This window comes from Corylus avellana, chromosome ca6 (genome assembly GCF_901000735.1).
Source record: "Corylus avellana chromosome ca6, CavTom2PMs-1.0".
In the NCBI taxonomy this organism is placed as follows: Eukaryota; Viridiplantae; Streptophyta; class Magnoliopsida; order Fagales; family Betulaceae; genus Corylus; species Corylus avellana.
In genome coordinates, this window is record NC_081546.1 from 25,419,110 (window position 1) to 25,484,170 (window position 65,061).

At 35.5% G+C, this 65,061-nt stretch overlaps 6 protein-coding genes across 9 annotated transcripts; 4 read left to right on the plus strand and 2 right to left on the minus strand.

The window, feature by feature from the left end:
• Positions 1 to 9,022: 9,022 nt before the first annotated feature.
• LOC132185656 (uncharacterized) lies at positions 9,023 to 11,875 on the plus strand. Its single transcript, XM_059599421.1, has 2 exons — positions 9,023 to 9,511; positions 11,582 to 11,875. The coding sequence occupies exons 1-2, from the start codon at positions 9,074 to 9,076 to the stop codon at positions 11,807 to 11,809; spliced, it is 666 nt and encodes a 221-aa protein (XP_059455404.1). The 5' UTR covers positions 9,023 to 9,073; the 3' UTR covers positions 11,810 to 11,875.
• A 5,560-nt stretch (positions 11,876 to 17,435) lies between these two features.
• LOC132184482 (uncharacterized) lies at positions 17,436 to 24,311 on the minus strand. Its single transcript, XM_059598129.1, has 8 exons — positions 23,020 to 24,311; positions 22,865 to 22,930; positions 20,908 to 21,052; positions 20,558 to 20,776; positions 19,449 to 19,656; positions 19,152 to 19,347; positions 18,449 to 18,567; positions 17,436 to 18,026 (listed from the first exon to the last, which is right to left on the minus strand). Exons 1-7 carry the CDS (start codon positions 24,174 to 24,176, stop codon positions 18,453 to 18,455), a joined length of 2,106 nt encoding a protein of 701 aa, XP_059454112.1. The 5' UTR covers positions 24,177 to 24,311; the 3' UTR covers positions 17,436 to 18,026; positions 18,449 to 18,452.
• A 1,773-nt stretch (positions 24,312 to 26,084) lies between these two features.
• Positions 26,085 to 43,256, plus strand: LOC132183838 (isoamylase 1, chloroplastic). The gene is made up of 18 exons (XM_059597292.1): positions 26,085 to 26,530; positions 27,760 to 27,942; positions 28,198 to 28,290; positions 29,950 to 30,102; positions 31,908 to 31,999; positions 32,849 to 32,990; positions 33,071 to 33,178; positions 34,374 to 34,459; positions 36,692 to 36,763; positions 36,882 to 37,008; positions 38,160 to 38,246; positions 38,954 to 39,046; positions 39,316 to 39,474; positions 40,643 to 40,726; positions 41,722 to 41,802; positions 41,886 to 41,968; positions 42,068 to 42,185; positions 42,615 to 43,256. Exons 1-18 carry the CDS (start codon positions 26,156 to 26,158, stop codon positions 42,876 to 42,878), a joined length of 2,400 nt encoding a protein of 799 aa, XP_059453275.1. The 5' UTR covers positions 26,085 to 26,155; the 3' UTR covers positions 42,879 to 43,256.
• A 989-nt stretch (positions 43,257 to 44,245) lies between these two features.
• Positions 44,246 to 45,787, plus strand: LOC132183799 (uncharacterized). The gene is made up of 3 exons (XM_059597228.1): positions 44,246 to 44,477; positions 44,581 to 44,785; positions 45,041 to 45,787. Exons 1-3 carry the CDS (start codon positions 44,373 to 44,375, stop codon positions 45,412 to 45,414), a joined length of 684 nt encoding a protein of 227 aa, XP_059453211.1. The 5' UTR covers positions 44,246 to 44,372; the 3' UTR covers positions 45,415 to 45,787.
• A 642-nt stretch (positions 45,788 to 46,429) lies between these two features.
• On the minus strand, positions 46,430 to 53,445 carry LOC132183798 (ethanolamine-phosphate cytidylyltransferase-like). Of its 4 annotated transcripts, none has more exons than XM_059597227.1 (10): positions 53,236 to 53,445; positions 52,177 to 52,617; positions 51,157 to 51,392; positions 50,648 to 50,805; positions 49,920 to 49,991; positions 49,300 to 49,367; positions 49,060 to 49,180; positions 47,492 to 47,557; positions 47,273 to 47,395; positions 46,430 to 46,893 (listed from the first exon to the last, which is right to left on the minus strand). In XM_059597227.1, exons 2-10 carry the CDS (start codon positions 52,527 to 52,529, stop codon positions 46,822 to 46,824), a joined length of 1,269 nt encoding a protein of 422 aa, XP_059453210.1. In that variant the 5' UTR covers positions 52,530 to 52,617; positions 53,236 to 53,445; the 3' UTR covers positions 46,430 to 46,821. The 4 variants fall into 4 exon arrangements, with proteins under 4 accessions (XP_059453210.1, XP_059453207.1, XP_059453206.1 ...); XM_059597224.1 differs by having other exon boundaries at positions 52,177 to 52,610; positions 53,231 to 53,445; XM_059597223.1 differs by having other exon boundaries at positions 53,231 to 53,445.
• Positions 53,446 to 63,772: 10,327 nt separating this feature from the next.
• Positions 63,773 to 65,061, plus strand: LOC132184687 (ABC transporter I family member 17-like; the record flags this gene model as incomplete). The annotated part of the gene is given in 4 exon segments (XM_059598407.1): positions 63,773 to 63,910; positions 63,996 to 64,328; positions 64,410 to 64,597; positions 64,791 to 65,061. Coding segments are annotated over 4 exon segments (849 nt in total). The 5' UTR covers positions 63,773 to 63,834.

Sequence of the window (65,061 nt, forward strand, 5' to 3'; positions counted from 1 at the left end):
AAATATTTTGTATTTTAGGTTGTTTATTCACAAAAGTTCAAGGCTTTTCGAACTTTTACACATTTTTATAAGACCTTCAAAAGTTTTAAAACTCTCAATTTCACCTATTGAACTTCTAATTTGATGCAATCTATTCTCTTGCGTTAAATCCTAAATGAGGCAACGAAAAATACCAAAATACCCTTAATTTTTTGTTTTTATTTTTATTTTTAATGTGAAATTAAGGATAAATTTAAAATTTTATAAAAATTTCAAGTATGAAAGGGCATTTTATCCATTTTAATGTATGTTTAACGTCAAACCCTAACAGATGTGGTAGATTGCATTAAATTACAAATTCGATGGGTGAAATTAAGAGTTTTTTTAACTTTATAAGGTATTCTCAAAACACTTGAAAGTTCATGAGATGTTTATGAAGTTTCTCATTTCTATTTTGAAAACATAAAACATAAGTAAACAAGGGAATGGTTTAACAAATAAAGTCATAAGGCTAGCAATTCTTGTAATGTCCAAAATACGTGTAATTTTAATTTACATTTTTAATTCTCACATATATTATGAACATACGTTAATTTTTTTTCTTCGTATTTCTTCTTTTTCCTTTTTTATGAATAATATTCTATTTTCTTGGTATGTTAAATGTTATCATCTATTCACATTCAAAGAAAAATTCCGTGTGTCTAGCCAATTTTGATAAACGTTTGGCATATTTTTACTTGGATGAAATTTTATAACAGCTTAAGAGATTATGTGGTTAACCATTATTGTACAAGTTATAAGTGTTGGGTTTTGAATTGCCAAATTCAGTGACAAAATACATTTATCTGCAATCCTGTCAGCAGTGCATACATACGAGGTGTTGTGTCAAGAGAAGACCTAGAACATGTGGTTAAGCTTAACCAATCATAATAGAAGACCTATATGATATAGTTAAGTTTAATCAAATCGGAATTCTTTAATCAGAGTTAAAATAGGATTTGATTAAATTTCGTATCATGTACATGTATCAGTATTTGGACCATAACTTTCGGCTCAAGAATTGGATTGAGGTGAAACTAGCGGCACTGGAAAGCTAATACAAAATTATACAAATATTTATGAAATAAGATTTTCAAAATTCGAAAGTTAGCTATGCCAAAATCGTCTCGCAAGATAAGGAAAAAAATTTGGATGAATTCTAATCCAACTAGAACTAGTTTTTCTTCCCATTTTAACTAGTACTAGGTTTTCTTGTAGTCTATATAGAGAGAGCTATTATGCACGAAATTGTAAGGAATTTCACATAAGAATTTCATGTGCTAAGAGTGCGTTTAAGATATTGAGCGTTAGGTTAGTCTCTCTTAGAGTTAAAGGTTATGTCTTCATCACAGATCATAAACAACTAAAATCTACCGGAGTTCCGGTAAAGAAGATCACGTAGAAGGATTGTGCCAGATATTCTGGAATGTGCCAGATATTTATGGAAAGGGCTACTGCGGTAGAAGTCAAGTGGATCGCTTGTTTTATACAATAAAGTGTCGACTTCAAAGGTTTTGTAAGTGTGAACTTCTTGTAATCCTTATTATTTTGCTAATTTAGTTGATTTTCTGGGTTTGGCTGCCTTGGAGACGTTTTACATTTTAGAGAGTTCTCCAAATGGTTTCCTCTTCGTCACCAAAATATATGTCGCTGTGATTTATTGTTTTACATATTTTGGTTGTATGATTGTTTAATTTTTAATTCCGTGTATTATTTGCATACACATATTCAACCCCCTTTTATGTGTCGTTTGGAGTCGTATATATATTTTTCAATTGGTATCAGAGCGGGTTCACTCTGTTTGGATTAAATTCCTGAGTGAGATCCTTGACTCCTTTGTTATGAATACTCCTCAGTCCCTTAGCATGGATTCTGATGAGGAGATTGACCTTCAAATGGCCTATAACAAGCTCTTTAAGACATTTGTTAAATTGACTCATCATCATCAAATTTCCCTTAAAAAGCTTAATGATATTGAGCATGAGAAAGAGTCTTTAGTTATTAAATTGTCTAAATCACATGCCTTAATTGACTCTTTGAAATTTGAAAATACTATGCTTATTGATAAATTTGGTGCCTCTACTTCACATGCTTCTAATTCTGAAAGAAAAACTTTGTTTGTTAAGCATGTGAAAGTTGCAGAAGTCAAAGCCAGTATAGTTTGCTTGGATAAGGGCAAAACTTCTTCTATGAATATTTGTGTGAAGCCTGAATTCAAGGCTCTTTCAAGGAAACAAACTCATGCAAAGTTTGTTCATACATGCCACCATTGTGGGATTATTGGTCATATTAGACCAAATTGTTCTAAGTTGAAATCCCAAAGACCTTGAAATAAAAAGGCTGCTCCTAAGAAACAAAAAGGTGGTGTAGAGTCATGTTTGTATAGATCTAAGTATATGTATATCCCTCCTCATATGAGACAAGCTTCTTCGAAATTTGTCTCTACTTGCTATCATTGTGGCAAAGTTGGTCATATTCTATCTAACTGTTTTAAATTGAAACCCTGTGAGCATAAGAGTGGGAATTCCAATTCTAGGAAAGGTTTTGAGGGACAATGCATAATGATGAGGGGAGTGTTATCTAGGTTAGATGAGTTTGACAAGAGTCACAAATCTGTACCTAGGGTTAAGAAGGTTTGGGTTAAGAAGATTGATACCATTCACCCTTTAAGGGGGAATGGTGGTGGACTCACCTAGAGTAAGTGGTCCATAACATATCTAGGATTGGTTGTCTTGCATATTTCTTCATGTCCTAGAGCATGTAGCATTCATTGCATTTTTTTTTTTCTAATTTCAGTTATGCATATGCATTGCATTAATTGTGTGCATTATATATATATATATATATTAGGTTGTCTCCTCCTTATTTTTGTCATATGCATCTTGATAGTCCATAAACTTCTCATATATACTTCATGGATCCAATTCCTTATATCTCAAAATGTACTTACTATACATGAGATGAATATGTATCAATGGACTGTTTTTTTTTTTTTTTTTTTTTTTTTGTGCCTAAGCTTAAGCTTCTATGATACATTTTACCTATGCTTGAACTATTGTGCACATTTAAGCTTATATTGAGTATGAATTTGACCGTGAGGGTGAGTTATGTTAGGCAACCATATGAGGAAGATTGACTAGTTGTGTCTATCAAATTGACCAAATGCTAGTTGAACCTAGGACCTAAAAATTCTAGCATTCCTCTAATTTGGTTTGAAGCACTAAATGATTAAAGACACATATATTCTCAAAGAGAAAAATAGTGAAACAAGAAAACAAATGAACATATTCCAAAAGGAATCTATTTTACTATGTCTTATTTGTGCTCAACTTGTCCCTATAGAAATAGTCATAACCATATTCATTGTGGAAAGAGATGGTCACTACCGGACAATGTTTGAGTATGTGCTATTACTACATGGGAAGTGTATTGGATGAGGGTGACACGGCCCTAGCAAGGTTTGACTTTTGTTTAGATATACATGTCAATCTTCCCATGAGGTAATTTAAGTTTTTGCTTGCTAGCCTATCCCCACACCGTATAAGTTCTTAAACTTACTTGATGGTTAGCTTTCACACACAACATATAAGCATGGGTTAAGTGGAACATGTTGCTTTGCTTGTGTTGAAGAAACTTTTGTTTCATATCTTTTTATTCTCATGCATATTTTGGACATTATGAGATATTACCGGATAATCATTGCTTAATACATGAGTCTTTTTTGTTTTATCATGTGTGTATTTGACATTTTTCTTATGTCATACATTGAATGAGAGAATTTTTTTTATCATGATCTTGCATTTCACTCATTATGCATTCATAGTTTTGATCATGTTTATGTTTCTCTGACTTTCTTTGGGCTTTATTGGTGTTTTACTGCTCTTTGTCCATTCATGACAAAAAGGGGGAGAGAAAGTTTTAGAGAGTGCAGACTGGGAATAGATAGAACACCATAGATGATTTTGATTTTGATATACTTGTTGCATCTATGGATGATACTTGTTTTGTGTTTTAACAGATTTGGTGAGCTATTCATGATTATATTCTATTCAAATCTGTTATATTATTAGTACATTGGGTATTTCTATTTCACATACGTTTAATATGTTTTGTGAGTGTTTCAAGAAACAAAAGTTATCTATTCAGATGTAACTTTTAAATTTTGTCACATAATTGTCAAAAAGGGAGTTTGTTGGGTTTTGAATTGCCAAATTCTGTGACAAAATACATTCATCTGCAATGCATACATACGATGTCTTGTGTCAAGAGAAGACCTAGAAGATATGATTAAGCTTAACCAATCATAATAGAAGGCCTATATGATATGGTTAAGTTTAATTAAATCGGAATTCTTTAATTAGAGTTAAAAAAGGATTTGATTAAATTTCGTATCCTGCACATGTATCAGTATTTGGATCATAACTTTCGGCTCAAGAATCGGATTGAGTGAAACTAGCAGCATTGGAAAGCTAACACAAAATTATACAAATATTTGTGAAATAAGATTTTCAAAATTCGAAAGTTAGCTATGCCAAAATCGTTTCGCAAGATAAGGAAGAAAATTTGAATGAATCCTATTCCAACTAGAACTAGTTTTTCTTTCCATTTCAACTAGTACTAGGTTTTCTTGTAGTCTATATATAGAGAGTTGTTATGCACGAAATTGTAAAGAATTCCACATAAGAATTTCATGTGCTAAGAGAGCGTTTAAGATATTGAGCGTTAGGTTAGTCTCTCTTAGAGTTAAATGTTATGTCTTCATCACAGATCATAAACAACTGAAGTCTACAGGAGTTCCGGTAAAGGAGATCACGTAGAAAGATTGTGTCAGATGTTCTGGAAAGGGATACTGCGATAGAAGTCAAGTGGATCGCTTGTCTTATACAATAAAGCGTCAACTTCAAAGGTTTTGTAAGTGTGAATTTCTTGTAATCCTATTATTTTACTGATTTAGTTGATTTCTTGGGTTTGGCTGCCCCGGAGAGGTTTTACATTTTAGAGAGTTCTCTAAATGGTTTTCTCTTCGTCACCAAAATATCTGTCGCTGTGATTTATTGTTTTACATATTTTGGTTGTATGATTGTTTAATTTTTAATTCCGCTTATTATTTGCATACACCTATTCAATCCCCTTCTAGGTGTCGTTTGAAGTCGTATATATATTTTTCAATAAGAAAGAAACAAATATTTTTCAAAATCTCTGTAAAAGACAGATTCTATTTTCTTTGTACATTAAATGCTATCATCTATTCACATTCCAAGTATAAAAATAAATTAATTAGGTCCAATTGAAGATGTCGATCTCGATTATTTATAGATTTAATTGAACGATTTTGATATATTAGTAATATTTTACCAATATGAAAATAAGGAAATATAAAGAATACCACCAAAATAATAATAATAATAATCAAAGATAATTTAGTTTGAAATTAAGATAATTTACTTTTTTGGAAAAATTATACTTTACCTTTCAAAGTTTGGGGCAATTTTTAATTCGACATACAATGCTTTAATTTTTGCAATGCACCCTCTAAACTTCTAAATTTTTGCAATTTGACAATTCTATCAATCAAAGTCTTTTTGACTAATGGAACTGTGATCATCAGTTGGTCTTTCTTTTCTTTTTTTTTTTTCTTTTTTTTTTCCAAAATTCCCCAATCCCGTCCAAACGCATGCACGCTTGTTTCACATTACCCATGCCCAACCCAACCCAACCCAACCCAAGATTTGAACCGGGAATTGAGAAGAATTCTATGCAGCTGAGGAAGGTGAAATCCGACTCCGTCAAGGGTGTTGAAGGAAGCGGCAATGGAGCTAATCAGACAAGCTCAGTTCAGCTGAGAAAGGCCAAGTAGGATTTGAGTATAACTGTAGATGAATCAGAGAAATTGGTGATGGGTCTGTTGGAGGAATTGAGAAAATCCCAGTTGATGGATCTGATGAAACTTGCAAAGAGTTTGGTGTTTGCCAAGAAAAGGTCATAACAGATTGAAGTATTGTGGTGAATTGTGCTCCAAAAGTGGATGTGAACAATGGCAAGGAGGTGACATCTTTTTTTTTTTTGGTCGTGTGTGTGTGCGTGTTTTTTTTTTTTATTTTTTTTTTTACGTTCGTTATATATTATCAATTTAGTTCACTGCGTGAGGTAAAGTTACTCCAACAGAAAAATGCCAATGCAAGGAAAGAAGCTCCTCTATATGCTCAATTTCATGGACACTTAATAAGAGCAAAGAAGGTGGATCAAGATTCCCTCTAATTTGGGGGATTCGGGGCGTTCATTCAAAATGAACGGTAAAAAATAAACCAAAAAATGTTGTAAACCGCACCCATAACCACAATGAAATAGTCAACCACTCAAATGTCGAATTAGGGTAGGGCAACCACCCACTCACCTTTAAAAGCGGTGGTCGTACTACTCCCTAAGAGTTCAAGGGTGGCCCCAAGCCACCGGGCAAAGCCCTTAGGTGGTAATGTGATTACTCCTAATGGTTCACAAGTGACCGTTGATCACTTTAAAGGGTGGTCCAGCCACTTTCAATTGCTTGACAAACGGTGTAATGGAGGTAGTATGCATCCACAAGGAAACAATAGACTATCCTAGACATAGCCATCTATACCACATGTGGCGTAACATTGTTCACAAATGGATTATAAATGCATAATGCATTCAATTTGCATAATGAGATGATAGAATTTTTATTGATTTGCTTAATTATATTGACTAAAAGAAAGAAATGCATAAGCGAGTAGGCATTTAGGATGTCGTGTTGGCACAATTGTGTTAAAAAGAGTGTTGTTTATGAATACTATAATTATTAAACAAAAAAATATTAGTACACAAATAAAGTTAAAAATTGGGAATGGGCATATGAGTAGCTTGACCCAACATCAAATGGACACCAAAAATAGCATTTTGTGAGACATAAGCAAAAGACACCCATTGTACTTGCAAGAAGATTAGGGAGTCATAGCAAAGAGGCTATATAGCATTGTAGATTATAAGACCAAAGCCTCCAAGAAAGAAGGAGCAACATCGCGATGTTCGTCAAATATGGATGTGTCTAGCGGTAGACGCATACTACGGCTTCGTTTGGCAACAGGGTTGTCCTAGACCCTGTTCACCTTTTGACTAGTTGACCATTCAATTTTGAACTTTTAACATCAATATTTCAGCTTCTTTGACCATATTGCCCTTATTTTTCTCTGGATACTTTTTGTGTTTTTTTCCTTGTTTGGTTGTCTAGAAAATCGGGGAAGGGAAATGTTTGGAAATTGGGATTTTGGATCCTTTATAGCTGATTTTACGGTTATTTCTGCTGTGTGTAGGATTTTAAAGTAGTTTCATTCATTTTTCACTGATTCTCTAGGCAAATAGTTAGGGTTTTATATTTTGGGTGTCCCCCCTGCGCTAGCTTCATGTCCATCAAAGTAATCAGGGAGTACAAAAAAGAAGAAAATGTTGGCCCAGGTAAAACTTATCGAGAAACAAAAATCAAGAAAAACCCAAAGATCCCAGGCACAAAAATGGAATTACCCATAATCGCAGAACAACAACACAAAAATATCATTCAAAGAATCACAACTCCTCTGCAAAACCTCAGAAAAAACTAACCCACGACCACAACAATCAACACACAGAAAAATTTCAATGAAAAGACAAAGAATGGAAAAGAAAAGGTGCCTCGTAGTCCTGGCCTTTGAAGACATGGCAGTGAAAGAATGTGAAATTCATAGCTGTGAGCTTGGAAACCTTCTTTCAAATACTCAAGAAACAGAGTAGGCGGTGAACAAAAAAATAGAACAGAGCAAGCAGAGAGAGTGTGGAGAGGGCGAGAGGCTGTGAGAGCAGAGAGTGAGAATGTGAAATTCACGGCTGTGAGAAGACAGGTAAAGGAAAGAAAGTGAGGGAGATGGAGGGTAATCGAGAGTGCTGGAAAACAAAACAAAAAAAAAGTGAAGGCTAATATGGTAATTTTACTAAGAGTTATTTTATTAGATACACATATATCGAAAATTTACAGTATCTAGGCTGCCCAACACCTTTGCCAAACACCCCCTAAATCTGAAAATCTCCATAAGTCAAAATGGGGCACTTGCTATAGAAATCGAGAGGAGCAAGTAAAGTACATATTTGCCGCAAAAGGAGCGATGACACGTGTAGCCCATGCGTGGAAAAGGGAAGTAACGAAAGGTGAAAATGGGGTCGACGATGCTGGTGGAGGATCGTGTGGTGAGAAAACTTAGACGTGCTTCCACATCGTGAGCTTAGCGGTAGATTTGATTTTCAAAACCTATACAAAATATCATAAAAAGAAAAAGACAAAACAAGTAAGAGAGATTCAATTAGGGGAAATTTTCTTCGGCTCAATTTATGAAGCTGACATTTATTCTTCAATTACATGCATTTAAAAAAATATTTAAAAGAGTAATGTTATACATCATATTTTTATCACATTTTGTTCTTACAATCCGCCTTCGTTATAAGAGAGGAAAAAAAAAATCAAAGGATGATAGACAATGTTACATCTATGGTATATAACTTCTTTTTTTGACACGTCCGCTCGCTCAAGAAGAGAGGGATGTAACGTTTTTCTTCTAACAATCCATGTGATAGGACATATGTGTCGGTGGAAAGAATTTTCCTCAACAAATTGTGGAGAAAAACTCTATCCTTATTTAAATTGTTGACGGATAAAATTTTAAAATTTCTAAATTAAAAAATGGAACCCGATTTTCTTTTAAGAATCAAAAATATATTATTTCAACCATATATTTAAGATAGTTTAACATACAAAATTCATTATCACGAGTTTAATTTGGGAAAAAAATGTTGAGCTTAATAATGACGAAATCTCACAACTATGGGCCTATGGCTATATTGGCTACATAGCCTACATGAGAAAATTAAAAATCCCATAGGGGTGTTTTAGTCTTTAGATCCAATTTTGATTCATAAGTACTCTTCCGTGCCACCAGCGTGCATGCCCACCTCCCCTCAAGCATTTTCAATTTCTCTCCAACTCCTCGAGAAGCAGACCTCTAACCTGACTCTCATGGCGACTGCGGCGAAAAGGGTAGATAAGATCCGCCAAATCGTACGGCTCAAGCAAGTCATGCAGCGGTGGAAGCACATGAGCCTCCGGTTCCGGACCGACCCGTCTTGGTCCTCCGATTCCGGTAAGACCCGGCGCATACCGCCGGGTTATCTGGCGTTGTATGTTGGCCAGGAACGCAAGCGGTTCGTGATCCCCACCCGGTTCCTGAACCTCCCGGTTTTCAAGGGTCTGCTGGCGAGAGCCGAGGAAGAGTTTGGGTTTCAGGGAAATGGCGGTCTGGTTCTGCCCTGCGAAGCTGGGTTTTTCTCAGAAGTTTTGAAGATTCTGAAGAGAGACGAGGGTAGATTTGGGAGATTTGGATTGGAGGAGTTCATGAAGATGGTTTCTGAAGTGGGTTTGTCGTCTTGCAGGGAAACGACGTCGTGTGTGTACATGGTCAGTACTCCTCTCTTGCAGAAAGCTAGGGTCGTCTGACACTGTTTGTTTCTTGGAAATGTATACGTTGGTACTTGGTAGACAGAAAATATGATGGTTTTTTTTTTTAGTTCTAACCATCCTTGAACTCATCATTTAGTTTTAATGGTCATGTGATGAGTTTCAATGAGATGTTGTTGAACTTTTCTTTTGATTTTTTTTTTTTTTTGTTTAATGATGATGCTTATTGTGATGATGATGATGATGATGAAATTTTAGAGATCAAAGAGAATTAGGAGATTATGCTCATGATCTTTACTAATAATAATAATAATTAATAACCTTATTATTTTTTCCTCTTTATCCAATTTTTTTTTTTTTTTAGAGTGTTTCTGGTTGGGTGATTTGTTGATTTCACTAAAGGAATAATTTTCAAGGAGTTTTAACAAAAAATCTGATAAACTTATGGAATAAATCTTCCTACTATTATGGCTTCCAAAACTACCGTATGTCTATAAATAATATCAATTTGATGCATCAGGATATGACTAAACCCAATAATCCAACATTAAACTTTGGGATTGGGATTAGGATCTGTTATGATTTTAAAGAAATAACAGATTCTCCAATTACTCAATTTTGGTTGTTTTTTTATGCATTAAAACGCTAGAAAAGTTGCTAACATATTAAAAAAAACGTGATATGTTAGCGGCTTAGCTAAACATAGCTAAAATATTAGCTATGTTTAGCTATTATTTTTCTTTTTTTAGTTCCAACCGAGTAATTTGTCATTAGCTAAAATAGTTATATTGCTTATAGTGAATAACAATTTGGAGCTATTCACTATAGCACACTATATGAATAAAATATTGTTTATTTTTTTTTTGTTTATTGTTTTTTTATTTCACCTCTTTTTACTCAACATCTTTTATTTTTTTTGAACACCTCTTCACATCTGCTACGTCTCTCTCAAACACAAATTTTTTTCAACAATTGAATGCAGAAAAAATTTATTTTATGGAAACACATGGATAGAAACAAATCAATTGCAATTGGATGAAAAAATTTATTGCATGGAAACACACGGATGGAAACAAATCAATTGTAGTTGGATAAAAAAATTTATTTAAATTATTAATTTTAAGAATTAATACGTGCATGTGAGATGAATGTTCCTCATATATGTGTTTATTTTTGTTTTTATAAATAATTTCTATATATGTGTTTGTTTTTCCCTTTAATTAAGTGTTGGGAATAATGTAATAAAAAAAGAACGAGAAATAATATTTTAAAGTAAATAGAGAATGAAATAGAAAATCTGGTGGAGTGTATAGTGAAAAAACAATAGCTAAAATAAAGAATTGTACATTCTCACTAGGTAAAATACCTAATGCTGCTGGAAAGAAGATTTGAGCTAAAAATTGTTTTTTGATTTTATGAAGATGAAACGTCTTTACAATAGCGAAAATGAAGCTTTTTTAGAAAAAAATTCTTTTATGTTAGCTTGATAACATGTTACATTTTTAATAGGTAATATTTTTAAAATGTTTTGATGATTAAAAACAGTATAAATTATATAATTTGAGAATATACAATATTAAAGAAAGGGAAATTATATCTAAAATTCTTAGGTAAACGCGCTTTTTTAAAAAACTCACTGGGTATTTTTTTTTTTAAATTTAGTCCTTGGGTCACTCGAAACTACTAGAAAACTCCTTACCATCAATTTTTGTTAACTTCCGTTAGTATACTCAAAACTCACCGTTTTATCTGATTAAAATATTATTTTTTTTATTAATTTAATTTAAAAAATTCAATCTTAAAAAAAAAAAAAAAAAATTTGAAGGGTGGTCAGGGGTGGCACCCCCAACCCCTATGGGGTGGCCGTAAGCCACCCCAGGCCACCCCTTGCACGTTTTAGCTTGAATTTAATTTAGGATTCGCGTGATCATCATCATCATATATATATATATATAGTTGTCTTGGCAATCTAGTGACGGTCATTTCTTATGAAGGTTCTGTTTTCCTGTATTATATATAGCTTTGGCTACACCTGATCATTTCCCCACCCTTCCCTTCCGCCCTTAACAGGTCGAAGCAGAGAAGCCAAATCCAATATTTCTAAAAGCTTGCGATTTATTGGGAGTGAAGCCCGAGGATGCTGTACATGTAGGGGATGACCGCAGGAATGATATATGGGGTGCCAGAGATGCAGGTTGTGATGCTTGGCTTTGGGGAAGTGACGTTCACTCTTTTAAGGAGGTAAACTGTCATACACATCTCTTATTTTTCTGGGTGTTACTTGAAAGAGAGTTTTAGCCTCTCAATTTTGATGTTTGTAATAACAACTTTAGGAAGAGAACATCAAGGGCAGTCTTCAGTTCATTTTCTTCTATTCTTCTTGCGATTCTTTCAATTGTTTTTCGAAACCAGTTGTTCTGTGTGTGTGAGAGAGAGAGGATGTAAAAATCTTTGTTTCTTGAAATTGCCTCAAATACACTCTTGGAAATTCTATAAGTTCAACTCGTCTCTGTTTTAGCTTTCCTTGTTGTCCTTCAAAGCTTCTTCCCATTCTGGAGTTAAATAACAAAGAAGTAGGGTGAGAGGAAGAACGAACGAAAGTTCTGAGGGAAAAAGATTCATTTATGATTTCCAGGAAAAAAAAAAAAATTATAAGATAGAACATGCTATTCAGGAATTTTGAGGAAATGTCCTAACCCAAAAATGTATATAAAAAAAAGGGGTGGCGGTTGGGGGGGTACTGCCATCCCTGGCCACCCTTCAATTTTTTTTTTTTTTTTTTTTTTTTGAAAGATTGAATTTTTTAAATTAAATTAATAAAAAAATAATATTTTAATAAGATAAAACGGTGAGTTTTGAATAGACTAACGGAAGTTAACAAAAATTGACGGTAAGAAATTTTCTAGTAGTTTCGAGTGACCCAATGACTAAATTTTCAAAAAAAAATACCCAGAGAGTTTTTAATAAAAACGCGTTTACCTAAGAATTTTAGATATAATTTCCCTTAAAGAAATTATAGGGAATCTTGATCCTAAACGTTGCTAAGTAAGATGAAAAGTTATTGTATCTTTAAATAAAATTGGAAAAATTGTCTCAGTTGGAAATGTGTTTGAAACAGTTAATAAAGCGTAAAAAGAGTAAATAACAAAATACAAACAGGGTCGGCGTCCCAACAACATAACCCAAACGGCGCCCCAAACAACATAACTCAAACAAAAAATACAATGTTAAATAATAAAATAAACAAATAATTAGAAATTGATCATAAAATGGCCCGATCCAATATTCCTTGAATAAAAATCTAAGAAAATATCGCAATGAGATACTTGTTGATACAGATTCACAGACCATGAGAAAACCAGAACTTATAACAAAATGAATTATTTCCCCGGAAAAAAGAAAAATAGAGGCCCATATATTCAAAGGACCAATCATAAGCGTGCACAAAATGACCAAAATGACCTAAAAGTGACAAAAAGCATTTTTAATCCCTCCCCAATAATATATATATATATATATATATATAAAGTCCTATTAAGATAAGAAGATAAGAAAATTACAAATAAGTATTATCTCTATTTTTTTTTTTAACAACTATAATAGAATTGTTTCAAGTGACAAGTGACTTGGCATTTTTTTTTTTCAAAATAAAAACATTAACTTAAACAAAATTTTACGAGTGCGTGAAGAGCTTCGAGGCGATCATGTCGACGTGTTGCACGAAGTAATCTGAATTTGTTTGCCCCCAATCAAGACTACCGAACTTCCGAAAAAAAGTTATCATTTTTGTTGTCAACATCGGGAGCGCGAACTCAAAAATGACCCTTTTCGATTTGCACGAAATTTTACTAGCGAGTAAAGAACTTCGAAGCGATCGTGTTAACGTGTTGCACGAAGTGATTCGAGTTTGTTTGCAAGTGAGCAGATTTGTCGTTCAGTTATAAACATCGGGGGCGAATTTAATTCAAAACATTCAAAACTATTTTTACCTTTATGTCATATTAAAACATTATTATTATTATTTTTAAAAAAAAATCTAAAAAATCATTAATAAACTGAGCAAATTTAGATGTAAAACAATTTAAGTGCATTCCTAAAATGCATATGAGAATCATATTCGCTGCTAATTCTCACATAATTTTAAGATAGATATTAGTTTAAAGAACTTAATCAAGAGATTTCTTACAAAATTTTCAAAATAGTCCTCAGTCGTGCTTGTTATTATATTTTGTTTTGGTTTATATTACGCTTTTCATGCTGACTTGTCACGTGCTCTGAAAACAATATTAATTTAATTAACATAGTAAAAATAAAATCCAAATTCTTCCAGCATCCAACCCAAGGTGAACATAACGTTTGTCCAAAGCAGTTTACCCCAAAAAAAAAAAAAAAAAAAAAAAAAAAAATCTCCAAAGGAGGCTTCATCGGTACTTGTTATTTTATTATTATTATTATTTCTTTTTTGATAAGTAACTTGTTATTTTATTGAGTAATGCTATTTTTACACTAATTTTCAGTCAGCTTCACCTTAGTAGGTTTTATGTTAGTCGTTTAAAAAAAAAAAAAAATTTAAAAATTAAGTTATTAATTACTTAAAATTTATCACATCGGTCATTATAAAACTAATTTAAAAATGAGTCATCTTATTTCTCTATTTTCTATTATTTATCTTTTTTTAAAAAAAATTAATTTTTAAAATTTGTAGAACTATTATTTTTTAAAATAAAAAATAAAAATTAACTATTAGATGGATAAGTCAAATGATTAATTTAAAAATAAAATAGATTGAAGATTAAAAGAAAAAAAAAAAACACATTTTCCAATAAAAATTTATTGCATAGGGGTGCATTATTTGTAATTTTTTAATTTTGGATTATGTTCCGCTTTTGATGTTGCATGTTGGCTTTAGGTTTGACCTTTGACCGTAGTTTGGTATGTGACTACGTGCTGATAGAAAGTTCAGCCACTCAGGAGTGAGCATCTCTTTCGCTTCGTACAAAGAGAACCAACTTTTCGAAGATTACAAAAAGCAATGGTTCGGCAAACTGCCAACTTAAAGCGGAGATTCCCTAAAAGTAGGTATAAAAGGCGGACAGTTGATAATCAAAACTATCGTATTACTATAGAAATAGAGTAGAGATTTACCGCTGCCTCATCGTCAGACATTTACAATTTTTTTTTAATTTTTTAATTAAAGAAAATAAACATTAAAAGAGAATTCAAATTTAAGATAATAGTACCAAATTTGAGACATTAGCACCAAATTTAAGATGATTGAATCCTTTTGGGTGATACCATTCCTAAAAAGTTAACTTTCCACCTTTAGGTTTTACTTTTGAATTCAAAAATAAGTTTTGGGGCATTAGAAACTAAATATTAATTCATAAAAATTTAACTAACAAAAAAAATGTGAAATGGGGGAAGAGAGAGAGATTTCTACGATTTTTTTTTTTAATAAAGTCACGTCAGACTTTGGCAGACACTTGTCTGACTCTTGGCAGCCAAATAACAGGACTCATAGAAATAACATAGTTTTGAATTTTTTTATTTTGAAAAGCGGTCGCCTAGGTAGTTACGGTCAACGGTTTGTAACCATCATTTCACCCATACCTAAAAGCATATTGGTCACCAAATTGTATTTGAAATATTTCTAATTTATCATGTTTGTGATTTTAAGAAGTGTGATTTAAAATAATATTTTTAAATTGCACATAATTTTGTTAACCGAATCGACAGCCTACTGACCGACTTCGCCGATAATTTTCAAATTTTTTCACATACCGACTTTACCAACCGCCTATCGGTGTCGGGACAAAAATTCGGCAAATAAGTCAGCGAAATTTTCAACTTTACCAACATTTTGGCGAAACAAATTTTTTTCTACCGACACCGACCGACGCTCAGCCCTATTGCCTACTATTTGAAATTCAGCTTATTTTAAATTCTAAAATCGCAATTTTTTAAAAACGCAATCTCAAACGATTCATTTTTTGTAATTTAGTTTAAAATCGCACTTAGTCGCAATACCAAGCGCACACAAAATTAATTTCTTCAGCGTGTGTGAAGCTGATTATTAGATTCCCACGTGTTTGTCCTGTTTTTTTGGTTGCATAGCAGCATAAATATCACTTGCAACTCTAGATTGAACCCCCAAAAAAAAAAAAAAAAAAAATTCCCTTCTCATTTAGTCATTTTGTTGGTTTTTTTCTTCTTATTTTTTTAGTGGAGTTTTTTGTTTAAGGGAAAAATTAAGGAAATAAATCCCTTTCATCAATTAATCATCTAATTAATTAAAAGTATATCACATCATATCAATTAATTAATTTCATACATGCCACATGAGGTAGCCACAGAGTACAATTATTTTAAGTTACAAATATACCTTATTATATATAGGAAAATTAAATACAATTTATTTTTTAAAAAAAATAAGGAAGGTAGCTAGCCACTCCTTTGTCCATTTTTGTGTATCCTATTTTTGTTCAAATATTTGTATGAGGTCATTTCCTACGCACACGAGTTGCATGATACAAGCCGTGGATGAATTCTAAATGACTAAATGAGTTAATATAGTTGTTTATAAGCATTTAATACAATTTTCTATTTTAAATTTAGCTATTTTCAGTGGTCAATAATGAAGAATACGTCCTTTTTATATATTATTAACTTGGTTTCAGATTTTATTATTAATTGGGGAGGGGCTGCCTCATGTATGCATTAAACCCTAGGTCAAAGGGATTTTTTTTTTTTTAAAAAAAAAGAGACTAAATCATGACACGTAAGGGCACAATGGTATAGAGCCTTGGGAAAAGAGGAAAAGAAAAAATATAAGCAGAAAGAAATGATTAGGGCACCACGCGTTTTTGTGATTTGATTGTTTGTTGCCGACAATTTAGTTCCATGACATTTCTTTGAGTTTATTTTATTTTTATTTAGGGGTAATTTCACTTACCCCATGAAGTTACACGTTTTTTGCAAACACCCCTAATGTTCAAAGTCTTTCACTTTGGTGTATCGAACTTTGATTTCCTTCAATTTTTCTCTTTCCGTTACATATTGCAGCTAAATTAAACAGAGAAATAAGTAATTTTAGTAAGAGTATTTTAGTAATTTTACACATTTACGTTAGGATCGATTTAACAGAAAATTCTAATGGAAGAGGGAATGTGGAAGGAAATCAAAGTTCGATACACCGAAGTGAGAGACTTTGAACGTTGAGGGGTGTTTGCAAAAGGCACATAACTTCATGGGGTAAGTGAAATTACCCATTTTATTTATTTTTATTTATTTTATTTTTTTTGAAATGGGAGTCTAAGATTTCTATTACTTCAACAAAGTTGCTCAGAAGCTACAATATCCCTTAAATAAGAGGGGAACGAATCCTTCCAGAGGTGATCCTCCCCTATGTTTAATCCATATATTTTTAGTTTATTTTGTCTCTTAATTTTATGCCTCCAAATCATAATAAAATATTCAATTCAATTTCAATATACAATTCAATAATTGTATATTGGATCATGTTTAATGCATGCTTTTTTAGGTACTGCAATGCAATGTGACCCAATATCTATAGCATCCATTAAATCATTCTTCTATAAAAGTTGCTTGTGGTTATCAAAAACAATAACAACTTAATTTTTTCAAAACAAATTTTAGGGAAAAGTCCATATACCTCCCTACCACTCAATTTGTAATGTTGACAAGTCACTTGTTGCTTCAAAGAATATAATGTTAACAAGTTATCCAACTCGCTCAGCAAATTTACTCTTCATTTTAGCTAAAGAATAAAATCATATTTCTCAATTTTAACTATTCAATTTTCCAAAACACTAAAATCCAGGTCTTTATTTTAGTTATCAACTTTCACTATTTCATTTAAATGTTCTTTTTATGAATTTCTTTAATCTTTCTATGAGTTGAGAGAAAATGTAAGAGATTTTTAATTTTTAATTCTTTTCTCACAATTGGTGAGTGAATGGTGCCCCAAATGTTTCAACATTTTACAGAGAATGAGAGTACTATTGGTCCATGGAAAAGAAAACTTACTAATTGTGGCCATTTCGTGAGAGACTATTTGCTGAGAGGTCCACTAGGCCTCTAATTGGGCCAAAAACAATGGAAGAAGCTCAACTCCCTCAGCCAGTTGAATATGCCCCCTTCAGCGGCCCAAGTTCACAATATGATCTAAAAACCTGCCATTCATCCAATTCATTGTTGGATATGTAGAACCCACATGTGAGTCCTACAGATCCAATAATAAATTTGATATGAAGATGGAAAATAACACTTCTATATGATCTATGGAACAGCCCATTCTTTCCACCATTTCCATACTGACTATAGTCTGCCTCGACCAAAGCAAACTCAAGCCCATGTCATATGGCCAGTGAATAATGCTAAAGAGCTTTGATCCTTTAAACTATTTATTGATTCCATGTTACCTTCGGCTAGTGGAAGGAACCAAAACCAAGGGCAGAAGGCCTGCAGTATAAATATCCATTCCATGCTGTGTGCCCTGAAAAATTCATCTACAGTTTACTCACAGCTCCCAATTGTTGCTAATAAATAGTAAATAAACCAATTTTTTACATGAGTTCAAAAAATTTATTCATCGTAAATACCAATCACATAACACACACTATATTCAAATATCAGTTCAAAATTGACCAACCATACAATTACTTTGGGCCCTGAATCAATTGTTATTTCCTCACCTATCATAATACTCTCTCATAATTGTTAGTGTTTACGAGTGTGTTTTGTTTTTGGTTTGAAAGAGTTTTTTGACGTGACATAAAGGAGAAAATTATTTTCTGTTTTAGAAAGTGTTTTGTGTTTAGATTGTTTGTTAATAATGTTCTTGTTTCGAGAAAAGAAACAAACGGTAAATTCCTAAGCACTTGCTACAAGACTTTAGTTCCCTCAAAAGCATGTTACCGTGCTAGTCTTCATCAGCAGAGATCTTTTGCTTCTTCCACTTGTAGGCTGCTTCCAATATCTTGAGATGCGTTGCCTGTGTTTCTTCTGGGAAGAGATAGTCAATATACTCCTCATATCTGCCATTTCAAATTCGTTAGCACAAGCACAATTCGTTGAACATAATAAAATGAAAACTGCAGCCGTGCATCAGTAAGGTTAACAATGATTCTAAAAATGCTAAACTTTGAAAAATATGAGAAGCTTCAGATGGATATTCTTGAGTGCAATTTTATGCTTGTTATGCTACCAAGCATTTTTTTTTTTTATTGCTAAGTTACACATGCATCCGGCGGGACTTCACGACCTCACCTTCACCTTGTTATAAAGGATGGAAGTACCATTTGAGCTAAAACTCATTGGCAGATCCTATTAAACATTTTGATTCATGTCAGCGCTTCCACAAATATCAAGGGAAGCTGGAGAGAAATCCTAAAATGGGGGATTGTGGACGGTAAACCCGCAAGTATGGGTTCCTGGCTCATGCATAATGCTTTAGCCTCATACGCCAAAATTTCAGTATTAAAATAATAACTTAAAAGTTCACCAAGCATGTGAAAATGACACGGTTTGTGTTCACCAGTTAGGGTGCTGCCCATTGGCATATTTGATGAGACTAACATCAGAATCTTATGAAGAAAGATTTAAGGTTGGAGATACATACCCAGCAGGACCACCCTCAGCTACTATCTGCCTTCTCTTTTTCAGCTTTTTTGGCAGCTTACTCTGGACTAAACTAACCTCTCCTAGCTTGCCAAAGCTACTCTCCATGTTCAACCATTCTTCCAAGAGCATTGCCCTTTCTTCTTTCAGTTCAGGTGCAGAAGTCCTAAAATAGTTGATAGCTTTCTCGAAAACCCCTGATTAAAACAAAAGAAAAATGTAAGTGGTGATGAAATTCAAAAACAATCATATAATAAATTATGAAAAGTAAGAAAAAGATTTTTCCAAAATTGCTTACTTCTTGCGCGCTGAATGCAGTGCTTCTTTTGTTCTCGGAGATTTTCTTCTGCCAAATCCAAACCTCCACCATCCTCCTTCATAGCAGATGCCTCAAACTTGGCATAGCTTATCCACACCTTCAGGTGCTTAGTTCTGTCCAGAAGTCTCTCATAGAGTTCTCTGGTCCTTTTAAACTCACCCTCCGATATTTCAAAGTCAATATATGTCTGTCATGAAAAGGTATTATTATCAGTTATCTCCGAATCAAAATAGTCAACAAGCATTAATGGTATCTCAAATCTTACCTGCAATCAAGTCAAATCTGCTATATTAGTAATCAAAAAAGTTCTCATCATATCCAGAGAATTTGAAATAACAAATGGCAAAACAAATCAGACTATGAGACCCATTAACCTATATATTAGAGGTGACAATTCATGTTCGAGTGTCAGGTTTGGGTTGTGTCAAGATATGGGTATAACACTATATAGGTTAACCCTAACCTGACTTATTTAATTAAACGTGTCAGACCCCTCAACCCTAATTCACTAATTTCTTGTTCAGCTCGTGTCAGGTTTACGGGTCATGCAAAAGTTGTCAATCCTTATGTTGCGTGTCGGGTTTGGATCGTGTCGAGACATGGATATAAGACTATATAAGTCAACCATAACTCAGCCCATTTAATTAAACGGGTCAGACTATTTAAATCAATCATAACCTACTTTCTTTAATTAAAGGGGGTCATACCTCTCAATCCTCACCCAATGATTTTATGATAAGTTTATGTCAAATTCGTGGGTCGTGTCAAAAATTCACAGCCCCACTATATATAAGCTTTAAAAACAAAATAACAAACTTTACATATTTTATCAGCAATCAAAAATAGATATCAATAATTATAGATGCCTTTGTATGGGCAGAATCAAGAAACCATAACTTTTTTCTTTTTGATAAGCAATATAACTTAAAGGAACAAATAGTGGAAAGAATCAGGAAAAACATAATTATGAGCATCATCCTCAGGATAACGAATGGTGCGACTAAAAAGGATGCACATAGTTAGCAATGACAGATGTAAGCAAAAATAAACATTTTAACAGTATTATGAGGAATGCCTTATGCATGTACCTTCCACAACAACTCTGGCATATTCAGAGCTGGTTGGGCAATTCCAAGGTTAAAAATAGCCCTAGCTCGTTTAGTCTCACACAAAGATCTCTCCAACTCTGCGTACTTGCACCATGCATAGCAATTCTCAGGTGACCACTCTAGATACCTCTCATATAGTTTCCTGCAGCGATCTAAATTTCCAAGCTGCAGCTCTATCTTGATATAGTTCTTGAAAATCTATTTTTTTTTAAAAAAAAGCACACTTGAGTTGTGAGAATATACCAATTTAATGATACAATATATATAAATACTTTTTTTTTTATAAGGATACAATATATAGAAATACAAGATATCAACCTTTAAATTACCTTATCTTTAGGAGCTTTGCCAATTGCATTTCCTAGAATATGTAGTGCAGCCTTGAGATTCAGCTGCCGAATCTCAAACTGGGCAGCTAAAATCCATATTTTAGCAAAAGAGAATTTATTGTGAGGAATCAGATTAAGACACCCACTGGAAAATTTAATAGTGAATGAGCAATCTCTTCAAAGTCAGTTGGATTCATATGTGAATCATATATGGGAAAACCAAGATAAAAGTGTGCTTGTGTTCGAGGGTTTATGTCACTTAATATGCATGAAGAGTTTTCAAATAAATTTACAATAAAAGTGTACAACATCACAGAGATTTCTAACTTGTCAATTGTTCATGACCACTAACAACCAAATGGTTGTAAAATACAAAAATCTCCTAAAATCCCAAAATCCATGACCATTAACCATCAATAATCACCTCTAACAATGAATATGAACAATGAGATAATGAACATGCAATGATATAAGCCAAAGTACTCAAATGTAAACTAAAAAAAGGCGTTTTTATGTGCTGGTTTTTAACACACATTTATATAACGCCATTCTTGTCCCTGGTTTCTTCTTTGGAGTAATGACCAATCCCCAATCATTACCTAATAAGCAATTTATCTGGATATCTATCTATACAGATTTACATGCACATAAGAAAGAGTATATAATCACTAAAGTTGACCAGCTACTGCACATCAAATGTTTATAAAATGTACATTTCCACTTAGTTAATTCTTCAACGACTTCCAGCAGTCCCTTCCAAAAATTTACAGCACCCCCTCACCCCTCCCCCCTCCTAAAAAAAAACTACCACCCCAATGCATTTGCGACTTTAAATTGCAGCTCACTGCAACTCAAACTTATTAACCAACAAAATGTCACAAGTTTTCCTCTATATTTATTTTGAATGGAAAAAGTCATACGTGCTAGTCTCTTTTCTTCTGTCACAAGTTTTCCTCTATATTTAAGGGACACAATTACAAAATTGCCCCTAATAGGAGATGAGCCAGTTGCCCTCGGCTCACCCCCTAACAGAAGAATCACCCTCCATCATGGGCAACTAGCTAACCCTTTTTAAGGGCAATTTTGAAATTTGGTTCCTCAAATTGGGGGTATTATTGACAGAAAAAAACGATTGACCCCTAACAAAGGAAAGTCACTCCTCCGGCGCCTTTCATGGATGTGGCCACATGGCCACCCCTTCTCTTGTGGCTCACTTCTACTGGGGGAAGTCATGCAACCACTGCCTATCTTCTCGTGACCAACCCTCTCTTGTCCTACAGCCACCCCCTCACTTCTTCTAGAGATGGCCATGCGACCACTCCTCACTCACTTCTACTAGCGGTAGCCACGCGACTACCCTCCTCTTTTACTGGGAGTAGCCACATAGCCACCTCTCACTTCTACTATGGCCGCACCCTCTCTCTTCTCTTGAGGCTGGTCACACACAAAGGGTGTTTTGTTCCTTGAGGAGATTGATTTTCCAACTCCAGCTCAGCTTCAATTATTTGTGATAATCAATTCACCCTTCATATAGCCTCTAACTTGTTTTTCTTGAAAGAACTAGGCATATTGAGGTTAATTGTCACTTCATTCAAGATAGAATACCAAGTGAAGATATTTCTACACCATTTGTGAAGTCTACGGGTCAACTTGCGGATATGTTTACATAATGAGAAATATAATATACTACACCTCCATGCTGATGTGGCAGTACCTAGCCCTTATATTATTATTTTTTTAACAATGGCTCATTCAAGAGTTGACACTGTCACATTAGCTCAATGAGATAAATGTGGGATGGGGTATAATATATAGCATTACTCTTACAAAATCTATGAGTTGTAATAGGTTGAAGTCCTAACTGAACAGAAAATTAATGCAATATATGACATGTACCAACTCAACAAAGACGAATTATGTGAGAACATTACATTTGAAGTTTTTTTGTCACACTTACCGATACACTTTTCTCGTTTGCTCCACGTCTCCGGCGCCAAGTTCTTCATATAGCGCATAATTAATCCTACGACAATCACACAGTAATTAAACAAGCAAGCCCCAACAACAGAAATCAAAGAAAAGCTAAATTTCAAACCGCAAAATTGAACCTACCACAAGTAAATATACCGCTGCCAATACTGCTTTTCGTCAGACGGAGGAGAATTAGCAATGGCTCTCTCATAAACCTTCCTAACCCTGTCCTTATTTCCAACACTCTCTTCCAACCGAATGTAATCAAACCACGAATCATAATTCAGTGGATTCTTACTCACCTCGTCCTCATATTGAAACCTCCTCTTCCCCACAATGGACAAATCCTCGGCTGTCCCTCTCGGTGTATGATCGAAGTCCTCATATTGCAATCTCCTCCTCCCCGCACTCCCTTTCGGTATATGCTTGAAGGCGAACTTGTAGATACACCTCGCGCGCTCAGTCTCTTTGCACCACTCCTCAAACTCGGCGAAGGTGACGAATAACTGCTCGGCCTCCTCATCGTCGGCGAGCTTCTCCACCGCTCTCTCGTACACATTCCTCGCCCTAGCAACCTCGTCCTCCTTCATCTCGAACTTGGCATACGAGAGCCACACGCCGACCTTCGGGTGGGACTGAACGAACCTCTCGAAAAGCTGCCTACCACGCTCGATCTCGTTGTAGCGGAGCTCGAAATTGATGTACGCTCGCCAGCACTGTTGGTCCGGCATCCATTGCATCCAGCGCTCGAACACCTTCCTGGCGCCAGCGACGTTGCCGAGCATCTCCTCCATGTGGATGTACTTGTACCAGAGTTGGTCCACTCTCGGCAGGTGATATAGCGCGCGGTCCCAGACGTTGCGCGCGTCGTCGATGAACTTGTTCTTCATCTCCATCTCGGCGTACTTGAGCCACAGCGTGTGGTTCCGATCGTCGACCTCGAGCGCTCGCTCCCACACGTCGCGCGCGAGGTTGAACTTTTTCTGCGACTCCTCCCACTGCGCGTACTTTATCCAGACGCTGGTGTTCCATCGGACCTGGCGGACGCGATCCTCGAATTCCTTGCGCTTAAGAAGGCAGTACTCGGCGAGCTCGTTGGCGTCGGTGATCTTCTGCTTTGGCGGACGGATCTTCTCCGCCTTCTGGAGCTCCCGGGCCTCGCGGAGGATCTGTTCGGCAGTGATCTGAATCGGCGCCGGATTTTTATTCTTGACCCGAGTCGGCCGCGACAGCTTCACCTCAGTGTCCTTTCGAGTCAGGTACCCTAGCTTTGGATCGATGTTTTTCGCTGAAACCATTGTTGGTCCAAGAATGAAAGATCTGCACTCCAATAACCTCTAGAATTTGGATCCCTGGAAATGCAATCCATTTCCTTTTAGGATAAGAGAGCCAAAATGGCGGCGCAATTGTTGCAATTGCGGAGATCGTTTCAATCCAATTCCTACCAATAGATACGAAATAGGAATCCTTCCTTTTATAGGTTTCCCCGAATCACTCATTATGGATTAGGAAGCCATTTAATTAGTTAAATAATAAATATAGCATGCCATTGACGAGGAAAGTGACGCGTCAGTGATTATGTTCTAATAAATTAAATTTTAAATTAATGGTGAATTTAAAACATATAAAAATAGGAAACAATCCTTTCCGTTTCGATTAGAGTAGAGATTTTCGATTGTCAGCCAAGCGTTTGTCAAATGAGATTTTTTATTTTTTTTAATTGAAGAGGAAAGACGTTACAAGGATATTATGGATGATCGAATTTGAGATATTAACACTAAATTTGAGAAATTAACATCAAATTTAAGATAATTGAATCACTTTAGGCTGATACCATCCCTAAAAGGTTAACCTTTCACTCATAAGTTTTAGTTTTGAATCCAAAAACGAGTTTTGTGGCATTAAAACCCAAATATTAGCCCATTAAAATTTAGCTAACAAAAAAAAAAAAACAATAAAATAAAATATTAGCTCATTAAAGTTTTATTTCCATTTTTTTTTTTAGGGGCAACCATGCGTTGGACGACGCTTGAGGCAACCACATAGATGGACTCTTTCAAATAAAATGGAAAGTATTCATTTAATGCATTTAGTAAATTTGTCCAAACAATTTGTCCCTCAAAAAATAAGGACAATATTGTCCTCCTAAATACACTAAATGGGAAGAGGATCATTTTCCATAAAAATAGATGTGAAAAAATAAAAGTTGTGTAGCATTATTAGGATAAGTTAGGTGCTGTATATGCATAGATTTTTTTTTTCATAGTTTGGATTTAATTTTAAGAAAAATGATAACGCAAATTTTCCATAAAAAAATATCATAGGCATCAGAATTCTTTGTTTTCTTATAACAAAGTCTCATCATATTTTACAAACACTTGTTTTAGAAGCAAGAAACCGGTGCGTGTCTTTTCAGAGATGTTTATGATGCCGTGCTCCTTAGTTGTTGCTTCTGTTGGGGTATTTTTGTTGTGTTTAGTGTGTTTTGTTTTTATTTTGTTCGTTTTGTCCTGACCTTTGAGTTGAGGACAAATGTTTTTATTTTGACCTTTGGGTCGAGGGTTAAATTGGTATGTGGAATATCTCTCACGGCCAGAAAATAAGATAAGGGAAAACATAGGCTACCTATGTCTTAGATCTAGTCTGCTTTTGGAGGCCTCTGTTTTATAATTAAAGTTGTGTATGTGTTAGTCATGACTTCTGTAATAGATAAACTTTGATTGTAAGCATTTTATGATTGTATCTATGACTTTATAATTATATAACATTTAATTATATTATATTAAAACTTTATGCTCTATGATGATAGAGCTGTTATACTCTAGATCTTATAATAATGAAATTTGAAAGATTCTCTTAAAAAAAAATTATATTTATTTAATAGGAAGTAAGATCAACACCAAATCAAAAAATAAACCGATATCACAAGTTGTGGGTCATCGTTTACTATAATGGCCTATTTGAGCTGAAGAGCCTGAGGGGTTTAGAAATAATGGCCCAGCCCGTCCATAATGGTCAGAATCCGAGGTCCAGACCCGAAACAATTTAGGGCAGGACTATGCTGGCCCAGCAGGTGTCCGGGCCCAAAGATAAAAGGCGAAATATCATCAAAAAGAGAACCGGGGGTCCCACTAGAGGACATAGCGCCAACGACAAAGATACGACAAAATACAATCACCGCTCTCTGAAAAACGAACTCCGTAGGCTTCAGATCAGACTCACTCACTTTATGGACAAGTTTTGAACTCTCAGAGTATCTCTCTCGCCTAGCAGGGAAATGGAGTTTGCTCAATGCACTTCACGCTTGCTATGCGCCGGTAAGCTCAGTCCTCGAGAAGCTCGACGGATAACCAACCCGACGAGAACGGTCCCGAAGCAACAGAAAACCGCTCTCAAATTGGAAACGCGCGTTGGTAACTCGAGAAGGTCTTTGGTGGGTGTGAATGCTAGAGCAAGCGGCGGTGCTGCCGAGGCCGAGACCAGCACTGCGGTGGTGACGGAGAAGCCTGAATCGGGGCGTTTCCGAGTGTCTCAAGGCTATCCGACTCCGTTTGGTGCCACGGCTCGCGACGGCGGGGTTAACTTCGCCATTTACTCCGGCAATGCGGTCTCCGCCGTTCTATGCCTGATCAGTCTCTCCGATTTACAGGACGTGAGTTTTATCCGATTTCTCCGTCTTTGACGCTTTGTCCTTGAATTTGAGTGATTTAATTTGTTAATGAAGCCGTAGTGCTAAGCTACTAATATCTATAGAGTAGGAAAAATTACTAATTATAATCCTTCCCGAGCGAAGCCATTATGGATATCTGTGCTGATTTATGATAATTACGATCAAACTGAATGTTGTTGTTCAACTATGCTGCCTCCAAAATGACGGAGATTATCACTGCGAGCGGAGTGAATCAACCGACTGAAACATTTTCATCTGCCCGACCCTGGCCTCTTTGGCATGGTTTGATCAGTAAGGATCAAAGCCTGATTTTGTAGAATGGTGATATACTTAATAGCGAAAATAAATCATGTTCTTTTAACAAGATTGTTGGATTTTTTTTTGGCTGGTGGATGCATGTGTGAAACGTATTGAATTGAACTTGACTATGCTTTTCCTAGTGAAAAAAGAATTTGCAGCAAGTAAGTTATTTTTAGGTGTTTTTGGAGAGGTGAGCTGCATCTTTTTGATTCTCTACTGAAAGGGAGTGTACCAACCTCCGTTATGTGGGGGTCACAAATGCATCAAGAAGACACTAATAGTAGTTAGATTAATAGACATTTCTCGCTCACGCCTTCCTGAAATATCTTTTCAAATTTAATCACTAGATTTTTTAGACCTTTCTTGAAACTCTGAGAATATGAAAAGCTATGGAGTGTTTTTGCTTCAAAAATGGGACTATAAATCATTATAGGTGGTTGAACTTATATGGAAAGAAAGTTTTGAATAGGACTGGTTAGTCCTTATACAATAGTTTAGGACTCATTAGTTCTTTTGAGGGAAAGTAGCCCTTATCTGTTCGCTTCCCAATCATGAATTACAATATTCTAAAGACAACATATTATCGTGAAGACCAAAAAGTAATTATGGATGTCTGTGCTACTTAATGGAATTTGTGAACTGTAGTATATCTTGGAAAGCCAACAAATTTTTATGGCCTTCTATTCTATTTTTTCGTTCTAAGGAGTTGTTCCATGTTGTAATCACTAATCAGCAGTGATATTTTTCAAGTTTTGAATTTTACTAGAGCAGTTTTTGAAACAGCTGGATGTACTTTATTTTGATTAACTTGCCTGATACTATTTTGGGAACCCTTACTTGATCTTATGGGTCTTTAAGTCTCATAGTTTATCGGGTATGTATAACAAGTTATTGTCATTTACCTGATGCAGAATAAAGTGACTGAGCAGATCTCTCTTGATCCGTTGACTAATAAGACTGGTGATGTCTGGCATGTATTTCTGAAAGGGGACTTCAAAGATATGCTTTATGGCTACAAATTTGATGGAATTTTTTCCCCAGAAGAAGGACATTACTATAATTCTTCTAGGATTCTATTGGATCCTTATGCAAAAGTAAGGGCTTGCATGAGTTATTTAAATTGTTGGGTTTTTTTGGGTGTGTTTTTCCCCTTATTTCCTTTAATATTTACATATTTATCTCTATTTTTTTTTTTTATTGATAGAAATTTAACTCTGTTGACTCCTTAATTGAGGCAGGTTATTTGCTTCCTATGTCTAGATAGTATGATTTACGCATGATTGTCTTGTTTCTTAATCCAGGTTTTGCCTTTAAAATGCAATAGACTGATTTCCATTTCATTTGTTTAGGCAGTTATAAGCAGAGGGGAGTTTGGTGCTTTGGGACCTGATGGTAATTGCTGGCCCCAAATGGCCTGCATGGTACCTTCTTTTGTTGATGAGGTACTGTAGCTACATTAACTTCAATAACTGTGGGGTTTTTTTTTAAAATTTTAATTTTAATTTTAATTTTTTATAACTGTTATTACTTTGTATATTTTTCTTAATGCTCTAAATTACTGTTGAGGATCTTAAGGCACATATGATAGATTGAACTACATAAACATGTGACACTTTTCCGTTTATAATACTCTGTGGTATAGGATCATGATAATTGGTTACTGCATTATAAGATTAATTTAAAGAAATAACTTCATGTACTCAAAATATATACTTTGAGAAAATTGGATACTGAAATATTAAAGTAAAGCTAAATGTAATTAACGTGTTTCAAACTGGAATATTGCAGTAACTATACATTGAGCAAAAGTTTAGTGCTGACATAAGATCCTGGATTTTTTTTAAGGGATTTCAAAATTTTACCTACCGCTGTTCAGGCTTTCTGCTCAGGAAGCTAAGAAATTTTGGTTAAAACAAAAAGATGCTATTGAAGCAGCTGACCTCCTTGGTACACTTTGGTATATCTTATCAGCTGTTATTGAATTGGAGTTGAATCATTATTTTGAATTGCTAATAACTTGATGGAACCAAAGCTTTGCTGGTCCTTTGTGTGGGTGAGGAAAATCTTTATTGAGATGCTTATTAACAACTTACCCTTGATGCTGATTGACCATTTCCATTGAACTTTTGTCACTTACTCTCATTTTATTTGTCCTTTTTTTTTGAGATATCTCGTAATAGACATCCACTTTCCAAAATCGATTTTGAGAATCATAGGATTTTCCTAAGCTACCCATATTTTTTGGAAAGTAATTACTTATTAGCTCATGTTAAAGTAATAAATGATGTTCTCTTAGGTAGGTCATTTCACAATAATGGACAAATAAATTGAGGTCAAGGGACATATCGTTTTATTCTCTTTCCATTTAGTTTTCTCTACTCAAATCTACGACTTAAAAGGAACTTTTTTAACAATTGGTGTTGTCAAAATGAGGCTTTCAAAGTGGGGCTACTGGAAACAAAAGAAACAAAAGAAAAGATAGAATAAGAAGGGGATTCCTAAGAGGGAAGTTGGAGTTTGACTGATTAATGACACCATGAGTGAAACTTGTGGAAGATGGTTCATCTATGTGCAAGAACATAGGTAACTCTAATTAGATCGGATTAATGCTTAGTCGAGTTGGAGTTTTTGCATGAAACAGCTCATAATCTCTGATTGATGTGATATTTAACAAGCATGACAGCCCAGGAGAAGATGTAATCTGACGGTTAGAATGACAACTTATGGATTATGCAAAGAGTTAATGAATGATGTGATAATAGCAAGTTTTATACAATGTGTCATTTGATTTAGCATCTTTCTCTTGGCTCTCTTCTTTATTAAACTAGCCCTTAAACCATAAATGAACTTGGTACTCAGCTGGTCTGTGTGAAGTGTCTTCTATGAGAGTCTTGGGCCATTCTCTATCTGGTAATAGTCTCTTAAAGTCTTACGTGCATGGCAACAGTTTGTCTGAGTACCAACTCTGTAGTGTTAAATTCTCGTTATTGTAAGAACTTTCCTAGGTAAAGTAGCACTCCTACGAGGAAATTATAGTGCTACATTACAAGTTTTCATCCAATATGAAATTAATTATTTTTTCTCCCATTTGTTGTTTTCAGTTTGACTGGGAAGGAGATTTACCTCTGAAGTACCCACAGAGAGATCTTTTTATATATGAAATGCATGTGCGAGGATTTACAAGGCATGAATCCAGCAGAACTAAGTTCCCTGGTACATACCTTGGTGTTGTGGAGAAGCTTGATTACTTGAAGGTATGCTCTAGAGAACTAAACCAAACCTGGAAGGCTTTTTAGGAAAGTTTATTAAATAAAGTGAATATTATATTTACCTAAAAGTCAAAAAATATTTTTTTTTGATAAATAATAAGTATATTATCAAATGCGCAGAGGGGCGCAACCCATGTATACAAGAGGTATATAGGGAAACCCCTATTGATTAGAAATAGATTTACAAAGCTCTAAGAAATCAGAAAAGGTGGACTCATGCGAGTTCGACCAAGTCCCGCTCCAAGAGAACAAAGTATGTAACACCAACTTCCTCAACTCAATTATGCCGCTCTCATTATCCTCAAAGCTGCGTGCATTCCGTTCTCGCCATAAACACCACATTACACATAATGGGATAAGCCTTCACATACGCAAAGATGCCTATTACCCAATTGACCCCTCCAACTTTCCAAGATATCACTTACCTTTTGTGGCATAGCCCAACTCACTCCAAAGAGTTGAAAGAATACATTCCATACCTCATTTGCAACCTCACAATGTAGGAGTAGATGGTCAATGGACTCTCCACAATGTTTACACATATAACACCACTCCATTACCATAACATTCCTCTTTCGTAAGTTGTCCATGGTGAGGATTTTTCCCACCGTCGCCGTCCACACAAAGAAAGCCACTCTTGAGGGAGCCTTCACCTTCCAAATACTCTTCCACGGAGCAAATGTCTATGTTGGTGTAGAGAGAGTCTGATAATAGGATTTCACTTCAAAGGTATTTCTTTTTGACGGAATCCAACAAATTTTATCCTCAACTCCACATTGATTTTTTGGGAGTACAACAATGCAAAGAAGTGCGTTACCTCCTCAAATTCCCAATCATGCACGGGTCGAAAAAACTGGACATTCCAATGCAGAATATCATTCGGTCTCTCCATGTACTCCTTCACCCACGCATCCTTATTACATGCAATATTGAACAATCTTATTTTGCAACCTTGTAATATGTTCTTTCTGCAATTACTGTCTAAAAGACTGAAAGGAAAAGGTAAATTATATTCATCACTGATCAGTTATCAATAGATGAAGCCTCCATAAGGATTTTGGTGTAGTATGTTTTTCATTGAGATCCAAAATCCATCGTGGATTCAGAGTGAGATGCCAAACAGTCTCTGCACCTTATAAGTCCTACAATGTGGTAGCACTTGGTGATGGTAAGACTTACTAATGGACTGTGAATGTTTTGTTTTCTACTATGCTTTGAGCAGGAAGAATCTCTCATTTTCCTGTTGATTAGAAAAAGGTGCCCTTATCATATGAAGCATAAACTGATGGACAACAATTTGATCCACTTACACAGAAAATCTTTAAAAGTTTAGGTTACAGACATTCTTGGGTTAAGACAACTGATAGACAAATAAGTATATAATTGTAAGTATTGAGCATATATCCTGACATCAGCTTATGTGAGATTTTGTAACTGTAGTCCATAATTTATTTCAATTAAAATAATTGCTTGAGTTATACTTCCAACAACAAAATATATTCAATTGTTAACAGCTGAACTTCATTAAAGTCATCATAAAAATGTAGAGGAATGCTACACTTATTCCAATTTTTTTAAACAATTTTTTTACACCCATAGGTGGCTTTTAAACTACCATTGGATATGAGATGGATCTTTATTGGATTTTGATCCAATGATGGTTTTAAAAGCCACCTATGGGTGTGAAAAAATTGTGTAAAGAAATGAGAGTAAGTGTAGCATTATTCAAAAATGTATGATCATACATTGTTAATTTCTGGTGTCCTCAAGAGGTAGTGTTTATCTTGCAGGAACTTGGTGTCAACTGTATAGAGTTAATGCCATGTCATGAGTTCAATGAATTGGAGTATTTCAGCTACAACTCTGTCTTGGGTGACCACAAGTACAATGTTTCTACCTTTTTAATCTATAACAATGTTGTTTTCAAACTTTAATTTGAAACCTTTTTTTTTTCTTTGGTGGTATGATGCATTTTATTAATTAGTGTTCGTAGCTGACTAATGAATGACATGCCACAATATATGGTTCATACCAGATGGCTAAAACGAGGGTCATGTGGCCATTGACATGTCATGTCTCAACTGATCATGGGGTTAGGACTTGGTCCCCCCCTTTTTAGGGTCCATGAGCCTGAACCCATGCTTGGGGTTGTCAACCCATCATGACATTCGGTACCTTCTTGGGGTTGGATCAAAAATGTGCCATGATGTTATAATGCTTGGCTGAGGATGCAAACAAGTCCTAGGATGCTATTTTGAGCATGCAATCACACCACAGGACCCTCACTTTAGAATTACATGGAGGGAGCGGGGGTACTGTTCATAGCCAATAAACAGCCCCTTGAACCTCTCTTTTCTTCCCTCTTTGCAACCTCAGATGATCTTAATTCTGTCCTATGTGATTTAATCTTCGAACTGGTTGAAGAATTTATGGAATGGAACATATTAATCCCCCCTCCCTCCCTCCCTCTGCAAAAAATGAATAAAAAAAGTTTACAACCCATATTTCATTAGTCCACTGCAATTAGAACATTAATTTTGACCTGAAACTGTTAATCTAAAATATTTTATTAATACGACAATGAAAATAATTTTTGCTTTGCAGTGTCTTTATTGCTTTCCCTCAAAATGAGGTAAAAACAACAATTTTGTTTTCGAAATAATAATAATAATTTTTTAAAAAAAATTTGGAAACATGTTGACACATTTTAGTCATATCATTTCTTGTCCAGGGTGAACTTTTGGGGGTATTCAACTGTCAATTACTTTTCACCAATGATAAGATATTCATCTGGTGGTATGCATAACTGCGGCCATGATGCAATAAATGAATTCAAGCTGCTTATCAGAGAGGCACATAAAAGAGGAATCGAGGTGGCAACAATTGCAATATGGCTTAGCATTTATTATTATTATTTGTTTTTGAGTTTTCGATTCTAATTCTACTTAAGCAGGTGGTCATGGACGTTGTTTTCAATCACACAGCTGAAGGGAATGAAAAAGGCCCCATTTTGTCTTTTAGAGGTGTTGATAATAGTGTCTTTTACATGCTTGCACCTAAGGTGTGTCTCTTGAAAACATTACAATTTGTTTCTTCTAGTCTTGGAATTCTTTTTTTTGGAGAATGTCAATAATACAAACTGCTCCTATATACAGTGATCTTTTTTTTTTTTTTTTTTTTTTTAACCTTTTGAGAGAAGCATATCATTCTAATATTTGTAAGCCTTCTTGTTTTCTTGTTTGTTCAGATTTTATGGTCATTGAATCTATTTGATGAAAAAGTCTATAAATACCTGTAAATTTGGTCAGCTAATGTTTGAATAGCCATCACTCTTGTTCAATGATCAAGAATGGAGATCTGTGATCAAATCTAATCTCTTGTATTTTATGGGGTTTGATTTGAGAATACCGTACTTATATACTATACTTAAGTCCTACTCCTTTGTGTAGTAGTTCTTATGAAATTAAGATAGTAAAGCAAACAATTTATAGGTACTGTTTGTGTGTCAATTTACGATAATGTATCATAAAGCAGTTAAAAAGAAGAAGATATGTTTTCTAAGGATATGACATGCACCCTATGGCTTTTGGCTTTTCTTAAACTGGAGTGGTTGGATAAGATGGAAGTTTGTTGACTAAAGTCGTCAAAGATTGTCCATTTGTTGGGAAACCAGAAAATGAAGGCTCCCATTTTGTACCTTCTAGGCTGGTTAAACTGACATGCTAACTTTTTTACTACTGTTGTCAAATTGGTCCATTTTGGTTTGGTTCTGTCCATTCTAGCCCATTCAGTTTTTGGTAAACATCCTAACTTTTATTTTCTTCTTTTTCCCCTTTTTTATTTTTCTACTTCTTGAGCATTATATATAATTTCGATTTTCTCCTTTGCAATTTTCTTTTTATATTTTTTTATTTCCATGTGTATGAAATTTATACACCAATCTTGTGGCCATTTCTTAGCAGTCAATCTGAAACAAATGACCAGATTAATCACATGTGTCTCAATTTGTTCCAATAAATAAATTAAACCACCTACCAACTCAAGTTTGGTTATGTAGGTGTTTGAACATCTAATGTCCATATGCAGAATTGCTTTAAAAGCGCACCAGTGAGAATTCCATCGTGCAGTAAGCTTTAAGCTAGCTTGGGTTGACAGCTATTTGAAAGCTTTATTACATTTGTTTAATTCTATCTTCCTCATTTGATATACCTTTAGATTATTTACTGTGAACTAAACATTCTTTAATGGTTTTGCAGGGAGAGTTCTATAATTACTCTGGATGTGGTAACACATTCAATTGCAACAATCCTGTCGTACGTCAATTTATAGTTGACAGCTTAAGGTAGATTTATAAGAACTGTTTATAACAGATATTTTATCCTATGTTATTTTCTCAAGTCTCCAGTTTTACCTGATTTAGCCAGCAAATATCCTAGGCATTTAAAAATCTTTTAAATCGTAGTTTTATGGGGACTATGTTGACTTCTATTGGATATATGTATCCATCTTTTACAGACTTAAAATGCATATATTTACCAAGGCATCCTCTGCACTCTTTTTATTTCATCATTACTTATCAAAAAATATATATTTACCAAGGCATGCATGAGAACCTACAGAAGTTATAATAAAAGATATTTTTATGTAACAAGCATTCTTTTACAAAATTATCCTAAATTTTCAGTTTTGATATTTGTACAACAAAAAAACTCCTTTGGGTTTTAAAGTCACAGGTTTGATGGATGTTGAGATTTTCCAGTTACACTGGGACAACATGGCTGCAACACTAAGCATAATCCATATGGCTGTGGTGGCAACCTTAATAAGTCCGAAAAAGTTTGCTGCAATTCAGAAATAAAAGTTTTAGTATAAGTGAGCCATTATTGAACAACCTCTGAGACTATAATATGGCATGATGTATGATTTAATAGAAGAGTTTTGCGTATAAAGTGATATTAATCATGCCAATCTCTCATCATTTAAAGTTCAGTTTTTTCTTGTATTCTCGCTTATGTGTGTTTCGTTATCATGTAGAATGATAATAATGTTATTTTTTTCAAACCTTCAGCCATGTCTTGTGTCTAAAAATTAGCCATAGGTTGGTGATAGTTGGAAAGTTCATCATCAACTGGTTTATATATTGCTTTTGTGGTTCCATTTTTCCCTTTTTTTTTTTCATAACATGATAACAGTATCATTTTAATAAACAAAAATGTTTAAAAAAATGAAGCATGAGTTTCTTAAGGTTTTGGCTTAGTTTCAAGATGAAAAATTTGTTAATATTGCTTCCTAATTTTGTATCATCATTGTTCTTTATGGCTTAGGATGCTGGTGAAGCATTCTTTAAATTAGTGTAAATTACATTCTCTCTCTCTCTCCCCTCCCCCCAAAACTACCACCTCCACTCATAGTTCTAAACTTTGACTCACTTGAACTGACCACTACCATTTTGTTTTGAGTTGCATACCGGGTCAGATTGGGCCATTAAAGTTGACAGAATCTATCACACGAGTCTCTCATGGCACAGAGTCATATATATGCAATACATATATTATAGGGTAAAATTACACTTTGCACTCTCAAATTACTGCCCCATTTGTACTCATACCTCTAAAATTTGACTCACTACAATTTGCCCCACACACATGACATGTTTTCCATCCACATTTAACTGCCTAATCTGAGCTGGGGTGCAACTCGGAACAAAACGGTGGGTCGTAGGGTTGAGTTGTAGAACTGCAACTTATACTCTTATAGCATTTATATAGATTAACTGTAAGAGGTGCAAGCCCAAGTTACAACGTATGAATCTTCTTGTGTTGGTCAATTGAGATATGCATCCATTTTCAACAAATGTAAAAGGAATACAGCTCAGCTACAAAGTAAAGGATCTTGTTCGTTAGTAGTTACATCACTGCTTTGCAAAAATCTAGCATCCAAGATTCTTAAGTTGGGTCAGCAGCTGCAGGCTTTAGTTTCTTTAAAAGAATCCAAATTGTTTCCTATGGTGTCCTATGCCATAAATGGACATAGTCAAGAGCTTGATGAAGTTGGTGAAAAGCATATTTTCCTGGCACCCTTTCTTTTTCGTATGGTGTCATATTCCATAAATGAATATGAAGGTCTTCTGTAAATAAGCTGTCCAAGACTAATATGCAATACTCTCCTTTGGTGTACTGTGATGTGTGTTTAGTTATAGAAATGACAATATTAATGAAAACTAGAAAGAAGAAGTAATGTTTATTAAAGTGGAAAAAGAAAAAGTAGGTCTGCAGTTCCATAACAGAGATAATGCTAATATTGCCCTAAAGAAGGCATTGCCTCGGAGCAGTGAAGAATGAAGATACTGAAAAGGAAAAGACTTGTCTAATTCAAGTTTTTCAGTGCTGTTGATAAATAAAAATTGGGTGGTATGCCATTTGATATACTTGAGTCTTGTGCAATGTCATGTTACTTGTATTGGTTTTATTCCTTCTCTTCTATCACGTTCTGAGGTAATGAAGGTGTGCATGATACACAATTCACTTTACCTTTTAACTTCCATTGTTAGTTTGCTCATATTTCTGTGTAACAGATATTGGGTGACAGAAATGCATGTTGATGGATTTCGCTTTGATCTTGCCTCTATTATGACCAGAGGAAGCAGGTTATCCTATAAAACTATTTGCCAGATCCTCTCTGACCTAGTTCAGTCGTTACTGGAGATTAATTTTTTTTTATTTTTTTCTGAGTCTTGTTTATTATCTTTCCTTCTTTGCCAACAGTCTCTGGAATGCAGTTAATGTGTATGGGAAGCCAATAGAAGGTGACTTGCTGACGACTGGCTCTCCACTCAGCAGTCCTCCATTAATTGACATGATAAGCAATGATCCAATACTTCGTGGAGTGAAGGTTGTTACTGTAGATTCCTTTCTTATTTCCCCATGCAAATCTTAATCTGTTTTCATCAAGGCTTTCTCTCTCAAAAGTATAAGACATCTGAAGGCCATGTGAAAATGAATTAACTTGTTTAAATGATTTCAATAACAATTAACAAAAAGATTCGTCAAATATTGCTTCAACTTTTATATATCTATGAAGAGAAATTTTAAATGATTTGTCAAATAAATGTTAAAAGTGCAAATGTGGTGGTAGTTTATATATCTATGAAGAGGTATATACGTCAAATATTGCAAAATCGGAACATCTCCCTATTTTTAGAAATTTTTTGGGTTTTATTTGTGAAAAGAGGGTCCTACTAGGATGCCATATAGGTTAGGCTTTGTTTGATAAGGTTATTACTTGGTGAATAAGGAATGTAGAGCCTATAAATTAGCCTATTGTAGAATGAAACCATTATTTAGTTTTCAATCAAGAGCATTTCCTTGAGAATTTTCTCAATTATCTCGTGGATTCTAACCTATAACTTTATTTTCTATCAGCAGTCCTTTGCTGCCATCACCATTCTCTTCTTTAAGATCATATTCTAGAGATTAGAGAGAGAAATTACCTTGTAGAATGGGAAGATAAGAATGGCCATTTTGAGTCAAGGTCAGATAAAATAGGTGACATAAAAAGCAAAATTGGTATATCCATAGTTTTATTGATATTTTATAAAGCATCAATCTGCCATGATTGGAAAGATAATAATAATAATTATAAAACAAAAATATCAAATTATTAATCAGGTTGCTGGTTAATAGCTTTATGCTGAGAAGATACCCTATTACCTGGCGAAGTGCGCAGCTGAAAATGCCCATACGCCATTTCCTCGGCCTTAATGCTGCTTCTTTCAGATGAACTGATTTCTTTCGGATTTAGTTGCTCCCATGCTGCATCTTTAATGCATTCCTGTTCTTTATTCTGTAGTAATTACGTCATGTTCATTATCTAACTGTTGTTTTCTCTGGCTTCTGGATTTTTGCATGAACATAGAATATCAAGCATACCAGCATCTAACTTTCACTGGTTTCAACCATTGATTGGCAGTTATTCCTATCTGTACATCTGCCATGTTGTCAAAAGTGTTACAACTAAACTTATTCTATGCCTATTTCAAGTAGCTTATTGCTGAAGCATGGGATACGGGCGGCCTATACCAAGTTGGCATGTTTCCTCACTGGGGTATTTGGTCAGAATGGAATGGGAAGGTCAGAGCAGATATTAAACTGTTGTATTCATTCCACATGTATAGTTTACAAAGATATATGCTGGCTACTTCTCTGCTTGTTAATCAACTAAGTAAGAATCGCTCACTTCTGTTAACTATTCCAATATAAAGAGTTTTTGCTTGGATTTAGCATGTAAACTAGAACCTGATAATTTCATCCTACATTTATTTGAATTTCTTGAAGAGGTTCACAAAATTATTATTTGTTACAATTCTTTCTCCTCTGTTGGTGTATCTTTAGGTGTAGGACTTGTAACATACTCATGCGTTAGTGGTCATATGGTATCCTGACCAGAATAATCCAGAGCTTTTACGATAATTGTCCTCAGCACCTTCCAAACAATTCATCTCTCAAAGGCTTTGTAATCCATGCCAGATTAAGCTAACTCACCTAAATCAGTAGATCACAGTTCAGTGTATTGATAGCTTAACAATGGACTATTTTGGTTACCATTCTTGAGACCTCTTTGAGTTTCAACTGTTTAATCTCAATCCGACTATTCTTCTTCCACTTTTTTAACCTTCTGCTGCTCCTTTCTTCCCAGGCCATTGGCAATTATACATGGTGTGGTGCCTTATTCCATAGAACCTCCTAGGCAAAACCATACTTCACTTTTTACATACATTTACCATGTTGCTGGATAATGTGTGAGTGAGATTTGATGTGTATATTCTTTTCAATTTCAGTATCGCGACACAGTGCGGCAGTTTATCAAGGGTACTGATGCCTTTTCCGGGGCTTTTGCTGAATGCCTTTGTGGGAGCCCTAATTTATATCAGGTAATGTTGTTGTTGTCTTTCTTCCATTTTGTAGCCCATGAAGTCACATTGTTTTCTGTGATAATTCTTTTTTATGCTCATGAAATTTCGATTTTACAATATTTCTTTTCCATGCTATTGTTTAAATTCTGCCTTAATAAACCATCTTTTGGAGTGATCAAGCTTTGTTTCAATTGACATGTTATAAAATTCTATTTTTTGGAGCACATAATCTTAGGTATGCTGAATGTATTTCTTGAGCAGCTTTCCTTAGTATTTCCTTGAACCAGGGAGGAGGAAGGAAGCCATGGAACAGTATCAACTTTGTATGTGCGCATGATGGTTTTACTTTGGCAGATTTAGTGACTTATAACGGCAAACATAACTTGGCAAACGGGGAAGATAACAATGATGGGGAGAATCATAACAATAGCTGGAACTGTGGACAGGTAGATACTTGTATACATAAATACTATAATTGCTGGTTTTGGATTTGCTGGATGCTTGGTATTACTCGTGTGATAAGGTCACCTACATGAATCCACTTATCTGACATTGATGTAAGGCCTACAAAGTTTCCGTAGTGGTTCACCTTTGAAGGCCCCAAAATTGACATGGCTGACTTTATGCTGGACCATAATCAAAATGCATGTGAGTCAAGTGTGCATTTTATATACGTTCCATAAGACTAAATTTTTCCTTTGGATTCATTGCTTCTTTTTTTTCTTTTTTTTTTCCTTTTCCATGCATATATTTATATGTTTTTCTGCCTTCTTGTTGAGTTTATACAACGACTACAAAAAGTCTGTGGGTCATCTTTAATAACTGAGTATTTGATATCTTGTTGTCGTGTCTAGAGTCCTTGAAAGTAGAAGACTGCTAGAATTTTAATCAGAGAGGATAATTTCTGCGAGATGTACTTGGCAAGAGTAAAGAAAAAGGATGAATTTAGTTGTCAGGGACTTTAGTGATGTAGCATGATCAGGCATCTAACCATGTAAGCAGATAGTGATCAATATGTCCTGGGACCATAATACCTCATTGCTATCGTTTCTATTACTTTTTTGTTTTTCTGTTTTGGTGGAAAATCTTCTTTGTTTTCTTTCTGTGTTTATCTTTCTTCTTTTTTTTTTCTCTTTCCCCCCTTTTGATCAAAGAAAAAGTTATGCTCCTTACTTGTTAATGGGATACAACTGCGAGTGTTTCATTTTTGAATGTTTCTTGAAGCCTGGGTCAAATGAAATATGAAAAGCATCAGTGGACTCAAAATCTGTACAAGCCATTGAAAAACCACAAAAAAAAAAAAAAAAAGGTCAAGAGCATATCATTCTGTAACTTAGTCTAAACATATGTTTCAGATTTCCAAAGGGGTTTTGCTTTAGTGAGATAAGTGAGAAGTTAAAAAACATTTATGAAACATCAATTTAGTACTCCATTCTTAGAGTTTTTTGGTTGTGCTGGCATCTGCTTATGTCAATTTCTTCTGAAATATTCTTGCAACTTTCACATTAATTTCTTGATACTACAATATTCTATACAATGAGTTGTAAGTTCTGTTGGATATCCTATTACTTGTTGATGCAAGTTCTCATTCTGTTTCTGAAAGCAATTATTTAGGAGGGAGAGTTTGTGAGCTTATCTGTCAAGAAATTGAGGAAGAGACAAATGCGGAATTTCTTCCTCTGCCTCATGGTTTCTCAAGTAAGGTTCATTTATATAGCGCATTCCGTACCCTTTAAGTATATGTTCACTCTCTATGATATGAGTAGCATATGTTATTAGAATGTGTTTTCTTGATTAGTTGCTCTAAGAGACCTACTTTGTCACCTGCTACCGTTTTTCAAAGTCTAAGTCCTGGCAACATCATTCTCTATGTGCATTTTTTATTTTTTATTTGGATAGGTTCTCATATTTATACTTTCAGCTTTCAGGTAAATAATAAATTTTTATCAACTTTTACTCCATTTACTACCAATCCGCGTATAGATAGAAAAGTTGATGCTGGAAAGGTTTCCACATGTAGAACAGTAATGTTGATAATTCCTCATGTAGACTGTAACTTAGGGGTTTTATTTAAATAGTATTGTTCTGGAGTTGAGTATCATGTATTGGAGTTCTGACCTTCGAAAAAGGTTGAATCAACAACTTATGATTATGTTTGTTGGATCACTAAACTGTCTGTGATTCAGTAATTTTCTTGGACTTGCAAACATGAAATTAGAGTTTTCCTTTAATGTTTCAAATGAGTCTTTTCTAGCATGTGTATGCCCCGCGTGCTTAATACATCTTGCAAAATTCTTGTCAGGAGAACTCAAACTTTTATGTATTGCCCCAACATGTTATTTTGTTTATGAAAAGAATGACGAGTAATTACTAACAGGAAAAATAATAAGACAAAAATAAAAATAAAAATAAAAATCTTGAAAGGGGATGCTTAGGGTATGCTTGGGTAAGGAATACAATGGACTGGGAATGCAACAATACTCGGTTACTTTTGTAAGCGTTCACAATTTGATATGAATTTCAGTGTTCACACAACGCGTAGAATGTTCTAATATATTACCCAAATTACCTCCTGTTCTATATCAGACATAAATGTGCTTTAGTTGTATCTTTTGGGACCAACTTCTGAGCAATTTTTACACAAATGGTACTTAAAGTACGCTTTTTTCTGACCTTAATTTTTATCTATTCAGGGTGTTCCGATGATACATATGGGTGATGAATACGGTCACACAAAAGGGGGAAACAACAATACATATTGCCACGATAACTATGTGATTCCTCTACGCTTTGCTGATCTCTGTGCTTCTATGAAATCCATTTATTGACTGTTTACTGATTTTCAGCAATCTTGCAGCTTAATTACTTTCAGTGGGATAAGAGGGAAGAGTCTTCATCAGACTATTTCAGATTTTGCTGCCTTATGACCAAATTCCGCAAGTAAGTCTTCATCGACTTTGCTTATTTAGTTAGCTTTCTGATTGACCTTTTGTTTAAAAGAAAAATCTCGCTCAATGAATGTGAGTAATGATCTTGCAGAGAATGTGAGTCGCTTGGCTTAAATGACTTCCCAACAGCAGAGAGGCTGCAGTGGCATGGTCATGCTCCTGGGATGCCAGACTGGTCTGAAACCAGCCGTTTTGTGGCCTTTACACTGGTATGCTTTCTTGCCAACTTGGTGCCTTCTCTGGGGTATTGGCTCTGCTAACAGGATCATTGTTTTAGATCCCATTACTAAGCATAACTAGCTCCGCTGAATGCAAACCGGAGTCGCATTTTTTATTAACCGAGCTTAGTTTACCAAAGTGGATATAAAACAGAAGAATGATTTATGCGTTGCATGTAATTCATGTTCCCTGGTGTTATCATTAATTATTGCTTACCAACTTGGTGTAGGACTAACATACTCTAGTGGTCATTTGTTGTTTCCATCAAAGTTAATCCTTTGCCTATTACATCTCTCATGTAAAATGCATGGAAATTCGGTCCCAGTTTTCTCCGTCACTATGTTCTTGCTTTAGACTTTATATGACTAACATTGTATTCAGTTGAGATGTATCCTCATGAGGCATGAACTTGAATCCAGATTGACTCGGTGAAGGGAGAAATCTATGTTGCCTTCAATTCCAGTCATTTACCGGTCACAATTACATTGCCGGAGCGGCCTGGATTCAGATGGGAGCCCTTGGTGGACACCAGTAAGCAAACACCATATGACTTCCTCTCCGGTGACGTTCCAGAAAGAAATACTGCAGTTAAACAGTATGCGCATTTCCTTGACGCCAACCAGTACCCCATGCTTAGCTATTCTTCCATCCTCCTCTTACTCTCTCCAGAAGAAAATGCTTAGCTCAAAGTCGCATGCGGTCAAAAACCCTACTGCCTTGAAAATAGATTGCCTCCATCAATTTAGTATATATTCGAAATCCTTAGATATTTCGATGTATATATAAAAAAAATAAATAAATAAAAAAAATAAAAAAAGAATGTATCAAAATCCCTGTATCATAGTCTTGGAGACTAGCAGATCGTGGAGCAGTGAACAAAAATATAGATATTGAATATGAAAAGAAGGGAGGAAACAAAGGAAAAAATAAATAAAAAATAAAAGGAACTCATACCGAAAAAGGGAATTTATCTTGTAGGTGTCTTTATTGTGGGCCACACTAGTAGGTGTCGCCTACATGTATCATAGCATCCTTTTGTTGGAAATCATCTTGTACATCTTTCTTCTTCTCCATGATGAATGAATTAGCATCTCACTTATGGAAAATGTGCATAATGTCTTTAGAGAGAGAGAGAGAAATGAAAGATAAATCAATTGTAAATAATAGATGGATTTTACTATCGGAAGGGTGCTAGACAGCCAAGTGATAGATATTTTATATTTTTAAACGCTTAAAGATGTTCTTATTAAAGAGTTAAAAGTAATAAAATAAAGTTATATGAATTTATACAAATTCAGCCTGTTTAACAAACTAGCCAATATTTGAATTCAATTCGGGTTGTTTAATATTAACTAGACTTGAATCGAATTTGAAGAAAAATGAACTCGAAAAAGCACAATCATAGGGACAGTGATTTACAGTATTTTTTTTTTAAAAAAAAAAAAATTGTAAAATTTTAAATTACATAATAGCATCGAATTACTTAAAAAATGTCATGTATTCAAAAAGTGACATATTATTAAAACAATCAAAAATAATTACTTCTCAAAAATACTCTTTTTTCTTTACTTTTGCAAAAATGCTTCTTTCTCATAAAACTAAAAAAAAAAAAAAAAAAAATTGAAAGGAAGTTTTTAGCTTAAAGTTTTTCTATAGCATAAAGAATAAAAACATGATAAAAATATAATTTTAATGGTAATATATCACTTTTTTATTTTAATAGGTATCATTTTTAAAACCCTTTTAACTAAAAAGTAAGAATCTACAAACCTGACCGTTAATTCACAAAAGAAAACGCGCATGTAACATGATTCTCTCTTAATTACAAATGAACTGATTAATATTTAGTTAAATTATTTGATTTAAAATCAGCAGCATCCTATTCAGTTACACTAACCGCAGCATGTGTACTATTTCTTGTTAGGTCCGCCGTATATGACAAGACGAGAAAGCAAAAGAGAGAGAAAATAAGAATTACTTTAATTTTTAATTGTGCAATTGACCATAAAAAAAATAATAATAATAAAATGAAAGCAATTTTGGCTTCTGGAGAGGTCTAGAGAGAGAGGGACAGAAAGCTAGAACCTTCTATCTCTCTCCGTCTTTGCCTACTCTTTTATTTCCTCTTTTTGCAATCAGTCTCTGCGATTTTCTGAAATAGGCAAAGTCCCCTGATTATGATAACTACGAAGATGAAGAGGAAGGATCTTGAGCTCGACGAGTTCAGCGACGATTTCTCTGATTTCTCTCTGTCTTCTCCGGCACGGAAGATTCGCCGCCTCGTACGTTTCCTTTTCCTTCCTTTTGCTAAGCTTTTTGTTTTTTTCCCTTCCTTTTCTTTGTCTCCCTATTAACCCGTATTTTTGGGTTTTTGTGCGTGTTTAGGATGCTGAGTTGCCGCCGATTATGGAGGAAGAGGAGGCGGAGATTCCTCTGGAAGTAGGCGGAGGAGTGGCAGAGGATATGGAACTTCCGTCCAACGAGGAAAGGGCTATTGTTCTCTTCAAACCTGTGAATGCTTCCCTTTTCCATTCACAACCTTCGAATCTTTCTTTCTCTGTTGATTCTCATATCATTTCTGGCTTCAAGAGTAAGCATCCATTACCCATTTTGCCTTCTCTTTAGTTTTAGCTGCTTTCGTTTTGCTTTTATTCTTCACAAAATTATGAAAATTAAAACAAAAATTATGTGCTTGCCCATTTCATTTAGTTGGCTATGTAACACGGGTTGGCTCTCGATTTTAGACCCATTTAAATTTTAACCAGCAATTGAACAAGGAGAAGTTTGTGTTGTGCTTGTTATGTTTGTGAAAATGCCGCTTAGAAATTTCTACACGGTTTGGCAGATCAATTACTTGGGTCGAGCCAGTGTGGTCACGTAAAATCAGCTGAGGAAGAAGCTATGAGGGACGAGAATGGCGATTGTTTGGCTGTGGTTCCATGGGTTCCCTCTCAGCTTTTTCCTGCACCGGCCACCGAGATTTCCCGAATGGACGCTCCTGAGTTGATGGAAGAGGCGGAAGAAATGGAAGCAGCGACGATGGATATTGAAGAAGACAACAACAACAACAATACAAGCATAGAGCAAGGCCACCCTAATGCACATGCGTATAGTGACGTAGCGGGAAGCGATGGCTTGCATCAGTGCCAGCAACTGTACCACTGCATGATAGAACAGCTTCCCCAGAACACTTCCACTCCCATTACATGGTTCCGGTGAAAAAACAACACATTTTTAGTTTTTGTTCGTTTTGGAGGGTAGATCTGAATTGACCAGTGGATGGGATTTGTGGGGGGTTGTGGTGAGTGCTGGGAATGGAGGCCCTTTCTTTGATGGCTTTTGGGTTGGTTTTTAGTGTCCTTCAACAGGAAGCCATTTTGGATGCTGGGAACTTGCTGTAGAAAAGAAAAAAAGAAGGGAAATGGTGCTGTAAAAAGAAAATAGTGCTGCAATGGGCAACCAATGTAGAAATTAATATGTTCTTTTTGTTTCCTCATCAGTTGTTTTGCGTTTTATTCAAAATTTAATGTTACCCTGCGACCATAAGAACATGCTTACCTACTAATTACTCTATAGAATTTGTTTTGCTTTATTTTATGATTTCCAACAATTCATTCTCTCTGTGTGAGTTGGAAGAGGGGATAAGCAGCCAAAATAACAAAAATGATGTTTTTTATTAGCTAAAAAGTTCCTAACACACTTCTGAAGGTACTTGGTATTGGTATGAGGGAGATGGGACAGATATCTGATTGACAAGACAGCCTCCCCAACGCTGGCTGGAAGAAAGAAGAAAATATCTCAACAACTCTTCAAGCCATGTGCCATTGGTGTAGCCAATGTATTACAATGAGCATTTCAGTGCAACTTCTGGGCCTATCCTATCTACTTTCATCGGCATGAATAGCCTTTATAACCAAGCTTGTGAAACATGTGGATTAGCTAGCTCATCAACTTTTTGACAGAGCCAGACCCAACTCTCATTGGTATTCTTCCTTCCTGTGCTACTGATTCACAGTCCACAGAAGATCGGATGCAATTTTTGCTTATAATTTCAAGTGGAGAATTATTGGTTGCCCAAAGCCATTGTACGAAGAATATAAAGAGCACATAAGATTGAATGCTACTGAATTTTTATTCTTGCCTTATCATTGTGAGGATACACATAACCAGCATAGCTTGGAGCTCTGTTAGAAAATAAATAAATTTAAAAAATAATAATAATAATTAAAAAAAAAAAAAAAAAAAGAATTCTTTCCCTGGCAGAACAGTTTTTGTTAGCTTTTTGGCATAAAGCAACTCCCTTTCTTGCATCATCACACCCACCACAAAATCAAATGGTATAGTAAAGAAAGGGTAAACACTAGGCGTAAGCTATGCTTTTTAGATGGGCATAAATTCCTATTCTGACAAATTAAGTAATATCAAAAATGTGAAAGAAAATAAATATCATTCTTCCAACCCTCTCTGATGCACGTATTCTCTCCTATGTTATTCATTCTCCTGTCCTTCAAGAACAAAAGTATGTGATTTCTCTATGTATTGAACAACATTAGGCAACTCTACGAGGGATAAATGTCGAACATCAACTGTACGGAACTCGGACCACTCATCAAATCTGTGTTGGAGCTAGTCTCCTGAGACATACTTCTTCTCTGCATAGTATTTCTTCTCACTCTCAGCCTTCTTTGCATTGCGTTTCTGCATTGAAAATAAACAGCATTTCTTTTGATAAGTGAAACTGCGAAAGCAAAACAAAGCAGGAAAATCAAGCCAAAATTCTTCTGAAAAGAAAAAACAGCATCCTGAAGGAAGGTCATCAATTATTTAGATAAAGCATGACCAACTTTAACACAAGAAAATAAAGAAATAATCCAATACTCCCCATTCTCCTTCCTTTACAACAAATGAGATCTGACCTACATGCCCAGTTAGATCAAACCAGAAAATACCTTTCATCGAATTGGTTCATTAATTAATACATTCCCCAACAACATGCATAATTTGCTGATTTGTATTTTCAGATCTAAAGAAATTTCTCATGTAGGCATGCAAGCAAAGCAAAAGAATAAGGAAATACCATGTAAGCCTCATGATTGGCAATTATCCTTTCGGCTACTGAAGTTGTGGTTATATTTTTGGGGCTTTCAAGCAACCGGAAAATTCCCATGCTCTTGGGAACCTTATAAGGATCATTTTCACCCTAAAGAATACAAGATCATCACCATCCTCAGTGAATATATAAAATGAGCAATAATAATTGAACATATTCAACTAAAAAAAGCATTCCCCTACTTACAGTCAACAAGGAGTTGTTCTCAGCAACTGTCCCATGCACAACCAACGAGATGTTGAAAGTTGAAATCTGATCATGCCAAGAAGATACATCTTAACTGGTGATTATGACGATAATGTAGATTATAAGAAAGATAACACAGTTCTTCAAAAGTGGAATGAGTCCATGACACATAAGAGGAAAAGAAAAGGTATCCCATGTTACAACAATCATGTTATAATGAAAACCAGAAACATTGAATCTTTATTGTCAAGTTTGGCAAAGTACTAATTTTAGTCATAGACCAGACAAGAAGGAATGCTTTCTTATCAAAGACACATTCATATACATGCACAACTCAGGCACCAAATGCCCAAATTACTCTTCAGCTTTCCTCCTAGGAGCTATGTCGAGCACCATGTCTCATCTTGCACCCCAAACTATGTTAGTGTTGTGACTGGAATTAAAGCAGTTCCAAAGTAACTTATTAGTAGAGATTGAGCTTCAAACTGTATTTTGGTTAACAAATACAAAACAATAAGGTTTACATTCTAATTAAAGAAAAATGGGCCCTACTAATAAATATTAAAGCAGTTTTAGTGCATTAGAGGGGACGTGTGCATACATAGAGTACACCCAACCAAGTAATTCACTAAATGAGAAAATTTAGAAGTGGATATCTATAGTACTTCATAGACAATCACTTCTTAAAAATTAGAGGGATATCACTTCTTAAAAATTAAAGACATTCCCTCTATTTGATAATTAGCGAACATGGCCTAAAATGTGCGTCAACTCTTTCCCATAAGTACGACTTCCAGATACTGTCAGGAGTATCCATGATAAACTTTTCCATGCTACCCAAAAAAAAAAATCCTTAGAAGTTCCATGAAACTTTTACAGCACATGACATGTAAAATATGGGTGACAAAACAAAAGTGTAGACCATGCCTGACCATTGTGAGAATTTTTAAAGGAATAGCACAAATATAGGGAATGTCAGTTATTCAGCCAAATATATCAAATAAAATAGAGTTCATAAATTAGAAAAGCAACGTGGACAAAAATAATAACAGGCCCCAATGTCATGCATTATCAGACATATTGTACTAGGTTTTGCAAGAGTATCAAGATTACAAACTTCACCTTGCATTCTCTGACTAGATATGACATGCAGATACACTTTTTTTGTGAAGAACGGATACAGATACCACAGATAACCACGTATTTGTTGAGTATGAACATCATGGTCCAGTTCAGATGTTGGAAAGTTCTACAGGTGTGTGTGTGTGTGTGTGTGCTTCTTTAATATTATCACCTTGTATATACTCTAACAAGGTACACAAGCATTACATTTTAGACAAATATTAATCAACAGTGTTGTCAGCATGTTCACATTCAACCAAATGTCTTATACATCTGTAACTACTCCAAGAACAAAACATGGTGGGGAACTTTACACAAACTGCTTTGCTAGTGTGTAACATCATTTGAGCATACAAGGGGCGCACACAGAGAAGTTCATTACAGAATACAATAGCAAGATAATCTGATACCCCTTTAGAAAAATTGATCAGAAATGAATTACACACCATGTCCTTTGTAACTTCCCAAGGTGCACCAATGATAACTTCATCAACATAACGGCAAGCCAGCACACTTAGACTACGCTCATGTAAATGCATAATGGGATACTGATTCCCCCTGTTTTCACTGCATGAAACAACTTAAAACATATTCATCGATTTTCCATTACTATAAGGCAGCATACATAGATAATCATGAAGTAACCATGAACTTAAGTCAAATCATGCATAACTAATCGGATATACCTCACAGTCTGGTCTGTGTGGATACCAACCAGTAGAAAATCTCCATGTTGTCTAGCACTCCTGAGGATCTGAGAGATCACAGAAGGATGATGAGAAGCATATTATAACAGAATGGAGAGAGAGAGAGAGAGAGAGAGAGAGAGAGAGAAAGAACATTTGATGATTCAATCATGCAAGTTTTATATGCAAGCAACATTATGAAATTTTATTGTACCTATATCAAATTTGAGGGTGCCAAAGGCAGGCACAAACTCAATGAAATCATGGCATGTTTAATGGTGAGAACCAGGGCTATAACAGAACAGGGCTCAGGTATGTGACATGTTAAGAGTGTCTAAAAAAAATCCCCAATAATGAGGTACAAAGGCTATCATACAACAATGCCAAAGTGATAGAATCCACAAAGCTGCATCATGGTCAAGAGAAGATACCAAATTTTCACATCTCTATAGATACATCTCCCCTTATAACTATATATTTAATTGCAAAGACACCACACAACATAAAAAAAGTCCAATTAAATGTTAACTTGATGCAAGTAACAGCAGCAGGAATATACAGAATCGCCTACTAATCAAATGAAACAAAGAGATGAAAGCAAGAACAAGTGAGAACTTTACCTCAACATGCCCAGCATGAAAGAGATCAAATGCCCCATCAATGTACACAATTCGAGCATTTGGCGCAGGCCCCTAATAAATTGAAAAAAAAAAAAGTGTTATATGATAGAAAAAGATCCAGATAAAGGGAGGGGGAAAAATGTAATCCCTCAGATATGTTCTCATGTTGGGATGAAATAATGGTAATAACATACTGAATCCATACAAAGATATAATGTGTAAATGACGCCCTTCATACCTCCACGTAAAGAGCCTTTGGTCACTGATTTAATACAAAGCACTGATTCTCATGGAGTCCTTGGTTATTATTGCATCAGCATAACTCTTTAATGAACACCCAATTTTTCAATAAACTCAGATCGCTCTACAGACGTGCTTATATATATATATATATATATATATATCCTCATAGAAAATAATTAGTTATATCTTAATGTACTAGAGCACCAATCCCAAAAATGTCAGTCTAAAAAGATTAGACATATGGCTTACAGTTATTGGAGCTAGAGACTTTTTTTTTTTTTGATAAATAATGTAAATTAATTCAAAGCGTAGAGCGTAGAGGGGCTCAAACCTAGCACATATGAAGTATACAAGAGGACCCATAAAGTATAGAAAAAGAAGAACAAAATTCCAAAAACTCACAAAAGTTTGCCCCTAGCACACATGAAGTATACAAGAGATGACAGTCTTTGCATGACAATAAATGAGAAGCTAACCAAATATACCTTGCCATTTGAGAACTGCACAATCCGTCGGGATGTTGGTAAAAATTGTGATATCTGAGCACCCTTAGATTCACTCTCTTTATGAGGTTCTCCATGCAAAGAAGTACCATTACAATCCTGACAATCTTTTGCATCCCTTGCAGAGGAGAGTATTCTACCTACATTCAAATGATATATAAGGAGATTAAAAAAAAAACACATAATGATTTTAATATGAAAAATCTAGAAAATTCGAGTGATGATCATACAGGCTCAAAAAACAGTGAGCGCTGAAGTAAACTTTTTAAAACATTGAATCACACCCAGAGGAATTTGGGAAGAGTAGGGGTACAGAAGAGACAGAGAGAGTGAGAGAGAGGAACCACTGCTGCTATCAACCAAATTTCTTCTAGACATGTTCTCATACACACATGTTCAAACTTATTTGATCAACCGTTTAATGGCAATAGTCATGTTGATCACAAACTTCAATGGAATAATTCTGAGATTGATCAAGAGATTCATAGTACCTACAATGTCTGTGCTGGAGACACCTTCTGTGCGTTTGATCTGTTTGTAGCGGCCTGCTCTCTTTGCCAAGGCATAAGCATCAGTTCCATCCGGAAGCAGGCACGGATCATCACCATGTATAATATAGTCAATATTATGCTCATTAAAGAGACTGCCCATGAATTTCTCAGTAATTTCATATGGAGCATTGGCTATGACTTCATCTACCCATTTCAACCCGCTAACAAGGGCCAGCCTGGAAAACAGTCCGTATAATTTCAAAATAAGCACTTGGTTAACTTCAAACCAGTCTGCCTATTGGATTTAAACAGTCTTTCAACTCATAAACTATCCAGAAACCGTCTACCAAACAAAAATTTTATGATACCTAACCATTGTGGAAATCACATAAGAATCCAATGAATGGTACATGACAGACTAAAATACATAGTAGAGCAGAGCAAATTAATACCCATACTCACAGATAATCCTCTTCAGTTTCCAGAAACATAAAAGTCAAAAGTTATTCCCAGAAGATATTGGGCAGCAAACATGTGTATATATGTTCACACGCACAAGCACAGACAGACATATACACATGTATATATAACAAATCAAGGAGTATTAAGATTTATGTAGGGGTGTAATAGAGATCCCTAGCTTTTTTATAAATAGATTTGGACTTGGCCCCAATTTTCCACACAGTTGATAGCCTCAACTTAATTGTTTACCTAAATGATCATCACTTCTTAAGCTGCTGGCCAATAAAATTAACAGTAAACGGCCACAAACAAATCTTCAGCATAATTAAAGCACCATCATAAGCTTCCAAAACATTTAGACAAACCCCATGACAAGATGATCAATAAATGTTCCTCAAATTTTTTCCACCTTCCTACTTAAGTCGGTCGTAAGTTTTGTTGGCAATTTCAATCAATTGAAGGTATCAAACAAAACTATAATTGTCCTACTGTAGAAAAATACATATAATTGAGGTACAAACTAAAACTACAATGGAAGAAAAAAGACACGAAATATACCTTTCTTCCATGGATAAAACAGGTGGACCCTTATTGGCAATGATCTCCTCATCACTCACAACACCCACCACCAACTCATCCCCCAGAGCCTTGGCTTGTCTCAAAGCGTTGGCGTGGCCATAATGCATGAGATCAAAACATCCATCCATGTAAACCCGGATACGCTTCTTCTCATGTTTCTTCTTATGGAAAATCCCAAAATCGGACCACAAAAACGGCAAGGAAGGAACACCAACCCCGGCAAAATAGCTGGTGGACAAGCCGAGCAAGGCGGCCGTGAGCATCAGACCACCAAAGAGGTGTGGGTAGTAGTACACCCCTTCCCATATCCAACTGTTGCTTTCATAGTCCATTGGTCCTACCCTTTCTTCTTCTTCTATGATTCACACTTTTTACTTTGAGCACTGCTTGCTCAATTAGAGGAGACACAAACCCTGCAAACTAATACACCATCAACCAATCAAATTCATACACAAAAGTAAATCAATTTGCAATGAACATAACGCAGAGTTAAGCAATTTAGTCCCTTTTCATTGAATCCAAGTAAATTAGTAAAATTTCAAACAAGTTCAATGAAACGAATCCCATCGCATAAGTCCAAGAATGTAAAACAAAAATTGAAAGACATAGATCCAAGGAGAATGGGGGATATGAATTCTATAAGCCAGTGCAACATGGGAAATTGAATTCATAATTGACTTCTAAATCTAACCCAGAAATCCAAATGATAATGGGTCAATTTAGGAAAAGAAAATTGATATAATATCTCTGCATTACAGAAGCTCAATACAAACTGAAATCGAATTAAGATGAAAAAAAGAAGAAGCTGGATTTCATTTCTGAGCAAATGCAAATCCAAGCAAAAAAAAGAAAAAAAGCCAACCTGAAATTCACAACCAAAACATGGTTAACAATGACAAACATTTGCGATTTTCTAGGAACATGAGATATAGGCAGGGAAAAGGAGGGCCACGAAAATGGCATGAGTTTATGGCAGCATTGAAATTATCGAAAAAAATGAGAAATTGGGATTCGTGTCAGATCGAATCTGTACCTTACTTTCTCCTTTGTGGTTGTCTCCCCTCTTTTCTTTCTTTAATTCTCAAGAGTCTCTCTCTCTTTGTGTCGTGTGGATGCAAAGAAAGCATGAGAGAGAGAGAGAGAGAGAGAGAGAGTTGTAAGAGAAAGCGCTGTCTTAAATCTCTCTCCCACCTTGTGTGAGGCTGCCGTGTGAGGTAACTGGCCAGCTCCTTTGCCTCGTCTGTCACTTCTTGTTTTCTACTGCCCAAACAAGCGTGCTGCGTGCAAGGTGGTCTCTTAGTCTTCTTCCACAAATTTAGCAATAGATTTTTTTAGGATATTTTTTGGTGGAAATTAATTCACTCACATGTATTTTAAATTGATGTGAGTTTTTAATCCCATGCATCCAAACTTATCAAATGGAGTGTTTAGGTCGAAATGGGTCAAACGAGTTAAATACATTGATTTTCGAGTCTAATGCGTCAAAGAAATCGACTTATTCATGACCAAACGGGTCAAATGGATTATGTTGGGTTGTTTGTGAATTGCGTTTTGATCCGCCAATCCATTTTGTCAGTCCTTCCGTCCCATCCCCTCTTCCAATAGGGTTGTTGTGCCCGTCAGTTTTTAAACTTTTTTTTTTTAAATAATAGTTAATGACTATTGTTATATCAAATTCAGTGGAATAGATGTATAGTATATAATTAAACACCAATAATGCTACATGTTATACCACATCTCACTTAACTCATAATAGTGCTCATTAGTCTTTGATTTTTTTTTAACAACTATTAATTTAAGGATTGATAGGCATGATCTCATTCACGTTAACCCTGCGATGAGAGTATAGTAACTCAAATCAAAACATTAACAAACAATTTAGAAAAAAAAAAAAAAAAAAAAAAAGTAGTTACTTCTAAGTTAAGTAAAAAAAAAAAAGAAAAAAAAAAAGAAAGGAAATTGAATGTTTGGGGCCAAATGTTTGACGAAGTCGTTTTCCACGTTAAAGAATTTATTAACTTGCGGCCGTTGATGGTCCTCTTCCTTAATCTGACGTCAGCTTCTTTATATTTTCTGTGGTCCAGACGGCAGCTTCATTTTCTTCTTGATTGTGTATGAAATTGATGTGTGTTCTCATTGCAGCCAAGCAGCCAAGCAACCGTGCACACTACTCATAAATGTGAATAAACGAATAAACTAAATTACCCGTCATCTACTGTATTTTTATATTAATATTTACAAGAAAGAAATTTAGAAAAGAGATAGAAAGGTCAATAAAATTATTGGGAGAAGATTAAGGATGCGTTTATGAGTGCAATTTTCAACGCTAAAAGTGCGATTTTAAACTAAAATATAGGAGAAAAAAATTGTATTTTAATTTCAAATCATAAGCAGATGGGTATATGTTTTTAAAAATGTATTATTTTAAAAGTTAAACTGCAATTTTAAAAATTAAATTATGATTTTATCTAACATTTAATTGCGTTTTTAGAAATTGGACTTCAAGTCGCATGTTTTAAAATTGCTATTATTAAGTTGCACTTCTTAAATTTTTTGAGATTGTCTAATCCCAGATACAATATATTTTTTTATTTTTTATTTGAAAAAAAAAAAAAAAAAAAAAGAAGAAGAAGAAGTCAAAATTCATCAAATTTAGCTTTTGAACAGTTTTCTTCCAATTATCTTTCTTTCTTCCTTCTCGATGTTCAACATTTCTTTTTTCTTTAGACATCCACCCAAACTATGAAAGAAAAGTCATAAGACGTCAAAGAATGTTTTACAAGGAAACTTTACAAAAGAACCACTTTTTCACTTTAATTAACTACAAGAAAAAAAAAGGAATATTCCAAGCCTTTTGTAAATGACATGACTTAATAATAAGAAAGGATATACCAATTTCAAACCAAACATAAGAAGGAACACTATACAAAATGAACTTTGGAGGCTCTATCTCTTACTATTAATTATTAAAGAGAACCTAGAGCTGATGATAGGCAGGTGCGGCGTGCTGGGTGAACAACCTCGGCCTCGGCTCGCCGAGTTGCAAGTAGAGTTTCTCATTTGCCACTCTTAGCCTCTCCCATGCCGTATGTAGCTCTCGCCTCATCGGCTCTTCCCTCTCCTTGCTCCTCAACTTCCTCTCCTCTTTTTCCTCCTCAACAATGTCATCTCTTCCTCTTGCCTCGATGTTGGACCCCATATGTTGCTCTCTCCGTATTAGTGTAGATTTGTCTACCATGCAATTGCTATTTTCCAAATAGACAGGTTTTTTTTTAAAAAAAAAAAAAAAAAAAAAAAATTAAGTTAGAGGAATTTTTCAAATTCAGTACATTTAATTGACATTGGTCTTTTTAAGCATATGATTTTCAAATGCATGTTTTAAGGACAAATGTCGACATTTCACATGTTTTGACATTCTGTTAATCTTAATAAAAATACATGTCATAATCACATTCTCTAAAAAACAATGTCAAATTAAGAGTGTGTTAGAAAAGAAAGAAAAAAAAAAAAAAATCCAACCTAATATTGAAGAAAACTTTATCTCTCTCTATTTAGCCTAAAATTAGGGTGTCTAGGTTTACTAATCTACTACTTTTCTCAACCTAAGATTCCTTTTTTTTCTTTTCTCTTTTTTCTTTTCAGTGAGTTTAACATATTTTGTCCATTAGACGCTGTGATTTATGCTAAAGCTAGGTACCTCATAGAGGTGTAATTCCTTTTTACTAAAGCCTAAACTCTCTCATCCATCAATAAAGCCAAACTTAATGGATCTTGTCACCTATCCTTTTACATATCCACTAGGAACTCCATCTCCTTCAAAGTTGGACAGTTTCAAAGATGTCTACAAGTTCAAATTTTCAAGCTCATCGGGTTGTTGAGCAGACGGTTTGAAAACATTCTCAATTTTTTTTTTTTCATCAAGATTAAGAATGAGAAAGACCCACTATATAAATTTCCCCTTTCCTAATTTTATTCAAGAAAAAAAGTCCATGTCTCCTATCTCGTGGAGAGTATCCGAGTAATGGTGTATATCACCCATCCTTCATTGTTTAAAGTCCATGTAGCATACTCTCCATAACATTTGTTGTATGGAAATTGATTTTTTAATTGGAAACATTACGTCACATATGCTTTGGGAGAATGGTTAGGTTGGGAGGTGATTAATAGAATTACTCATTCGTAAAACACAACATGGGTCATAAAAAAATCTCGGAGTCCAACTGGGCGTATTTCACAAATGGGCCATTTTTCCTGGACCCATATGGATCTGATGACCAAACACCAATTACGGTTGATAACGTTTCCAAAAAATACAGCATCCTCGTCTCTGACGGCATGCTGCCACGTTAGCGTTTCCACTCCGAAAAGACATGCTTTTAAGAACACCTATTGTTTTCCTTCATGGTTAAGGAAGGAATCCTTTCCTTTACGTCCAAAACAATAACTTTCAGATGTATATATCAATTCCATTATATATATATATATATATATATATATATATATATATATATATATATATATATATCGGTTCAGATGTATACATCTCAATTTATTATGACATATATCTTATTTTTTGAGGTATATATATTGAGGGTAGGGTAGGTTATTAAATCGTATATAAAAAAATGATTGATATTAATAGGATAATTAATCTTAAATTCATACTCTCAAATTATTTAAATTTTTTTTGTTTTTGTTTTTGTAATAAGAAACCAAGAAACCGAAACAGGGAAAGAAAAACAACTAAATAGTGAGGTGGATCTTTATCACTACAAAGGGGGAGAGAGGGGGGAAAAAAGAAATAAGTGAGAATGCAGACTGAGTGAACTCTAGCCGCATTAAATCAAATTGATATTTTAATATATATATATATATATATATATCAAACTCAAAATTAAAAGACATTTTCGATGTTTATTTCCCCATACTTATGTGGTGGTTACGAAATTGGAACAAGAGGCCAACAAAAACTAAAAAAGAGTTTTGTAGGTGAAGGTCCTCAAATTTGTGTGATGAAAAAAAAAAAAAAGGCAAAGAGGAATTTTCTATAAATAAAGTTGGAGGCTTTGTTAAAGTTTGGAGCGATTTTCAATTCGACCTCTAATGTTTCAATTTTTTCAATGCACCTTCTAAACTTATAAATTTTTGCAATTCAACAAATTTTATCCCAAAATTCCCATATTGCCCCTATATTTTATTATTATTATTATTATTATTTTTTATAAAAAAATTAAAAAAAAAATCAAGGGGTGGCCGTAGCATCTCCTTTGACCATCTGGCCTCAAACTTTGTGGAGATAAAATGTAATTTTTCCTTTTTGTTATTATGTTCACCGCATTGTGGACTTACCACTTACTATATTTTAGATAAGAGATGTATTTAGTGTTATTTTATTTTATTTACAAATTTACTATTAAATTTGTGATGTAATCCTCGGCCCTCTATCGCTGGCCTCACTTGGATTCCTGATCCGGCCCGTTACAGACAATATTGTCATTTACAAACCCAACAAGGAAATATTGGATATTTTTGCGTGCCAGATGGAAGATTGAAACAGGTCGACTTTTCAAGGGAGCTCTAGTAGTTATGGGCCTACTTGGTCTTCTCTATTTTTGCGGCGTTTCGGCTGCCATGAACAGTCTACGCTTGGTCATCATTGTTCAAATTGGGCAATTGTTTGCACGTGCAAGTGTTGGAATAAAGTAGCTATTATTATTGGCATAGAGAATTCGTTAATAATTAATATAACACACAAAGCATTCTTTCACTGTTTGACCCTCCATACTTGATTAAGTAATGTTATAAGAATATGCACATTTTTAAACGTGGCATTGAAAGTTATCATTATAATTTAATTTAGGATTCACTTCAAAAATAAAAAAAAATAAAAAAATTAGGGTTAATTTTTTTGGTACTTAAGTTTTAATATTTTTATTTTTTTCTTCTTTAGGTTTTAAAAAAAGACAAATCTAGTACTTCAAATTTTGAAAAAGACTGAATCACTATTTCTGTTAATTTCCATCCATCCCTTTGGCATTTGAGCCTAGAGGGGCCGCAGGGAGTGGCTGAAGCCACCTCTGTGGCCTACATGGGTGGCCGAGCCACCCCCAAGGGCCTTGGGGGTGGTTTCGGCCACCATTTTTTGGCCATTGGGGGTGGCCGAACCACCCCCTTTGGCCTTGGAGGTGGTTCGGCCACCCCTTGACCGGTCTTGGGGGTGGCCGGCCACTCCTTGCCGTTATTTGAGATGAACGAAAATGAACAGAGGTGGTGATTCGGTCTTTTCTAAAATATGAGGTATTAAATTTGTCTATTTTAAAACCTAGGGAGAAAAAAAATAAAAACATTAAAATTCAGGTACCAAAAGAGTTATTAACCCTTTAATTTAATTGGGTTACTATTATTTTAGTTCTAATAATAATTTTTAGTGTCACGTCAAAAAATATGCATTTAAAAGTGTAAAAGTGAGAGTATAATAGTATATATAACATTTATATACGAATATTACTTTAGTCACGGTTCAAGATAGGGATCGAGATTTGAGATCGAGGGGATTGGAGGCAAGCATGTTTATTAATTAACCCTCAAAAATTGAGAAAGAAGGAACGCAAAATAGTGCTTCTAGTGCACCTACTTAGGCAAGACATCGCTTGCAACTTGCTACACACAACTCTTCCTACTTATTTTATTCCGATTGATATGACTTTAAAAGTGAAATGAGCGATAAATATGCATTACCAGTATATGAAAGGCAGCATTACCAAATACTTTGAAATTTCAATTATCACCATCTCCATTCAAGTCGCCAAATTAAATCTCTAACGTTAAAAACACTAAACAATGAGTTTTACAACAACATATAAATAAATTATCAGATCTTGAAAAAGAAACTTGCCATATATACTTCTACGTAGGAGTAGGAAAGCTAAAGCTTGGTGGTTGCAGATAATGGTAACAACCAGAAATCCTCGCCATCACATAACCCATCAAAGCCATACCAAGCACCACCCCCATAGCCATAGCCCCACATAAACTCCCATTTCCAACCCTCCTTTCTTCCTTCGCCTTTTCCTCAACAAAACTACAACGGAAACATCTCACCGGCAGCATCCCATATTCTCGGTTCAAACCCACCAACCCCTTTTCTCCGATCAAGCCTTCCGGAAACCGGCCCGGGTCTTCTTCATTAACGGGCGAGCCCAAGTCGTCACCAGAAGCCTCCCCATCGTCATTGAGGCATGACTCGGTGCAAGAACACCCCGACCCATTGTCACGATCCGCGCGGTCAAAACCCGAGGCTCTGAAGCTTTCCCACGCCCGGAAGTCGCGCTCCAGTTCTTCGAGTCGCTGCGATAGGTGCTGCAAATGGTGGGGCTTTGATGGGTGCGATGCGACCTCGGCTGACAGGAGACTTTTGACGAACGCGAATCTTTGTTGGATTTCTTCGAGGAGAAGATCAGAGCAAGGGGTGGTAACGGGGAGAGAGAAGACATGGCTGAGTACAGATTCAACTTCCTGAAGCTTTTTCCGCAAGATTGAGTATCTCTTTGTCATTCTTTCTTTCTTCCCCTGTCTATCCGTACGTTATTCTTCTTTTGGACTTGGCTGGAGACCTGTAATTATGGGGCTGGATGGCGGTTACAATTTCTGGGAGTTGTAGGTATGTGACGGCGGTTAAGGATTGGGTTCAGTTTTTGGAACATTTTTATTTGATGGAATATATATATATATAGATATATATATATATATATATGCACACACACGTATGTGAAGATAGCAAGAGAGCTTTCATCCTCGTTAAAAGAATCAGAACAAGAATTAATCCATTAAACAAATATATATTTTCTTGAGACCTACGTGGATTGGATTACTTTTATCCAAGTGGGAAAGGTTCTATTCGGTGAGATGAGACAGATTCGAAGTTAAGGGCCTTTTGGTTTGGAGAATAGATCTTTTGAATGGAATGGCTATTTATATGGAATAGTTATTTTTTTTTTATTTTTTTTATTTTTTAATTTGGTAAGAGCTTATTGAATAGTTATTTCCCCACGGCGAGATCTTCTGGGGGTGGCCACCTCCCGTGCATGCTGTACATATTTCATAATTGGAATTGAACAAAAATTACTGAAAAGCCCTTTTTTATTTCCAATTTTTCAAAAACTCAAATTTAATTTTATATATATATATATATTTGAGTTTTGGTAAAATTAGAAATTAAAAAAAAGGCTTTTTAGTAATTTTAGTTCAATTCTAATTATGAAATATGTACATATTTTTTTTCAACATCTTCTATTTCCAGTAATACTTATTCATTTTCCTTTAGTTAGGAGTTATATTTATAATCACTTCTTATTGAAGTTTTGTACGTATGTATTATTGACGCTTCCTATATAGTTTCTCTAAAAAATAATTAAACTTCACTAAAAGTTTGAAACTCTGTGAACATAGTAGCCCTTAGTAGTGAACCACATAAATTCGTACTTTGTGATTGCTTATTTTTTGCGTGCTTCTTATTTTTCGCATTGCACCGGTTCTAGAGAATAGGATAGATTTCCTAATAGTAAGTTACTTGGTCTTGGTATTTCATAAATCATCATATATAAAACTCAACCTCTCTTAAGTGCAAACAATTCTTTAAAACTACATCCGTGAACGGAAGCTCTAGCTTTAATCGACGAGTGTGGACACTTGTATGTTTGAGAGAAAGGAGAGAGAAGTCAACTATGACAATGGTCGATCAGCATTGATCCCTAAGTCTTATTAAGTCTTTCAACCATACTCATCTAGCCTTGATCCCTAATCTCAGCAACCCTAATAAAGTCACTCAGTTCTGCCCTATCAGTCTTGCCAATTTCATCTACAAGGTCATTTCTAAGATTCTGGCCAATTGGCTAAAACCCCTACTCTACAAGATCATTTCCCTCACTTAATCTGTTTTTCTTAAAGGTAGATCTATTCATGATAACTTTATTCTTACTCATGAGATTTTTCACTCCATGAAAAATAAAAAGGGTAATGGGGGTCTTATGGCCATTAAGCTTGATATGAAGAAGGCCTTTGACCATATGGAATGGAGTTTCTTGCTTCGTATTTTTTTTTTCCCTCCTAGGCTTCAACCCCAAATGGCTTCAACTTGTGGAGCAGTGCATCTCTACTGCGTCTTTTTCCATCCTCCTGGATGGCTCTCCTATGGAATGTTCCCCTCTTCGCGAGGTCTTAGACAAGGGGATCCCTTATCCCCTTTCCTTTTTATTCTTGGCTCCGAAGCACTCTCTCGGCTTATCGTCCGGGCTAAAAATCAGGGCTCTATCCACGGGATTAATATTTCCAGAGATTCTCCCCACATTTCCCACCTTCTTTTTGCAGATGATCTCATGATTTTTGCCAAATCCTCCACCTCTAAAGCTACCACTATCCTTGATTGCCTCACGACATATTCACAATGGTCTGGCCAGAATATCAACTTCCATAAATCCTCCATTTTTTTCAGCCCAAACAGCCACCACAATGCCATTTCCAGCATAAAATCTATCCTAAATCTCCAGCAAATTTCCCCCCAAGCAAAATACCTTGATCTCCCTCTTTTTGTGAATAAGAACAAGAAGAGGGCTTTTGAAGACATCAAGGCAAATATCCTTAGTCGCATTACTGGTTGGAAGGCTAAGTTACTCTCCCAAGCTGCTAGAACCACTCTCATCAAGTCTGTGGCAAATGCCACCCCTGTTTACACTATGTCCTTGTTCCTCCTCCCCAAGGCAATATGGCTCGACATTGACTCCTCTCTTAGGAAATTCTGGTGGGGTTATCCCCATGAAAAAAAAGCATTGCCTCTCCCTTGTGGAATGGAACAAGATTTGTGCTCCTAGATGCTTGGGTGGTCTAGGCTTAAGGCGAATGGAATTTCTTAACAAGGCTCTTTTGGCCAAGCTTGGTTGGTCTATTCTCAACAATGTAGACTCCCTTTGGATCCAATCTCTTATGGCTAAATATTTAAGAAACACTGATCTGCTGCCAGTTTCTATTAAGTCCTCTGATTCTTGGCTTTGGAAGGGTATCTTGAAGAATAGAGATATTATTACTCGAAATGCCTGCCGGGTGGCCTATTCGGACTCTGCTCTGAATGTTTGGAACTCTCCTTGGATCCCATCCTTGCCTGGTTTTAAGCCCTCTCCCAACCTTAACCTCACCTCCCTCCCTAATTTTTCCATCTCTGACCTTATCCTACTTGGGAATAGATCTTGGAACACTGATCTGCTTTTTGATCTCTTCACTCCCCCTCTCTGTCCAAGCCATAAAGCATATCTATCCCTCCCCTACCCCCATCCCTGACTGTCTTGTTTGGACCTCCTCTTCCTTTGGCCTTTTCACTATTAAAGCTGCCCATGAATCCTTCTCCTCCCTTTTAGCCCCTTCTTCCACCCCACTTAACCCTCTGGATTGGATCTCTCTGTGGAGCCTTAAAATTCAGCACCGCCTTAAGCATTTTCTCTAAAAAGTTGTTAGGAACATTCTCCCCACCAGATCAAATATTTTCAAGTTCTCCCATACTGTTTCCGTTGATGAGCTTTTGTGTCCCTTGTGTGATGGTCCAACAGAGACTCTTACTCATATTTTTATGGATTGTCCTTTTGCCAGAGCAGTGTGGAGATACTATATTTGGCCTATTAATACTGCCACTTTTGCTAACCTACCTATGCAAGAATGGGCTAAGACTGTGATTAATCCATTTACCCTTCTTGGCATCCCCAGAAATTATGTCCATGAATTTCAGCTTACTGCTCTAATTATCACCATGGACCACATTTGGATGGCTAGAAATTGTCTTATTTATGGTGGTGCTTATCCGAACCCACAGGTTTGTCATAAAACCATTCTTGTCTTTATTCAAAAGCATTTAAAGGCATGGGCTGATTCTCAGAGCACTCCTCTCCAGTGGTCCCCTCCTCCTCATGGGTCTTTTAAAGTGAATTTTGACGTTGTTGTTTGTCCTAACTTCAGTGTGGCTTCTACAGTTATAATTAGTGATTATGGTTGGATTTTGACTGCCTGTACCCAACAATTACCCACCTTTGAAGCTTCTTTTGGTGAGGCCTCTGTCGCCTTGCTTGCTATCCGCTTGGCAGCTTCTTATAACTGTCCCTCTATTATCGTAGATGGCGACTCTCTCCTCACTATCTTGGCCATCAACCAAGGTTACCTCTTCTCGGATTAGCCTTGTGCTCTTGTGATTGCCGACTGTCGCCAATAGCTCTCCTTTTTCAGTTCTTGGACCGCTTCAAAGGTCTCTAGATGTGCCAATTTTTGGGCACACTCAGTTGCAAAATGGGCCGCCTCCCACTTAGTGTTTGGAAGCATTCCCGATAACTCTCATTTCCTTTCAGCTTTAAGAATTAAGAGTAGCAAAGATCCTCCCTTGTAATTTATTTTTGTGTTTTTTATTTGTCTCCCTTTTCTTTTCCCAAATTTGAATAAATAATAATAATAATAATAATAATAAAAACTATGACAATTGTGATTGTGATAGTGACCACCATCCAGCAATGATCCTCTCATCCTTTTAAAGTCATCAACTGAGCCAAGCATTTTTTGCTCCAGTTGTTCTGAACTGAGGAAAGCTTTTCCCAACACTGTCCAAAAATGGAGTCTCCACCTTCCTTGTCTCTCTCTCCTCTCTCTATCTCTCTCTCACACGCACACAAAACGCCTTCTCTACGTACGTGCAAATTCTCTAAGTATGTATGATGAAATCCAACGGCTCTCATCTCATCTCTGATTCTGTTTTTTTGCTCTGACTGCAGATGAGGAGCAGGAGCTTTTATTTGTGGTGGACGTAGAAGATCCCGGCCCAGATGAACCCCAAACGAAATTTCGGATACGTGATCTGACAAAGAAATCGGACGCCGGGGTTCCGATACTGAACGGGATCAACGTGGACATACCCAAGGGCGTGATCGTAGGGATCATTGGGCCAAGCGGGAGTGGGAAATCGACGGTGTTGAGGGCATTAAACCGCCTGTGGGAGCCACCTTCGGGTACCGTATTTTTGGACGGCCGTGATATTTGCGATCTCGATGTGCTCAGCCTTCGCCGGAAGGTTGGCATGCTCTTCCAGCTTCCCGCTCTCTTCGAAGGTACCGCTGTCGTTTACTACCATTTCTGTATGCATATCTATCTTTACCAAATTACCATGGATGTGAGTTTTTCTTTTTCAGGCACAGTGGCTGACAACATACGATATGGACCACAATTGAGAGGGAAGAAGCTAAGTGATGAGGAGGTTTACAAGTTGCTAAGGCTTGCAGACCTTGATCCCTCTTTTTCCGCCAAGTCTGGCGGTGAGCTCTCTGTGGGTCAAGCTCAAAGGGTGGCTCTGGCTAGGACCCTGGCTAATAAACCAGAGGTAACCCACCTCCCTCTTCACACTATGATATATCATATATATATATATATAGAGGATGGATGTGAGTCTGATGATGTGGTGCCAGACCCTGGCTAATAAACCAGAGGTAACCCACCTCCCTCTTCACACTATGATATATCATATATATATATAGAGGATGGATGTGAGTCTGATGATGTGGTCTGTGTTGAAGGTTCTGCTGCTGGACGAGCCAACAAGTGCCTTGGACCCAATATCGACGGAGAACATAGAGGATGTCCTTGTGAATCTGAAGAAGAAACAGGGAATGACAATTATAATTGTCTCTCACAGCATCAAACAAATCCAGAGGATTGCTGATATTGTCTGTCTCCTTGTGGAAGGTGAAATTGTTGAAGTGTTGAAACCTGATAATCTCTCAGAAGCTAAGCATCCTATGGCACAAAGATTTCTTGAGCTCAGCTGATTGTTTTTTATTTTTTTGT

Coding starts and splice junctions, on each gene's coding strand:
- LOC132185656 (XM_059599421.1), top strand. CDS start 9,074: ATGGCGACTGCGGCGAAAAGGGTAGATAAGATCCGCCAAATCGTACGG. Junction 9,512..11,581: donor CGACGTCGTGTGTGTACATG/GTCAGTACTCCT, acceptor CGCCCTTAACAG/GTCGAAGCAGAGAAGCCAAA.
- LOC132184482 (XM_059598129.1), bottom strand. CDS start 24,176: ATGGTTTCAGCGAAAAACATCGATCCAAAGCTAGGGTACCTGACTCGA. Junction 21,053..22,864: donor CAAACGAGAAAAGTGTATCG/GTAAGTGTGACA, acceptor TAAATTTTCCAG/TGGGTGTCTTAATCTGATTC. Junction 19,348..19,448: donor CTGCATTCAGCGCGCAAGAA/GTAAGCAATTTT, acceptor TGTTTTAATCAG/GGGTTTTCGAGAAAGCTATC.
- LOC132183838 (XM_059597292.1), top strand. CDS start 26,156: ATGGAGTTTGCTCAATGCACTTCACGCTTGCTATGCGCCGGTAAGCTC. Junction 26,531..27,759: donor GTCTCTCCGATTTACAGGAC/GTGAGTTTTATC, acceptor TACCTGATGCAG/AATAAAGTGACTGAGCAGAT. Junction 42,186..42,614: donor GTTTTGTGGCCTTTACACTG/GTATGCTTTCTT, acceptor ACTTGAATCCAG/ATTGACTCGGTGAAGGGAGA.
- LOC132183799 (XM_059597228.1), top strand. CDS start 44,373: ATGATAACTACGAAGATGAAGAGGAAGGATCTTGAGCTCGACGAGTTC. Junction 44,478..44,580: donor CACGGAAGATTCGCCGCCTC/GTACGTTTCCTT, acceptor GTGCGTGTTTAG/GATGCTGAGTTGCCGCCGAT. Junction 44,786..45,040: donor TATCATTTCTGGCTTCAAGA/GTAAGCATCCAT, acceptor ACGGTTTGGCAG/ATCAATTACTTGGGTCGAGC.
- LOC132183798 (XM_059597227.1), bottom strand. CDS start 52,529: ATGGACTATGAAAGCAACAGTTGGATATGGGAAGGGGTGTACTACTAC. Junction 50,806..51,156: donor CTCCAGCACAGACATTGTAG/GTACTATGAATC, acceptor ATTTGAATGTAG/GTAGAATACTCTCCTCTGCA. Junction 49,368..49,919: donor TTCATGCTGGGCATGTTGAG/GTAAAGTTCTCA, acceptor GTGATCTCTCAG/ATCCTCAGGAGTGCTAGACA.